Source organism: Capricornis sumatraensis, chromosome 20 (assembly GCF_032405125.1).
Source record: "Capricornis sumatraensis isolate serow.1 chromosome 20, serow.2, whole genome shotgun sequence".
Taxonomy (NCBI): domain Eukaryota; kingdom Metazoa; phylum Chordata; class Mammalia; order Artiodactyla; family Bovidae; genus Capricornis; species Capricornis sumatraensis.
Window position 1 is genome coordinate 64,552,792 of NC_091088.1, and position 72,089 is coordinate 64,624,880.

Sequence of the window (72,089 nt, forward strand, 5' to 3'; positions counted from 1 at the left end):
AATTTACTTTCAGTGTAAAATCCTGAGGTAACATATATCGTGCACGAAATATATAGTAATTTATAGAGGGAAAGTGATTATCATTGAGACATGGCACTTGATAATTTTGTAAATATACCAAAACACTTGTTCAGGAGCTAGCTTAGAATTTCATCTTTGCAACTGGTGGTGGAGCTGGAGTTCTTTCTCGAGTGTTAGGGAGGCGTATTACTGTCCTTTTCTGGTTTATATGACCAGGGTAATAAACTGACTCCAGAGACTCTTCACTTTAGGAGATTATTTTCAGTGATGCTGCTTACTGGTATGAGCTCTAGAATCAAAGGCAAACATAAAATGGTCTTTATGCTCAGACATTTCCGACTCTTTGAGACCCCATGGAGTGTAGCCCGCCAGGCTCCTGTGTCCATGGGATTTCCCAGGCAAGAATACTGGAGTGGGTTGCCATTTCCTCATCCTGGGGATCTTCTGACTCAGGGATAAAACCCCCATCTCTTGCATCTCCATTGGCAGGAGGATTGTTACCACTGAGCCACCTGGGACGCCTCTTTGGTCTGATACTAGTGTTTTATTTGAATTAAAGAAGTGAGTTTTGGTTGGTAGTTTTCCAGTCAGTGAGACCGAGTGTGGATAATGCTGAATTATGGACTGATGACAAGTGCAGTGGAAAGTGGTGTATAATAGTGGGAAAATATCTTATGAGATCGGAGAATCTGAAGACATTTGAGGGATAGTTTTAGATTTTGTGCATCAAGGTTGACTGTCAGTGCTACACTAAACCTAAGATGCTTATGTGGGGCAGGTGGACAAGGAGCAGTTAGCGTCAAGTAATGAGGCCTGGTTATTTGTGGGAATGTTGCTGGTGGAATATTGTCAGAGATTAAACATTGGTTGAAAATGCTTCTAGCTAACAGACCTTTGATAGAGTTGAGTAGGAGTGGGTTGTCTTCATTAATTAAAATTAATCGGAGAAGGGAGGTTGTCCTAGAGTTGTGAAGCCAGTGACAGGAGTGCTGTACACAGCTGTGTGGGATGTAGAGTCAGGGTTATTAATAGGCTCAGGTCTTGGTGTGCATCATGTGGGCTGATTGGATAATAAGATCTTAAGAATGGCAGCCTTTGAGGATTGGTAATCCTGTTAATGGGAGACTTCATAATGAGGGCTGTAGTGGGGAAATGCATTGCTTTCAGCGGTTTATCTACTCAGAGTGGGGGATACTGATTTTACTGTGGTTAGAGTGGCCAGAAGCTTTGGAATCTAAGGGGCTATGAGGGAGGCCCCGCTTCCTTAAAGAGCTGGGGTATCTTCCAACTAGGTCAGTCAGGGACAACAGGTGGCAGTGAAATTGGGGCCTTTCAATGTGATTTCTTCACTGAGCTCAATCAAGCCAAATCTCAAGGACCTTTAAAACTTTGTGAAATCCCCAGTTCCTGGCATGTTTTCCCAGGAGGGCCAGTTTCTTGGTCTCCATACTGAGTGCCCAGTGCCCTTGCATTTGCGGCTTGTGTGTTTCTGTGTGTTGCCTGGGCCCAGTGGTCTCTACTGTTTAGCCATGTTGCTGAACAGAGCACAGAAAAGTGGTGAAAAAATGTGGGAAAGTGGAGAGGAAGCTATTGGGGGTCTAGGAGAGTTGAGAGGAGGCAGGTTTTGGCCTCTGGATGAGCCCTATGAATGGTGTATGCATGTGTTGCAAGCACAGTGGTGTGACCCAGTTCAAGCTCGCTCTGCTGTCTGCGAGAGAGACCAGTGCTTCAGGGAGATGACTTCTTGAGGCAAACAATGGGACTTCATTTTGAAAACCAGCCGACCAAGATGGCTAACTAATATCTCAAAATAGCCGTCTTGTTGGTGTCTGGATGCCAGATTCTTTTATGAAACTAGAGAAAGAAGCAGTGAGGAAATAAGGTCAGAAGGGAGGATCGAGGGGGAGAGGCATTGGGGAAGTAAGGTAGAAAGGGCCCTCAGTAAAGGGCCATCAGTCTTGCAGTACATCTCAGGGACAGCCAGCCTCCTGTGTTCATCTCTTCTTTCCTGCAGCCATTCACAGGTTGTGAGGTCAGAGCATCTCCCTGTGAGCTCAACAAAGGCACTTTAGTTTAACAGTCAGGCCAAGAGGTAGGGTCCTCTGAGGCCAGCCATTATGGAGGATTACAATAACCACAGCAGTGAGAAGCAAGGCAAAGAAACCGTTCCAACTTGGAATCAGAATTGGCTCTTCCCTGCAACAGTTGTGGGATCATGTTGTGTGGAACTGTTGACAAGGGTGGTCTCAGTTTTGACTGGAGGACCTGGATGTGGGCTCATGGCTAATTGTGGGTTGCCTGGAAGGGTGGGCATGCCACAGTGTCTTAGCTCAGTTTCCCTGAGACACAGATGCTGTGACTGAGTTTTGTGTGGGTTGGTTGATTGGAAAGGTCATGATCACACCTGTGGAGGAAGGAAGGAAGTAGAATTGGGAAGAGGACTGTTACCCTGCAGTGTGTTAGAATCAAGGCCTGAGCTGAGCCCACAGGGAGGGATGGGTGCATTGGTCCTGGAGGTGGGATCCAGAAGGTTCCCCACAGCATCAACTCCATGGAGTGGATTTTGTGATGTCTTTTGGAAGGGCAAGTATCACTATACAACCTTAAAATAACTGTTGGTAAAATCCCGGAGGTGATATTGCTGGTTACTTTTAGTATTTTCTGTTATTTTGAGTTGTAATGAAGAGGGTTTCCGATGGATTTGGAAGGGAAAAAAGAGCTTGGAGTGTATATTTGAACGTTGTTGAAGTCTCACTGGGACATGTGCATCAGCATACACATCTTCTTTTTATTATTAGAGTTCGGAGATGACAGTTTTTGGGCTGGCTGAGGTCCCTGTGACTGATAAGAAGCTGTCTTGAATCCAGTTTGCTGCTTGGGTGCCTTCGTGTGTATTATTCCATCATAAATGCATGAGTTGTTAAACCTTGGAATCTTTCTGGGGATTGCATAGCATGATGGATGGATTATTACTGAATGTGTGGAGAGTGTGTTGAACCAGATGAAATTTCATAAGGATCTTTCAACCTAGAAGGAAAATGGTGCTAAACTTTGATGGCAGAAGGATTTCGTTAGGGAGGGGCCATTAAATCTCAGGATGTAAGGAAAGATCAGGCTCCCCAGGTGGTGCTAGTGATAAAGAATCACCTGCCAGTGCAGGAGACAGAAGAGACGTGGGTTTGATCCCTGAGTTGGGAGGAGGGCATGGCAACCTACTCCATGATCAGAGGCGTCCGGTGGACTACAGTCCATAGGGTCGCAAAGAGTCAGACATGACTGAATCGACTTAGCTCACGGGCACAGGGAAGGATTATTCGTAGACTCCGAGGACCATCAGCTCCATAGCAATCTGGAGTACAAAGGCTTATTCTGGAGATGATGCAGCTGCTATTTCTTGCTGCCAGTGCAGTGGGGTTCTCTCCATGTCTTTCCAAATCACTCGCATGTGCCACATACCTGCACAATACAGATAAACAGGAACTCTTGTGAATGGTTGGTGGGAATGTAAATAGTACATGGAAAACAGTACGGAAGTTCCTCAAATATTAAAAAGAGAACATGCATAGGATCTCAGAGTCTCACTTCTGATTATATACCCAAAGGAAGCAGAATCAGTATATTTTTTTAAATATTTATTTATTTGACTGCAATAGGCCTTAGTTGTGGATCACGAGATCTTTTTTGCATCAGGCAGGCCCTTTCATCCTGGCAGGGGGCTCTGGAGGATGCCTGCTCTGTCTTTGCGGTACCTGGGCTTAGTTGCTCTGCTGCATGTCGGATCTTATATCCCCAACCGAGGGTTGAACAAGGATTGAGTCCCCTTTGTTGCAAGGCAGGTTCTTAATCTGGAATTCCTGTGACCACCAGGAATGTCCTGTGAAAAATCAGTATTTTGAAGGAGTTTCCTGCATTCGTATAATCAATATTTCTTTATTCACAACAATCATTTTTCTTCAAATAACACAGTTTTATCCAATTTCAGTTCTTCATAACAGAACCTAGTAATGCCCCAAAGGCTCTCAAGGTTGAAAGAAACTGTTAGAGTTTCTTTTCATAGTGAAATCAAAGAATAGTTAATATAGGGATTATATACTAATAATTTGCACTTGAGCTATTCTCTCCACACTCTGTCCATAGTGGAGCTTTTATAGACTCTGGCCCCCTAAAACCTACTCCCCTGTTTATGGATGTTCCTGTATGATATTTCCAAATGTCCTGTTTTGTTCCCAATAAACCCAATAGTATGCGCCTGATTTACATGAAGTGAAAATAAGAAAATAAACATGTAAACGATTAGGAAATAAACTTCAGAACTAAGGTTAAAAGTGGTAGCTCTTTTTGACCTTGGAGAATTCTGAAATGATTTATTTGGGATTATTTATTTATTATTGGCTGAACAGTTGTGACTCAGGGGCTTAGTGGCTCCACAGCATGTGGGAATTTCCTGGACCAGGCATTGACCCCTCCTCTCCTGCATTGGCAGGCCGATTCCTTATCCCTGAGTCACCAGGGAAGTCCCAGAAATCATTGAGAATGCAGACTACATGGTGGCATCTTTTTTTGGTTTGATAAACTAGAAATTTCATACATTCAATCCCCAACATGTTTGTTCTTGTTACTGTGAAGTCACCGAAAGCACAAGAATGAACCAAACCCAAAGTTGGGTTTGGATACTGGGACAGATGATATGTTATGAGAATGTTTTTTTAACTGATGAAGCTTTCTAGTTGGAGCACTATGGACTTCCAACCTGATGGGAATTTCTCAGCCTGCCCAGATAGGCAGCATAGGAAGCGGTTGGCTTTAAAGTCTAAAGGTATCAGTTGTCAAACATCGGAGAAACCACAGTGAGACTGTTTAACAAAACACTGAATGTTTACTCCTGCTATGAATTTGTTACATTCCTTTTCCTGCTGTACACATATGTTCCATTGTTCCATATGGTTGTTGAAGATGGTGGTAAATTACTATTTATCTGTTTTACTAAACAGAAAAATTACTGTTTACTATCTATTGCTTAAGATATTTTTACACTAGCCTAGTGAACAGTAATGTTTAGAAATATTTAATATTAATACTAAATAGAAGTCCAGTTTTCCAGAGCATATTAAAATGTTGATGTAACATTATAGAATTAATAAATTTGCTCCATAGTTCATTGTCAGCTCTAGTAGAATTTCCTTTTTCTTGAGTTTTTTTTTTTTTTTTAATACTGTGATGGGTTTTGCCATTCCTCAACATGAATAGGCCATAGGCATCCATGTGTCCCCTCCCTCCTTCCCCACCCTATCCCTCCAAGTTGTCACCGAGCATTGGCTCTGGATGCCCAGTCATATATCAAACTCCCACTGGCTATCTATTTTACATATGGTAATATATATATGTTTCAATGCGATTCTCTCAAATCATGCTACCCTATTTCTTTTGTTTTTTCAAGTTTTTTCCTTAGCGTTAGTTTTTCTGTCCACATGTTGTGACTGAGATTTAAAGTTTAATTTACATTTCTTCTCTGCCTTACACTAACAAATACATAAGTTAGTGGGTTATTTTGAGACTTTTGTAACGTGAAAAAGCACAGAAGACAATGCCAGGGAACATAGTAGCCTCCCTATAAACATGAAGAAAGTTCCTTTAGGACTTGAGTTCAGTCAGTTAATACACATAGAAATATTTATAAATAGTGCAAAGTTGGTGATAATTTTGGTGAAACTAAATTTTAATGTTTTCTCAAGATGTTATTTTGTAGTCTGCTTTGTTGTCTACATCTGATGGAGCTTTTGGAAACAGCAAAGAAAAGAGAATATATAATTTTTAAAATAAAAACTAAAACTGCCTAATTAGTGTCAAGTGATCATCTAGTAATTTTTGACATTCCATTACGTTGAGGAAGTATTCGCTTATGATGTTTATATGTATATGACATATATTATGATGTAAACAAATTTTTCTCAAAAGTAGTTGAAGCTATATCATCATAAGCATCATAAGCATGGAACAGAAACAGTCTATAAAGAAGAATGCAGTTCTCATTACAGGAAATTTTTTCTGTTTTCTTTAATAACTTTAAATTTTATTTTTGGCTGTTCTGGGTCTTCACTGTGCTCCTGGCTTTTCTCTCCTTGCAGCGAGCAGGGGCTATACATTCTGTAGATAAAATACATCAACGTGGCTGGTTGGTTGGAGACTGGCATTCTGAGTCTCCTTGTTGGGTCAGCCCAGATCCCTCGATGTCTTTTTCCTTGGCTGTGCTGAGCCTTTTTTACCGCGCGTGGGCTTTCTCTGGGCGCAGCAAGCAGGAACTGCTCTAATCGCTGTGCTGGCTCCTCACTGCTGGAGCTGCTCTTGCTGCAGGGCACACGCTTTGGAGCACAGGCTCGGTACTTGTGTTGCTCGGGCTTAGTTGCTCCAAGGCACGTGGTATCCTCCCAGACCAGGGATCAAACCTGTGTCCCATGCATTGGCAGGTGCATTCTTTATCTCTGGACCACCTGGGAAGTGTCACTGAGAGGCTTTCAACTGAGCAAATCCCAGTATCTTTCAACCAGGATCCTCCTGTGTCTTTTAACCATTAATACCCTGCGAAGTAATATTTGGGATCCTCACTCCATAACTGGGAGATCTGAAAACCAGGAGAGACTCCCCTAAACTTACCTGGACTTCTTGAGGAGGACGATGGGCCCAAGAGGCTGTTCCTGATTTACCAAGGCTACTATGTCGGAAGCTCAGAATGGTACCTGTTTTGCTCCAGCCTGCATTCCCCTCAGGGTGCATTGTCCTTGGGCTGCTGCAGTGACTAATAAGCTTGATCTCTGAAGAAGTGGAATGTCAAGGTATTTTTCTCCTTAGAGGTGTTACTATGAGGTGTTACTAAGAGCTGTGTGTTTCACATTCCAGCTTGTCATCCCTACACAAAGCCAGTTCTTGTTTACTTAAACTGCTTAAATAAATTCTAATTGCAGGAATATTTCTGGGTCCAGCCACCATCCCACATCAACTCCCACCCACCCCTACCCACCCCCAGCCCGGCCACCACACCAGGCTTCAGTTCCCATACTGAACTGCTTCAGCCTCATCAGCAGGAATCCTGTTAAGAGGAAACCTTACTCTCCAGCGCAATTATCCCACAGAATTTTAAGTTTTTACTTTAAAACTGTTACAGTTATGAGGAATCAATGACACAACACAAGACGGGAAAGACCCTCATGTACTTCTAAACCCTGACAAGATACCTGGGAGCCAAAAGGAAGAACACAGCAGGTGTCCTCTTGGCCAGGCTCGGCCGGCTCGCTGGGCCCCTCACAGGCCCAGGCTCAGGCATGTGCCCTACGCCCCGCCCTTCGCTGTGGCATTCTTCTGATACCAATGGCTGAGGAGTGTCCCATCCTCACTTCGATGCAAGCGGTTCTACAGCCAGTTCCTGAAGCTGAGAGTTGGTAGGTGCAGTTGACCAATGCAAATGTCAGGTACTTGTTTTTGTTGTTAAGCTGTGCCTGTGGGGTCCCCTCTCCTCCCTATCCATAGTCTCCAGTCACTTCACACCTCCCTATTCCCTGACCCCTTCCTCTAGCCCAAATAAATTCATCCGTTGCTGTGAGAGGCCCAGGGTCTGATTTCCTCTTGATGTAAGATCCTGAGGTAACAGATACAGTGGACGAAATACATAGTCATTTATAAGGAAAAAGTCATTTTAATTATGACGTGGCACTTGATAATTTTATGAATATCAAATCACGTGTTCAGGAACTAATTTCGAACTTCACCTTCGGGACTGGTACTTGAGCTGAAGTTCTTTCTCAAGTGTTAGGGAGGCGTATTACTGTCCTTTTCTGTTTTATATGAGCATGGTAGTAAATTGACTACAAAGACTTCATTTTAGGAGATTATTTTCAGTGATGCTGGTTACTTGTAGGGGCATTAGAATCAAAGAGAAATATAAAATGGTCACAGTGCTCAGTCAGAGCTCTTTGAGATCCCCAGGGACTGTAGCCTGCCAGGCTCCTGTGTCAATGGGATCCCAGGCAAGAATACTGGAGTGGGTCATTGTTAAGTCACTCAGTCCTGTCGGACTCTTGGCAACCCTATGGACTGCACCAGGCAGGGTTCCCTGCCCTTTACCATCTCCGGAACTTGCTCAAACTCCTGTCCATCGAGTCTGTGATGACATCCAACCATCCCATCCTCTTTTCCGCCTGCCTTCCATCTTTCCCAGCATCATGGTCTTTTCCAGTGAGTCGGCTCTTCACATCAGATAGCCAAAGTATTGGAGCTTCAGATTCAGCATCAGTCCTTCCAGGGAATATTCAGGGTTGATTTCCTTTAGGATTTGTTATGGAAAAATGAAAATCCAGAGTCGCAAAGCACACCTCAGAAGACACTCAAGACAGTGGAGTACAGTTTATTACCCCAGCACGTCCCAGGGGAATCGGTTCCAAACAAGGACCCCAACATTTTCAAGAGACTCGGTTTTATACCCGTCACTGAGTGAGTGTTTACATGTTCGCAACTTTTTTTGATGTATATGATTTAGTTTTACAACATGTAGGTGTAGGGAGAACTAACAATTAAGGTTAAAGGGGAACAGTGATTATACTTCAAGGGTGATATCTTCATTGTTAATCTAACTGGGGCATCCTGACCTTAACTCCAGTCTTTGTCATCTGTGGGGAGAGAGGTCTCCAAGGAGACCTGGTTTTACTTTAAGGATGGGCATTCTTGGGCAAAGTTTAGGCCCAGTTCAGCTGCTGTCTCAAGATGGGTGACAGGCCTCAAGATGGAGTTCTTCCTGCCCTCCTCAAAGCAGCCCCAAGAGATTGATGGTCCTAGACGACTCGCCTTGCTGTCCAAGGGACTCTTGAGAGTCTTCTTCAGCACCACAGTCCAAAAACATGAATTCTTCTATGTTCAGCCTTCTTTATGGACCAGCATTCAAAATGCAAAACTTTGATTCTAATTTTTATATCATAGGCTCTTCAGATAAAACATTCAGTTGCTTAAGCACTGCATAAGAACATGGTAAAATTTTTATTTTCTAGTGTTCCCCTTAGATAATTGTTGAAATGGAGATGATCTGTAATGTATACATAATATTTAAGTTGTGAATAATGTTGACAATGCCATTTATCATGTTTTAAATGTAGTCCACAAAAATGTCTTACCTATTTACACCTCTCATACAGCAGGTTACCATATGCAGCTGTTTTTGGTTAGATGCCACATCCAAAGACTCAACGGCAGTATGTTACGTGACAAGTTAAAGCAAAATCAAACAAAAAACCTGTGAATTTAATTTGAAACTGTATATGATATTACGTACTTGCTAGGAATTTGATATTTGGAGAGAAAATACAGTCAACCCTTCATATCTGCATGTTGATTGATTCAATCGAAGCATGGAAAATATTTGTGGGAAAAATTCCATGATATTCCAAAAAGCACAACTTGAATTTGCCACTCATCTCAACTATTTCCATCGCACTTACATTATATCTGAGCTTCCCTGGTGGCTCAGACAGTAAAGAATGTGCCTGCATTGCAGGAGACATGGTTTGATCCGTAGGTCAGGAAGATGCCCTGGAGAAGGAAATAGGCACCCACTCCAGTATTCTTGCCTGGAGAATTCCCGGGACAGAGGAGCCTGGTGGACAGAGGAGTCCAACTCCATGGGGTCGCAAAGAGTCGGACATGACTGAGCAACTAACATTACGTTATTTTGAGTATAGGGACGTCTGTTGTCAGTGTGATGCCTTTGCTTTTGTTTTGTTTGGGGGTTTTTTTTGCACTGTTTTATTTATTTATTTATTTATTTTAAATTTTATTTTTACTTTATTTTACTTCACAATACCGTATTGGTTTTGCCATACATTGACATGAATCCACCACGGGTGTATATGTGCTCCCAATCCTGAATCCCCCTCCCACTTCCCACCCCATATCATCTCTCTGGATCATCCCCGTTCACCAGCCCCAAGCATCCTGTATCCTGCATCGAACATAGGCTGGCGCTTCGTTTCTTACATGATAGTATACATGTTTCAATGCCATTCTCCCAAATCATCCCACCCTCCCCCTCTCCCTCTCCCTCAGAGTCCAAAAGTCCATTCTATACATCTGTGTCTCTTTTGCTGTCTCGCATACAGGGTTATCATTACTGTCTTTCTAAATTCCATATATATGTGTCAGTATACTGTATTGGTGTTTTCCTTTCTGGCTTGCTTCACTCTGTATAATCGGCTCTAGTTTCATCCATCTCATTAGAACTGATTTAAATGTATTCTTTTTAATGGCTAAGTAATACTCCATTGTGTATATGTACCACAGCTTTCTTATCCATTCATCTGCTGATGGACATCTAACTTCCCTTCCAGGAAGCAGTCTTTTAATTTCCTGCAGTCACCTTCCTCAGAGATTACACTATTGAATTGTTCAGCCCCACCTGCCTCACCTTCCCAAGGTGCAGGACAGACCCGGCTTCCCTCCACCACCCGCACCCTGACAGCTTGTCTCCCTTTAGGCCTCTTCCCCAGGCCACCCCCGCCATTTCCCTGCCGGCCCGCGCAGCTTCTCACATCCGGAAGCAGAGAGCCGGCGGTGCCGCTGTCTCGGCAGCGCGGCGTGAGTTTCTCTCTTTCTTAGTCACACGTGCCGCTCTCACTCGGCTTCCCTCGGTACCCGGGGTCTGAGGGTCTCTGCTGCCTCTAAATCCCCGCGCCCGCCCCACCAACCCCAGCAAATTCAGACGTCTCCGTGAGCGGTGAAGGGGCGCCTCCCTTTTGGTTTAAAGTCTGCACTGAAGCTGGTTCCTGTTTGGAACTTGGAAACGCTGCATTTCGCACCTCCTTCCGTCTTAGAACCATTTACTGTCCCCTCTGCTCTTCCTGCACCCCATAAAATTCTCTTCCATGAGATGGGTATTTACGCTCCGCGGTCCTCAGCCTCGCTTTCTCGGCCCCTGGAGGCCACGTCCTTTCCCAGGTCCTGGGATTGTGGGGAGCGCGCCCCGCTCCTGAGACCCACTCCCTCTCAGCGCCCATATCTCCTCAGGCCTTGTCTTTGTAATGACATTTCCCCTGATCCTGTGTCGGGGTGGGTGACCTGGGCCAGCCACTTGACCCCCTGGTTCTTCCATGCGAAATTCCACCAGCTGAAATTTGGCTCTTGCAGGAGGAGGGCTTGTTATTCAGCCGCCATTCCCGTAAATAGTGGGGGTGTGGTGTGGTGGGGTGGGGTGTGGTGTGGTGTGGTGTGTTATGTCATGAGAAGCAAAGACATCGAGAGAAAGAGAGAACTGAAAAACCTGAGGAAGAATCGATGACAAGAGAATTGGTGAGGAACTTGCGAAGAGACGGCAACATGAAAGAGAGGAAGTCTTGAAGGTTGCAGGTAGTCAAGGACAGAAGTTTAGAGAAAAGCAGAATCTCCGGAGAGTTAAAGGCGAGCAAATTAGGAAGGTGGTGTTCAGTCCGAGTCTTGGTGACCCCTGTATCTCTGAGTCTGCTCAAATTCATCTTCATTGAGTCCAGGGATGCTATCTAAGCATCTGATCCTCTGCCGACCCCTTCTATAGCCTTCAACTAGAGGGGCTGTAAATCAGATATAAGAATTGGAACCTTGGCTTACAGAGCAATATCCTGCTGGGAGAGCAATATCCTGCTGGGAGATATTCCAGAGCAATATCACTCCTAGTGATCGGGCTTCCCTCGTGGCTCAGCTAGTAAAGAATCCGCTGGCAATGCTGGAGGCCTGGATTCGATCCCTGGGTTGGGAAGATCCCCTGGAGAAGGGAACAGTTACCCACTCCAATATTCTGACCTGGAGAATTCCACAGACTACACCCATGGGGTTGCAATAGTCAGAACTGAGCGACTTTCACTCATATCCAGTAATTGGAGGAGCTGAGAAAGCAGGCAAGGTGAAAGGAAGCATAGCCCCTTGGGGGTGCCAGAGATTTGGGAGGAAGGGAGGGCAGAGGTGGAGGAAGAAAGGCAGAAATTCATGGGAGATTTAGGATCCTCAAGGAGGTTGGATTATAAGCATTTTACAGGGAACAGATGGCAGCGAGAGGCCGGATGGGAATCAGGGAAGAAGTAGAGAGGAGGACAGCCGGAGAGCAGAGGGGAAGAGAAAGGGAGACTGAGAAAGAAGTAGGGAAGCAGATGAACTAAATGAATTGGAAACAAGTAGCATGCAGGAGGGGGAGGGGACTGGATCCAGGAGAGTGCTGAATTGGTTGGATAAGGATTATGAAGTCCTGATGCATTGATTTTTGCTTTACCTCATAGCTCAGTCGGTAAAGAATCTGCCTGCAATGCAGGGGACCCGAGTTCAATTTCTGGGTGGGGAAGATCCTCTGGAGAAGGAAATGGCAACCCACTCCAGTATTCTTGCCTGGAGAATCCCATAGACAGAAGAGCCTGGCTGGCTACAGTCCATGGGATCGCAAGAGTCTGACACGACTTAGTGACAAAACCACCACATTGATTTTTGGCTTTAGGATCTAATAAATTTAAAACTTGTTTCTTTACTTTATACAGATGAGAATTGCAAAACTTCTGTCCGTAAGGCTTGTGCCTTTCATAATTATTTGTATTAAAAGATAACATCCATGTGCAGAACTGACTGACTCTCTTACTACATGGTGCCTTTTCCAGTAACATTAAATATGTTCTTTGTGATCATTTTCCTTTTTTTCTTTCTCCTTTCTTTACATTTCATTCTTTTTGTAGCTTGGGATAGATCATTCAATACCGAAGTAAAGAATTATTTGCTTCTGAAATAAGATTTGTTGCCCTCCTGTAGTTAATTCAAGTCATTGTTTTCTAAGTATGCTGTGTTCTCAAGTGTTTTTTTCACCTGACACCATAATTCTTCACTGGAAAAATTTTTAAGAAGCTGATTCACATTAGGCTCGTTTCATGTTTATTTGAGTCCCATTTGCTGTTTCTTCTTGATGTTATATTTTCAAAGCATTTTTCTGGTAACTGGTAAAGAGATGTCCACTGATTTGATGAGTACTTAGAAAGAATGTTAGTGATCTTTCATATTAAGAGTCACGACCTAATTTAAGCAGTTCGTCTGATACTCCGTTTTCCTCTCTTTTATGTGATCGGGTAACTAGTGAGCAATGAGGTGATCTGATGATGTTTCCCTCGGGTCCAGAATCTGAGCAACAGTGACCACTGAAATGATTGGCCAAATTGGGTGTGTGACTGTGTGTGGCAGTTCTTCTTGGAGGGAGGGCCCAGTTGTTACTAGAATTTGAAATGGGTCCCAGTTTTGAAAAATGAGAAAGGACAACAGTAGGATGGAGGCGGGAACATATGCTTAGAGTGAGATAGATAATCAGCAGATGTCTTCTATGAATAAGGGTCAATCTGCAGGGAGGCCTTCCACCTCCACTGGCTTCCCCGTGTCCTCTGGGCAGCATCCTGACTCCTCAGGTGGCTCCACAGCCCTTTGTCACCCTCAGGTCGCTGCCAGTGTCTCCAGCCTCATCCTGGGAGCTGACCCCGTTCTCATGGTCAGTCAGTCCTGGTCACATTCACTTAGTCCTTGTTCATAGACACCAAAACCTTCTCTGTCTGGGATCTTAGTTTCTATGCCTGCCTTTGGTCATTAATCACCGTGGCCCTTGCTCTTTCTCTTCCTTCAGGTCTAGGCCAGCAAGGTCTCCCCGTCTCCTCATATTCTCTGTCACATTAACCAGGTTTCCTGCCCCTATATTAATTGCCTTCATCAGAAATGCCCTTGTCCTTTGACTGTTTGGAGTCTTTCCTCTTTTCCCTCCATTGAAGGATGCACCGTGTTCCTCTTCCTCCCTGGATGCTCACAGCATCTCACTCTGGGAGCGAGGACTGGGAATATGGGTTGGGCTGAAGAATTCTCAGGGGAGACAGAGGGGACCAGGTAGGTGATGATGGTTCCTGTATCTGTTCTGGACATTTCAACTCTAATTGTTCCTTACCCCATGTGGACATTTAATCACTGAAAAGCAAAAAGATGTGGGGAGTCCTGATGAGCCCGATAGATGTAGTGTCTTGAGGTGTCCCCATGTTTTAGTCTGCTGTGTCACTGCTCACTGCAGCCCCCAGGTCTTCTAAACTCTGTCCACCCAGGGACCGGTTGCCATCTTAGACAGCAGCTCTGCCTTCCAGCAGTTTATCTGCTCAGAGCAGGGGTTGCTGAGTTTACTGTGGTTAGAGTGGCCAGAAGGTTTGGAATCCAAGGGGATATGAGAGAGTCCCACCTCCTTAAAGATCAGGGACATCTTCCAGTTAGCTCTCACTGGGGAGAACAGGGGTCAGTGAGACTAGGGTCTCTCTATCTTTGTTAATTCTTCACTGAGCTCAATCCAACCAAATCTTAAGGGCCTGTAAAATTTTCGGATGTCCCAAGTTGCTGGCAGGTTTTCGCAGGAGGGCCAGCTCCTTGGTCTCTGTACTGAGTGCCGAGTGTCCTTGGATTTGCAGCTTGTGCGCAACTCTGTTGCGATGCTCATGCCCTTGGTCTCTGCTGTTTAGCCCTCTTGTTCAACCGTGCATGAAGGGGTAGAAAATTGGGGGAAAGTGAAGGGGAGCTTGTCAGAGTCTCCAGGAGGGCTGTGGCAGCAAGAGTAGGGCTCTGGATGAACCCAGTGAATGGCAGGGTGTGTGTGTATGTGTGTGTGTGTGTGAGAGAAAGAGGGAGACATTCATACTTGTGGGATCACAGGGTGTGTGGAAGTGTTGACAAAGGTGTTCTCAGTTCTACCTGGAGGACCTGGATGTGGGGTCATGGCCAATTGTGGGCAGCATGGAATGGTGGGTGTGCCATAGTGTCTTAGCTCAGTTTCCCTGGGACACAGATGCTGTGACTGAGGGTTGCATGACTGGGTTTCTTTGTGAAACACATGATCACACCTGTGGAGGAAGGAAGGAAGTGGGTTGAGGACTGTTACCCTGCAGTGTGTTAGAATCAAGACCTCAGCTGAGCCCACAGGGAGGTCTGGGTGCAGGAGGATGGGCACAGTGGTCGCAGAGAAGGGGTTTGGGATCCAGGAGGTGCCCCACAGCACCCCCTCCACACAGTGGATTCTGTGGGGTCTTTAGGGGGAGCTAGAATCAGACCCAGGAATAACTGTCGGTAAAATTCCAGAGATCACTTTGTGGATTACCTATAGTTTTTCTGTTAGGTTGAGTTGCTAGTGAAGATTTCAGATGGAAGGCAAAAAAGAGAAGTTGGCGTGTTCCTTGGAAGATGTTGAAGTTGCACTGGGGTGTATAATTCACCCTACACATCTGTCTTGTATTATTAGATTTTGGTGACGACAGTTTGGGGCTGCTGGGGTCACCATGACTGATAGATGTCTTGAGTCTGGTTGGTATTTGGGCGTCTTCGTGTATATTATTCCATCATTAACACAGGAGTTGTTAAGGCTTGGAACCTTCTGGTGATTGCATAGCAGGATGGGTGGATTATTACAACGTTTCTGGGGGAGTGTGTTGGTCCAGATGCAGGTTTGGAAGTTTCTTTCAGCCTCTGAGGGTAATGGTTGGGCCTCAGCTTTGATGGCAGAAGTCTCATGATGCAGCGAAGGCTTGTTCTTAGAATCCAAGGATTATCAGCTCCACAGCAACCTGTAGTACAGAGGCTTATTCTGGAGATGAAGCTGCTACTTGTTGCTGCCAGCCCAGTGGATTCCTCTACTGTTCTCTCATCATCTTTACAGATCTCGGGCGTCTGCCATGTCCATGCACAGTACAGTTAATGGTTGTAAACGGCTGAAGGCAATGCAAATGGTACATGGAAAACAGTACAGAGTTACCGAAAGATTAAAAATAGAACATGCATAGGATCGCGCAATCTCACTTCTAATTATGTAGCTAAGAAAAGGAAAAATTTAAAAACTGTTTATGTATTTGGCTTCGCCTGTGTCCTTTAGGATCTTTGGTTTCTGTGCACTGAAATTCTAGTGTGGTGCTTGGGCTTAGTTGCTCCGCCACCTGTGGGATCTTAGATCCCACACCAGCGATTGGACCCACATCCGCCACAGAGCTAGGCAGGTTCTTCACCACTGGACCACCAGGGAAGTCCTGTGCAAAAATCAGTATTGTGAAGGAGTAACCAGCACTCCCGTAACCCATACTGTATGATTCACAACAGCCATGTGTTGTAGAAACAACCTGAATGTCTGTTCTCAGCCGAGTGGATGATGAAACCGTGATGTGTGTATGAGACAGGCTGGGTCCTGGGACTTTTTACTGCAGTTCTTGCACCTGGATGAACCTCTTTTCGGGCAACAGACCACAAAGGATGTGTAATTGAACAAAGAAACTATAACCACATTCATGAGCAGACAGCAATTCTGAACAATAAGTAAAAGGACCACAAACCAAGCTTGATTTCTGAGGCTCCAGAAGCAAAATCAGGTCAATTCCCGTGATCCCTGCTCACAGCACCATCGGGGGTCCCGATGCGGGGCAGATCACCTCAGCTTCCTTCCAGCCTTAACCAAAGGGATCAGCTCACCCCCCTTTTTTGGAGGAGCAGGGGCACACACTTCTTTTCCTGTCTCTCCTTACTGCAGCAAGAGTCCCAATAAAGCCTTTCTTGAAATTCCCTTCTGGTCTCATAACTATTTCTATTGATTAAGGAGCCCCAGGATCCAGGTTGAAAACATGTAAGTGTTAGTCACTCAGTCATGTAACACTCTTTGTGACCCCAGGGACTGTACCCTGCCAGGCTCCTCTGTCCATGGAATTCTCTAGGCAAGAGTACTGGAGTGGGTTGCCATTCTCTTCTCCAGGGGATCTTTCCAACCAAGGGATCAAATCTGGGTCTTTTGCATTGCTGGCAGATTCTTTACCTTCTGAGCTCATTGGTAACCCAGGCAAATATACACACATATTTGTAATGGCATATTCAGTTCAGTTTAGTTGCTCAGCCATGTCTAACTGTTTGCCAGTTCATGGACTGCAGCACGCCAGGGTTCCCTGTCCATTACCGACTCCCGGAACTTACTCAAACTCATGTCCATTGCGTCGGTGATGCCATCCAACCATCTCACCCTCTGTCACCCCCTTCTCCCACCTTCAGTCTTTCTGACCATCAGGGTTTTTGCCAGTGACTCAGTTCCTTGCATCAAGTGGCCAAAGTATTGAAGTTTCAGCTTCAGCATCAATACTTCCAATATATAGTCAGGAATTCTTTCATTTAGGATTGACCAGTTGGGCCTCTTTGCTGTCCAAGGGACTCTCAAGAGTCTTCTCCAACACCACAGTTCAAAAGCATCAGTTCTTTGGCACTCAGCTTTCTTTATCCTCCAACTCTCACATCCATACATGACTACTGGAAAAACCATAGCTTTGACTAGACAGACCTTTATTGGTAAAGTAATGTCTCTGCTTTTTAATATGCTGTCTAGGTTGGTCATAGACATAGCTTTTCTTTCAAGAAGCAAGTGTCTTTTAATTTCATTTGTGCAGTCATCATAAGCCGTGATCTTGGAGCCCCCCAAAATAAAGTCTGTCACTGTTTCCACTGTTTCCCCAGCTATTTGCCATGAGGTGATGGGACCAGATGCCATGATCTTAGTTTTGTGAATGTTGGGTTTTAAGCCAACTTTTTCACTCTCTCACTTTCATCAAGAGGCTCTTTCGTTCTTCAATTTCTGCAATAAGATTGGTGTCATATGCATATCTGAGGTTACTGATATTTTTCCTGGCAATCTTGATTCCAGCTTGTGCTTCAGCCCAGCATTTTGCATGATGTGCTCTGCGTGTAAATTAAGTAAGCAGGGTAAGAGTATGCAGCCTTGATGAACTCCTTTCCCAATTTGGAACCAGTCTGTTATTCTATGTTCAGTTCTAACTGTTGCCTTTTGACCTGCGTGCCGATTTCTCAGGAGGCAGGTCAGGTGGTCTGGTATTCCCATCTCTTTAAGATTTTTCCACAGTTTGTTGTGATCCACACAGTCAAAGGATTTGGCCTATTCAATAAAGCAGAAATAGATGTTTTTGTGGAACTCTCTTGCTTTTTTGATGATCCAGTGGATGTTGGCAATTTGATGTCTGGTTCCTCTGCCTTTTCTGCATCCAACTTGAACATCTGGAAGTTCATAGGTCACATACTGTTGAAGCCTGGCTTGGAGAACTTTTAGCATTACTTTGCTAGCATGTGAGCTGAGTGCAGTTGTGCAGTAGTTTAAACATTCTTTGGCATTGCCTTTCTTTGGGATTCAATGAAAACTGACCTTTTCCAGTCCTGTGGCCACTGCTGAGTTTTCCAGATTGGCTGTCGTATTGAGTGCAACACTTCCACAACATCATCTTTTAGGATTTGAAATAGCTCAGCTGAAATTCCATCACCTCCACTAGCTTTGTTCATAGTGGTGCTTCCTAAGGCCCACTTGAATTTGCATTCCAGGATTTCTCACTCTGAGTGATCACAACATCGTGGTTATCTGGGTCATGAAGACCTTTTTTGTGCAGTTCTTCTGTGTATTCTTGCCACGTCTTCTAAATATCTTCTGCTTCTGCTAGGTCCATACCATCTCTGTCCTTTTCTGTGCCCATCTTTGCATGAAATGTTCCCTTGGTATCTCTAATTTTCTTCAGGAGATCTCTAGTCTTTCCCGTTCATTGTTTCCCTCTAAGTTCTTTGCATTGATCACTGAGGAAGGTTTTCTTATCCCTTCCCGTGTAGATGGAGATTTTTGTCACGTGGGAGAGGTTGGATGAATGTAGACAATATTACGCTAATTGAATTAGGACAGACAGGGTAAGACTGATATTGTATGTGCTCACTTATATGTAGAATGTAAAAAAGTGAAACTCACTAGTACCAGACAGTGGGATGGTGGTTATCTGGGGCTGGGAGGTGGGGAGGTTGGGGAGATGTTCGTCGAAGGGTGGTACAGACTTTGAGTTATAAAATGACTGAGTCCTGGGGAGGTGTGTGCAGCACGCTGACCATAGTTAACCCTGTTCTATTACTGCATGCTGGGAATTTGTCAGGAGACTCCGTCGTCAGTGTTTTCACCACACACAGAACATGGGCATTTGGAGGTGATGGATGTGTTGCTTCGTGGATTGTGATAAATATTTCAGAGGGTACAGGTGTCACATGATCACATGGTGTATGGTGTATGTACACATAACCCTTCTCGTTAGTCTCAGTAAAGCTGGAAAAGAAGAAAGTGGGAGGTGGCCTGGCCTTAATCTTCACTAGTGATCAACCCAGGCTTCTCATGAGATCATGAGGCATTTTGCCCGGGCATGTTTTGTAACCCTCCCCCAAAAGTCATGCCCCTCAAGATCTCGAGCGGGGTCTCTGCCCAGGAATGTGCACAGGCTGCGGATGATTCCAATCTGGATCCTGCATTGAGCACCAGGGCAATTAGCCTCCACTTCTGAGGCGGAGATCAAGCCCTGGGAGAGCGAAGGGCACTCTGCTCTGAGTGGGGCTGGACCAGGGCCTGCTGTGTGACCTGAAGGGGATCATGGGGTCAGTGGAGGTGCCCCCTGCTTCTGTGTACATAAGACCTCACCAGGAGGGGAGTGTGATCCGAGGGAAAGTGTGGGAAAGTCCCATGTTGGACTCTGTGCGGGAGTTGACCGTCGTGAGTCCCTCTTGAGACTGGGCACAGAGGACTGTCTGTTCCACACTGTGAGGGGTTCTCTGTGTATGTGGTTGGGTCTCAGGGAGGGGATGTGTTGACCCTAAGTGTTAAACAGCATGTTTTCCACTTTCATGATAGAACTGTGAAGACTCATGGACGAAGAAGCCCAGAAGAGGAAAGAACAGGAGTCAGGCATGGCTCTTTCTCCGGTAAGGTCATATTCTCAGTGGATTCTCACACTCCCTTCCTGAAATGCCCTTTTCTGGACTCGCTAATCGTGTCTGACTCTGAGGTATCCTGTCTGACTCCAGTACATGCACACTCACCTGGGTCCTTCCCTCAGGGCCAGTTGTCTCCACTTAGATCCCGTCTCCCCATGACCTGGTGACCTGGCCCTTGTGAGGAGGCTCCCCTGGGCACCGTCCTGGGCAGGGCTTCTCACCCATGGGTTGGAGACAGGGTCTCGTGCTGTTGGGCAGCAGGGGTTGCTTAGGGCCCATGTGGATGTACTGTCTGCTCTTTGTCAATCAGGGTAAAGAAGCTGTAGGTAGACCTCAGGTATTAACATGTACAGTACACGGTAAAATCTGCCAAAGAGGCCAATGAGGGGAAATCAGTTCTGACTTTTTATAGTACATTTAAAACCAAATGAGCACCTCCCTAAAAACTTAAGTGTTTGGGAATGGAATGGAACGTTCAGAAAGAGATGTCAGGGCTAGGGAGTATTTCGTTACACCATCTAATTTAAACTGTGAAATCGGGCTTACTAAGTTTTTTCCTTTCTTTTTTGAGCACATGATTCAGCTTCCAGGGTCTTAGTTCGCTGAGTAGGGATCGAACCTGAAAGTGATAGATCTTAATCACTGGACCATGAGACAATATTCCAACTTTACTAATCTTGATTCAGTATTTTCTTAGTGGAATAAAATAATAAATTTTGGGGTTTGTTAATAAGTACATACCTAAAATTAATGATAAAAATCACATTATGATTTTTAAAATATATTAATTTCCTGTACTCTGACTTCGTTGCTTCAGTGTCTTTTCCCTAGTTCTGGAGAGTGGTGACCACTCTGGTTGCAATGCGAATGCTTCTCATTGTGGTGGCTTCTCTTGTCTTGCAGCCCAGGCGCTAGAGCACGCCGGCTTCAGTAGTTTCACCTCCTGGGCTCTACAGCTCTGGCTCAGGAATTGGAATTCACGGGCTTAGTTGCCCCTCAGCATGTGGGATCTTACCAGACCAGGCAACAACCTGTGTTTCTTACATTGGTCAGTGGACTCTTTACCACTGAGCCACCGGGGACGGCATCATATTATTTTTAAATACAGGTATTTTATACAGATTGGTGTTAAAGTATTTTCTGTATTATTTTCTGCTTGTACTACTTTTTATATTTTTAATACTATAAGATAATGTTGAGGACTTCCCTGGTGATACAGTGGATAGCAATGTGTCTGCCAATGTAGGGGACACAGATTCCATCCCAATTCCTGGAAGATGCCACAGAGCAACTAAGCCCATGCCCAACAACTGCTGTGGCTGTGCTCTGGAGCCCAGAATCCTTAACTACCGAAGCCCGCATGCTTGAGCTTGTCTTCCGAAACAACAGAAGCCACTGCAATGAGAAGCCTGGGCACTGCAGACACAACTCCATGCAGTGTGGCCACAAGTAGAGAGAGCTGTATCACAGCAACGAAGGCCCAGCGTAAACAAACCAAATAAGCTGTAAAAAGGAAATAGAATGTTAACTAACTTACTGAATCAAACTTACATTTGATTCACTTTTAATGTCCCAAAGATGCCAAAATATAGGAGAAGGGAATGGCCAACCACTCCAGTTTTCTTGCCTGGAGAATCCCATGGACAGAAGAGCCTGGCAGGCTACAGTCCATGGAGTCCCATAGAGTCTGACATGACTGAACCAACTAAACATCAGCCTTCTCACATAGCAGAGTGATTGCTGAAAAACAAACCTAAACCTCTTAAGTTTCCTCCTGCAGATTCTTAAGTCATGTCCAGTTGCTTCTGAAATAACATCCTCAATTTATATGCCTTGCAGAAATCAGCCTCTGCCTGGCATTACCCCATCTTCATTCCCACGTTGCAGTCACACTGGCTGGTTTTCTGTTCAGTAAATATCTTCCTGTGTCAGAGCACTCAGGCTCTTCTCTCTGCTTATAAAACTCTTCCATTTCCCACCTTGCCAATCCTAAGTGTTTCTTCCTCACAGAGACCTTGTCTGACTTCTCCATGTAGGTCAAGACTTTCTGTTGAATCTTCTCTTAGCACCAGGCCTGTTTCAGAGCACATATAAAAATAGGTGATGTTAAAATTATGGATGTAATTGGCCGGCTGGCTGATGGATGATAAGCTCCATCATGTTCACTGCTGTTCTCCCAGTTAGGGACACAGAGTTGATACTCAGTAAGTTTTGATTGAACGAAAGGAAAAAATAAAGACAACTCTTGTTTCAATCAATTGTGTGTTTCCATGTGCATGCATAGTGCATGGATATGTCACTCCATGATTTTATTACAAAACCACCTCATAAATATGGTTTATGCTTAGAGCAGTTGCAGTTGTATCTTAAGTGTGTATTCCATGGTCTTTAATATTTTCCACCTCACCACATGAATAATGTAAATAGTAGTCAGATTATTGACATTGTGTGGGTTGGGGGGTAGAGGGGGTGACCCTGTACAGTGACTATTTATGCTGTTCCATTGCACTTCAGCTCCCTTGAACTTGTTTCAGGTATTCTCAGAGAACTCTCTAGGGATGGTCTTTTATACTGTTGCTTAACTCTTTGAATCCTTAGGTTCAGTTGTCTCTCCCAACCGCCTGAGCTCAGGTGCTGTTGCCTCATTTCTTAACTGTTTGATGGGAGCTTTTTATTACAGTGACAGAGCTTTCTCCCCAGTAAGATGGACACAGATCTTTCTCTACTGTTGCTGTTTTGTTGATGACAAGTTCATATGGGCAAAGTCTTTAGAGTAATGCTTAGTGTGTATGAAGTGTTGAGACACCTCTCATCAGTGTGATGATGACATCCTCATCACAGTCTGTGTTCTTTTAAAGCCATGTGAACTTTGTCCTCTCTGAAGACAGCAGTCTTGCTGTAACTCATGTAGATAGTGAATGTCACTCAGTGTGTAGAACATAACACTTCTGCATCAACGACCCACTGTTGATTGGAATTTGTATATTTTTCCCGTCTTGTCCACTCCCATAATGAATTCATGTTGACTGGAGGATATCATCATCTTGTGAAAATAAAAAGGAAATTAGAGAGCAGCAATTTGCTCCATATAGATTTGCATGGATCTATCAGAATATTACTTGAGCTGAATTGACTTCACCTGTCTCACTTCTTCTCCTTTTCTTTGAAAATAAGAACCCTCCTCAGGGCCCATTGGTGAAATGTATTTTCATTTCAGGCACAATTGACCTTCAAGGATGTGTTCATAGATTTCACTCCCGAGGAGTGGGACTGTATGAACCCTGCCCAGAGGACCTTGTACAAGGACGTGATGGTGGAGACCCTCGGGAACCTGCTGTTTGTGGGTGAGGATCACTTCCCTCTGAAGTAGGGATCTACTTTGGGGTATCTCTGCATTTTCTCTGGGAGCCCTGTTTTTCTTGACTGAGCTGAAAACGTTGTTCATTCAGACATGTAAGGCTTCGTGTTTGGCATCGGGAGTTCAAACTTGTCTTTCCTTCTGATGACCTGCCCCCTGTGTGATACAGAAGGAGTTTTTCCAGAGCTTGAGTGTTTATAAAACTGATTTCAAACTTTGAAATATCCAGTTGTCTGTGTTATACCGCTGTGTTCTTGGTTCAGTAACTCCTGGGAAGGAACTAGGTACCTGATGCCTCCTATACTGTGTAGTATACTGTTCCCTGTGCATTCAGAAGGAGGCAAATAGTAAAGTAATCTGTGAAATATTTTTCTGCCCATCATAATGTCCTCACTTCTTGACTGACAAAAGAGCTGGGATTTTCCACCTGCCAATGCAGGAGACACAGGTTCGATGCCTGGTCTGGAAGATCCCACATCACAGAGCAGCTAAGCCCGTGGGCCAGATCTACTAAAGCAGCATTCTAGAGCCTGGAAGCTGTGATTACTGAGCCCACATAGGACAACTACATGGTACCCAGGAGAAGCCAAAGCAAATGAGAAGCCCAAACACTGCAACTGGAGAGTAACCCCTACTTGCCCAACTTGGGGAAAAGTCCAAGCAGCAATGATCACACACTCCAGCCAAATTAAATGAATAAACAAAATTATTAAAGATAGAAAATGCATTTATTTTTTTAAAAAAAGAAAGTTTGGATTCTGGAAGAAACCAAGTATGACATTTCTTCTGAGCAGGAATTTCTGATTCTGACCTAAATCATAACTATTTTGTAGCATGACAAAGATCCCTGGATTGTGGAGAATGAGGTGCTAATTAGCAGAAAATCAGATGAATGGGAAAGGATCAAGAGTATGATTTCAGGTCAGCTGTCACAAGGACACAGAGGAAGCCACACCATTCACTGTGTTTGGGAAAGTCTTGAAGTGCGAGAGTTCTGTGAGAAAACAGGTATTTAGTGTTTGTGAACTCTCACAGGAGGTTTTTCTTCTCTTCAACTTCCTGCTCTGTTCTTTGACCTGTGAAATGTACATCACCCTCCAGTGGTGCTTTAGTGCCCACAGAGACAAAGGCAAGGCTTTTGGGTTTTTTTTTGTTTGGCTGTACTGGGTGTCTATTTCCTGTATGGCCATTTCTCTATTTGAGACAAGTCGGGGCTACTCTCTGCTTGCAGGGTGCATGGCTTCTCGTTGCGGTGGCTTCTTTTGTTGTGTTGCACCAGCTCTGGGCACACGCGCTTCAGTAGTTTCGCTACACAGGCTCAGTATCTGTCCTTCAGCTTAGTTGCTCGCTGGCATGTGAGATCTTCCCAGAACAAGGATTGAACCCATGTCTCCCGCATTGGCAAGCTAACTTTTTACCATGCGACCACTAGGGTGTTAGGGAAATTAAATAAATAGTCCTGTTTAGGCTTCAAGACAAAGCAGTGCATACCTCTGTGCTTGCCTCCAACCTGCCTGGACACACCCTGACTGCGAGTACCCTGACTGCCTGCTGTGAGTGCAAGGCTTGCAGCACCATAGATAAGTTAGGACACAAATCTTGAGATTGATCACCTTTGAGATTGTTCAAAGAGGCTCTGACCAACCCAGCCCCAGGCTGAGGAACATCCAAGTTTCATAAGACAAAACGAACAGCATTAAGATGAAACCAGAGCTGCTGTTTGCTCACAGATGGATGATATCAGTCTGCATCCTGGGATGATAAGCAGGAACCCCTAACTGTAGTATTAAAGCCCCACTCATGGAATGGACAGGCTGCCGGGGGTCTATTAGCAATTGAAACTCCAGATGTGCTGTGTCCTGGGATTTCCCAGGGCTGCTCCAGTGTGGATGTTGGTCAAAAGCCAATTTGGTGATGTATCCTGTGCTGTTTCTATTTCCTTGTCTTTTCAGTTCAGTTCAGTCAGTCAGTCATGTCTGACTCTTTGCGACCCCATGAACTGCAGCACGCCAGGCCTCCCTGTCCATCACCAACTTCTGGAGTTTACCCAAACTCATGTCCATTGAGTTGGTGATTCCATCGAGCCATCTCATCCTCTGTCCTCGCCTTCTTCTGCCCACAATCCCTCCCAGCATCAGAGTCTTTGCCAATGGGTCAACTCTTCGCATGAGGTGGCCAAAGTACTGGAGTTTCAGCTTTAGCATCAGTCCTTCCAAAGAACACCCAGGACTGATCTCCTTTAGAATGGACTGGTTGGATCTCCTTGCAGTCCAAGGGACTCTCAAGAGTCTTCTCCAACACCACAGTTCAAAAGCATTAATTCTTCAGTGCTCAGCTTTCTTCACAGTCCAACTCTCACATCAATACATGACCACTGGAAAAACCATAGCCTTAACTAGATGGACCTTAGTCAGCAAAGTAGTGTCTCTGCTTTTGAATATGCTGTCTAGGTTGGTCATAACTTTCCTTCCAAGGAGTAAGCGTCTTTTAATTTCATGGCTGAAATCACCATATGCAGTGATTTTGGAGCCCAGAAGTATAAAGTCTGACACTGTTTCCACTGTTTCCCCATCTATTTGCCATGAAGTGAAGGGACCAGATGCCATGATGTTCGTTTTCTGAATGTTGAGCTTTAAGCCAACTTTTTCACTCTCCTCTTTCATTTACATCAAGAGGCTTTTTAGTTCCTCTTCACTTTCTGCCATAAGGGTAGTGTTATCTGCATATCCGCAGAGAAGGCAATGGCACCCCACTCCAGTACTCTTGCCTGGAAAATCCCATGGACAGAGGAGCCTGGTAGTCTGTAGTCCATGGGGTCGCTGAGGGTTGGACACTACTGAGCGACTTCACTTTCACTTTTCACTTTCATGCATTGGAGAAGGAAATGGTAACCCACTCCAGTGTTCTTGCCTGGAGAATCCCAGGGACAGGAGAGCTTGGTGGGCTGCCTCTCTGGGGTCACACAGAGTCGGACACGACTGATGTGGCTCAGCAGCAGCAGCAGCAGCATCTGCATATCTGAGGTTATTGATACTTCTCCTGGCAATCTTAATTCCAGCTTATGCTTCTTCCAGCCCAGCGTTTCTCATGATGTACTCTGCATATAAGTTAAATAAGTGGGGTGACAAAATACATCCTTGATGTACTCCTTTTTCTATTTGGAACCAGTCTGTTGTTCCGTGTCCAGTTCTAAGTGTTCCTTCCTGACCTGCATACCGGTTTCTCAAGACAGAAGTCAGGTGGTCAGGTATTCCCATCTCTTTCAGAATTTTCCACAGTTTATTGTGATCCACACAGTCAAAGGCTTTGGGACAGTCAATAAAGCAGAAATAGATGTTTTTCTGGAACTCTCTTGCTTTTTCAATAATCCAGCGGATGTTGGCAATTTGACCTCTGGTTCCTTTGCCTTTTCTAAAACCATCCTGAACATCTGGAAGTTCACAGTTCACGTATTGCTGAAGCCTGGCTTGGAGAATTTTGAGCATTACTTTACTAGTGTGTGAGGTGAGTGCAATTGTGCAGTAGTTTGAGCACTCTTTGGCATTTCCTTTCTTTGGGATTCGAATGAAAACTGACCTTTTCCAGTCCTGTGTCCACTGCTGAGTTTTCCAAATTTGCTGGCATATTGAGTGCAGCGATTTCACATCATCATCTTCCAGGATTTGAAATAGCTCAACTGGAATTCCATCACCTCCACTAGCTTTGTTCATAGTGATACTTTCTAAGGCCCACTTGACTTCACAGTCCAGGATTTCTGTCTCTAGGTGAGTGATCACACCATCGTGATTATCTTAGTCGTGAAGATCTTTTTTGTACAGTTCTTCTGTGTATTCTTGCCACCTTTTCTTAATATCTTCTGCTTCTGTTAGGTCCATACCATTTCTGTCCTTGATTTTGTTCATCTTTGCATGAAATGTTCCCTTGGTATCTCTGATTTTCTTGACAAGAACTCTAGTCTTTCCCATTCTATTGTTTTCCTCTATGTCTTTGCATTGATCTCTGAGGAAGGCTTTCTTATCTCTCCTTGCTATTTTTTGGAACTCTCCATTCAGATGCTTATATCTTTCCTTTTCTCATTTGCCTTTCGCTTCTCTTCTTTTCTCAGCTATTTCTAAGGCCTCCCCAGACAGCCATTTTGCTTTTTTGCATTTCTTTACCATGGGGATGGTCTTGATCCCTGTCTCCTGTACAATGTCAGGATCCTCTGTCCATAGTTCATCAGGCACTCTATCTATCAGATCTGGTCTCTTAAATCTATTTGTCACTTCCACTGTATAATCATAAGGAATTTGATTTAGGTCATACCTGAATGGTCTAGTGGTTTTCCCCACTTTCTTCAATTTGAGTCTGAATTTGGCAATAATGAGTTCATGATCTGAGCCACAGTCTGCTCCCAGTCTTGTTTTTCCTGATTGTATAGAGCTTCTCCACCTTTGGCTGCAAAGAATATAATCAGTCTGATTTTGGTGTTGACCATATGGTGATGTCCATGTGTAGAGTGTTCCCTTGTGTTGTTGGAAGAGGGTGTTTGCTATGACCAATGCATTCTCTTTGCAAAACTCTATTAGCTTTTGTCCTGCTTCATTCTGTATTCCAAATTTGCCTGTATCGCCAGGTGTTTCTTGACTTTGTACTTTTGCATTCCAGTTCCCTATAATGAAAAGGACATCTTTTTTGGGTGTTCTGAAAGGTCTTGTAGGTCTTCATTGAAGCGTTCAACTTCCTCTTCTTCAGCGTTACTGGTTGGGGCATAGACTTGGATTACTGGGATATTGAATGGTTTGCCTTGGAAACGAACACAGATCATTCTGTCGTTTTTTAGATTGCATCCAAGTACTGCATTTCAGACTCTTGTTGACCATGATGGCTATTCCATTTCTTCCAATGGATTCCTGCCCACAGAAGTAGATATAATGGTCATCTGAGTTAAATTCACCCATTCCAGTCCATTTTAGGTCACTGATTGCTAGAATGTCAACGTTCACTCTTGCCATCTCCTGTTTGATGTCTTCCGTTTGCCTTGATTCATGGACCTAACATTCCAGGTTCCTGTGCAATATTGCTCTTCACAGGATTGGACCTTGCTTCTATCACCAGTCCCATCCACAGCTGGGTGTGGTTTTTGCTTTGGCTCCATTCCTTCATTCTTTCTGGAGTTCTTTCTCCACTGATCTCCAGTAGCCTATTGGGCACCTACTGACCTGGGAGTTCCTCTTTCAGTCGTCTATCATTTTGCCTTTTCATACTGTTCATGGGGTTCTCAAAGCAAGAATACTGAAGTGGTTTGCCATTCTCTTCTTCAGTGGACCACATTCTATCAGACCTCTCCACCATGACCCGCCTGTCTTGGGTGGCCCCACACGGCATGGGTTAGTTTCATTGAATTAGACAAAGCTAACATCAGTCCTTCCAGTGAACATCCAGGGCTGATCTCCTTTAGGACAAACTGGTTGGATTACTTCGTATATTGAAAGTCAGCTAAATAATTCTGTAATAAACATTGGAATATTTATTTGTATAGAATGAGTGTCCTATTAACAAATCCTTGGAACCTGAGACAAAAGTGAAAACTTTTGGCAAGGCATTAATTGGCACTGTGAGCAGGAATTGTGAGACAAAACACCACTTGTTAAGAAGCAAGAGATTAAGGTTTATGACGTTTTTATTTCTGGATGGGAAAATTCACCTTGTTACTCATTAGCTAATATATGGGACATCTTCTCTGGATTGTGTGAGAAGTGGAACCATAAATTAAACAGGGCTGAGCCCTTAGAAGTTACTGAATTCTTGTGACTCTTGCCCCTTGAGAAAGGGTAGGAATCTGCCCTGTTGGATGAGAGGCTGGATCCTCCTGTCTCCTACCATGAGGTACATAAAGCGAACTTAAAACTGTCTTAGAGAAGTTACTGGAAAAGTAATTATGTGATTAGTGAGGATGTTTGTCCATATTACAGTGTGAAAATTATATTTTGGCTGATCAAATCCTCACTTTTTAAGTCAGTTCTCTGTTGAGCCGGCCCACAGCTCCAGTAGTGTCCCCCACTGCCCTTTCTCTCTCCATTCTTGGTCCTTTTATGGCCTTTTACCCCTCCCAACCCCTCTGTCTCCCTCTCCATCAGCTGGCCCTCTTCTAACTTTGCCTGTCTCTCGGGGGAGGATGAGGCCAGCTTACCCCAGTCCTGCCCCCCAGTTTAGGATGTTTCTTTTTTTTTTTTTTTAGGATGTTTCTTTTCCCCTTCAGTTTCTTCTGAACAATCCAAGACCCCCATCTCCCCAGAGGGACAATCCAAGATTTTTATCACCCCATCTGCTGTTATTTTCACTGTCAATTTCAGCACTATTTGATCTGTATTTTAGCTATAAAATTATGACTATGGAAAGGAAAGGAAAGTTTTTTGACATAGGATAAATGTGCTATTCTGGTTGGAAAAAACTGGTTGGAATCTTTTTTTTTTTTTTTCTTTTTGAAAGTGCACAACTGGTTCTTTTTGCACATGGAGTTAAAAGCAACTAACCCGTTGAGACAGCTAGCCTAGAAAAACGCTTGAAGGTAACCTTTACCAGGGCATTCCAGATGACTCTAATTGTACAGAACCTGCCTGCAAGTGTGGCAAAGGTGGCTTTGATCCCTGGGTTAGGAAGATGCCCTGGAGGTGGGAATAGCAACCCACCGAGTGTTCTTGCCTGGAGAGTCCCATGGAAAGAGCAGCCTGGCGGGATACAGTCCATGGGATCGCAGATAGCTGGGCATAACTGAAGCAGCTTAGCACAGCACACAACCAAGTCCTTGACATACGGAACCCACTTTGCCTGAGGCCTCAACCTTGCACAAATTAGAATTTCAAACCAAGGGGAAAGTAAAAGGTCAAAGAGACATTTTAAATCTCAAGCAGAAAACTATGGTCTCTGTCTGTCCATCTGTGTGTCTGGATTTATGCATGTCACACTGTGTGTCTTTGTTTTTGGATAATATTGCTGAGGTTACTTTGTAAGTGAGATCTAATTCAGTTGGCTTTAAAAAAGGAAAACTAAGCACTTACAAATCAAACACTTATGAGAAATTAACCTAAATGTATTTCAGATGCACATGAACCGGGAAATAGTCACCATTAAATATCTAGTAACAACGTTTGTTTGCTCATCTAAGACAGACGTAAGTTGAGTCTTCAAACTGTGTAATGCTTTTATTGTATTACACTGATTACTGAGAGTTCAGTCCATGCATCGGAAAGATCCCTGGAGAAGTAAATAGCAACCCACTTCAGTATTCTTGCCTGGAGAATCTAGTGGAGGAGCTGGCAGGGTTTGCAAAAGAGTCCATGGGTTTGCAAAGAGTTGTACATGCCTGAAGCGACTTAGCACACACATAGGCACTGATTACTGATAATTTCCTGTCATAGAGAAACTAAAGAGATTTTGGATTATTAATATGTTTGCTGCTACCCTGAGATGTTTTCCATAAGAAAGCAAATGTTTTTAGAAGTTATCACTGGTATTTATGGTCACCATTCTATAAAATGCTAATATAAAGGACAGTTCATGGTTGCTTAAGGAAAGTAAGATCTGTGTTTTTAGTAACAAAAGCTATGAGCAATGAAATTGATTTGGGATGCTCATAGCAGTGAGTAGGAGCGAGCGGAAGCTGGAAGCAAGTTCTTAATTTCCCAGATGGAGACTCCTAACCCCTGGACCACAGGAGCCAACATTTAGGGCTAAGGTCCCTAGTCTGGCCTGCCTAGTTAGGTACAGATTCAGATGATGAGGCAGATGATAAAGAGTAAAGGACAAAGTTTATTGAAAGGAAAAGTACATGTGGCGAGGCACATGGGCAACCTCAGAGAGAGAGAGATGCCTTTGGGAAGTGTAAATTCTTTACAGAGGGGCGGTTTTCCAGGTCTTCATCTCCCCTCAGGCCAATCACCTTGTTTATTCGCCCTGGCTAATTTGTCTCAGGACCCTCCCCGGAGTGTGCATGGACACCTTAGCCAAGTTGGATCTCAAAGTGAAGGCTTCTGGGAGGAGCAAGACTCATTATGGCCTGGGATTATCCTGTGAGTTCTGACTCCAAGCAGCCTTTCTGGGCATGTGTAGTGTCTCCCTTAACAAACAGGGTTTTTTCCTTTCTTTGTCCTTGCCATAATTATTCCCTGAGATTAGAGAATGACTGTATTTACTCTGTTTTTGTTTGGTGTAAATTCCTCAACTGGAGCCCACATATCTCTTATCTCAGGGAATGCAAAGGGGAAGATGACACATTCAAGACATTTAACATGGAGCCCATCAGTCTCCTACCAGAAAATTACATGTTATTAGGGAGAAAGAAAGCAGGTCTGACTTACAAGTGGCTGTTGCTAAATGAAGAAAATGATTTAATTAGAAAAAAAAAAAAAAAGAGTTTTTATGCAAAGTGGACCTCCAAGAAAAGAGGTCCCAAAAGGCAAAGTCTTTATATGATCTGTAACAATCTGTCATTTGACTCCTGTCAATGTTTTTGCTTGACTATGGGAAGCATGTGATGAGGTGTTTCAAAGGGATCTATTTCCTCTTTGTCCCCCTTCTGTGCTGGATTCCATCGGATGCCTGCTTTTTGGTCCGTGTAGAACAGCACTGGCACCTCCAGAGATTATTTCGGACCCAGCCTGGTTCTCTTCCTGTTTGCTGCACTTGGGAGACCTCACTGGAAGAAGGGGAAGACTGGAAGCTCTTCGATTGCATTTGGTGTCTCAGATCCTACACAGAGCTGCCTTCAACCTGTCTTCCTGTTCAGAGCCCTCAGCTGTTCTTGTTGTTATTACTTTTGCCACATCCTTCAGGGGTGTGTGTAACAGGAATGTGGTTTGGATCTTCTGTGATTGTAACTCAGGAAACCTGTAAGGACAGTGGATATTGATTGAGGTCCTCTCTTAGACAGGACCTGAATTGATATCTTGTTGGTGCCTTGGAAACAATTTCCATGAAGGATGGCTGAGTAACACAATTACACAGGTCAGTTCTTGTGCCTGATCTGAAGTTTCTTTTTTACACTCCTGGAGTTCATTGTAACTTTTTGTCCTCTGTTCTGCCCAAGTGGGCCCTGATGGTTCAGAGCATGGATGAATCTGTAAGTCTTGGTTTCAGTCCTGCTTTTGGTCATTTACTTTCATATTCCCTGGAGTTGTGTACAGGAACCCTGTGAATCCACTACCTTTATTTGTAAAATTGAGGTAATTAGTGCTGTTAGGTGGCATAGAATGTTGCCTGTTTTACAGAAAAGGTCAGAAGTTACTGGGTCTTTTTGTCTTTTTTTTTTTTTTGCTGTGCCATGTGGCAGGTGGTATCTTAGTTCCCCATTCCTGGATTGAAATTGTGCCCCCTCCAGTGTATATGCGTAGTCCTAACAACTGGACCACCAGGGAATTTGCCTCAAAGATTACTTTTGCTTAAAGAATATATTTACTTCCTGTCTTGCTTATTGTGACATCTCTTTGTCTACTTTACATCTGGTATGTTTTTATTTTACTTTTCATTTTTATGAGAGTTGTCTCTGACTCTGGTTAATAGGTTTTCAAATAATATTGGTTTTCTTCATACCAATATATTACATTTTTAAAATGTTTTTTATTTTTGGTTGCACTGGGTCTTTGTTGCTTCAGGGGCTTTACATTACTTGTGGCAAGCAAGGGCTGCTTCTCCTTACAGTACACGGACTTCTCATTCTAATGCCTTCTCTTGTTACCGTGTGGGGGCTCTATGCCTGTGCCCAGTAGTTGTGACTCCCAAACTCTGGACCACAGAGTTGTGGCCTACAGCCTTAGTTGTTCCAAGGTATGTGGGAACTTCCCAGATCAGGGATGAAATCCTTGTGCCCTGTGTTAATTACCAGGTGGATTCTTTACCTCTGAGCCAGAAGGGAGGCCCCAAAGCTTGTTCCTTGACATGTATCTTGGAACCAATGAAGTTAGTAAGTTAAAGTTACTGTATAGATAGGGAATCTCTGTACAATCTCTGAATGACTGTTCTTCAAGTAGAAAATGTTTCATTTATTAATATTTTGTTATTTAAAGATGAGATGGTCTTCATGTATTACACAGTGTTACTGACATGAACAACTTGTCAATGTCATAAAATGCCTATACGTCTATCTACTGATCGATTTATAAGAGGTATTTAGAAAAGTTTTCTTTCTTTTTTTTTTTTTTTTCCATTATTTTAGGGAATTTCCTGAACAGTTGTCAGCTGCTATTTATGTTTTCCATTATTCATTATAGTGCTTCTTTGGGATTATTTACCATTGCAGTGTATTGCCTATTAATGACTGCTTGTTCAGTCGATTGTTCTGTCTGACTCTTTGTGATCTCATGGACAGTAGCCTGCTAAGCTCGTTATCCATGGAATTTTTTTCAGGCAAAGATAGTTCAGTGGCTGTCATTTCCTCCTCCAGGGGATCTCCCCCTCCTAGGGACTGAAGCTCCCTATCTTATGTCTCCTGCATTTGCAGGCTAATTCTTTACTACCAAGTCACCTATGTAGCCCTCTCTGTTCTTTACCGTTTACTTACGTATAAGTATGCATAAAGTGTGTACAATATGCCATATTTTCTCCTCAATTATGAGACAGCAGTGTGTTTACTACCAAGAAAAAAGAGTTTAGAAGTCATGGTGCGAAAATACCCTTTTCTTTGAGAACTGACATGAGTTTGGAAACAATTAATATGTTCTGATTGTATCTATGAAGCTAGGCTACCCTAAAATTAATTTGGATTACATGTGATTGCTCTTTGATTTTTAAAGAGTTCTATTTGTTTAGTGTTTCAAACATTTTTAACATCATCATTGGGAAGATGCGTAATTCTGTTCAGCATGGATATGCCTTTTGGTATAATACCATGTATTCAGCATGAAACAATTTATTTATGAGTTGTAATTGATAGAATGCATATGGTTTTTATATTTGTAGATGTGTCTCAAATACGTATGATCAAGAAATTACAGACAAAAGGAGACAGTGGTAAAGAAGAAATTTTTCAAAGAGTGGTATTTGGAAGAGCCAAAAGCCATGAAATAGAAGATTTTTTCCTCAGAAAGATACGGGAAAATATGTATGATTTTGAGTGTCTGTGGACATATGATGAAAGAAATGACAGAGAAACCTCTATATCCCATAACAACAATCTCACCGATAGAAGAGCTCATGATAGTAGAAGTGATGCAGGAAATAAGCCTGTTGAAAGGCATGGATCAAGCTTTCAGGATCAGTTGCAGATACTTGAATCTGAAGGGACAGTTTCTGAATGTAGTCAGGTTGTGGCAAATATCAACAGTAGCGCCTCAGGTTTACCACCTCAGAGAACTCGTAGTGTCCGTAAAGGCAATTCTCATAAACAAGCGAGTGCTGTTATACATCCCTCAGAACTGGTACCAGACCAGGAAGCACACAAGAAAAAATCTTACAGTTGTAATGAGTGTAACATAACTTTTCTTCAGGACTCAGAACTCACTAGACATCAAAGAATCCATACAGGAAGAAAAGCATATAAATGTAACATATGTTGTAAGGCTTTTAATGATAAATCGACCCTTATAGTTCATCAGAGAAATCATACTGGAGAAAAACCATATAAATGTGATGTGTGTGGCCACTGCTTTAAACAGCATACACACCTACAACATCATCGGCGAGTTCATACTGGAGAGAAACCATATAAATGTGATGTGTGTGGAAAGGCCTTTAGTCGAAAAGCAAGGCGTACAGTTCATCAGACCCTTCATACTGGAGAGAAACCGTATACATGTGAAGTATGTGGCCGTGGCTATACTCGAAAGTCACACCTTGGAATTCATTGCAGAGTTCATACTGGAGAGAAACCATATAAATGTGATGTGTGTGGAAAGGCCTTTAGTGTAAATGACAGGCTTGTAGTTCATCAGAGAGTTCATACTGGAGAGAAACCATATAAATGTGATGTGTGTGGCAAGGCCTTTAGTGTAAATGAAAGGCTTGTAGTTCATCAGAGAGTTCATACTGGAGAGAAACCATATAAATGTGATGTGTGTGGCAAGGCCTTTAGTGTAAATGTAAGGCTTGTAGTTCATCGGACAGTTCATACTGGAGAGAAGCCGTATACATGTGAAGTATGTGGTCGTGGCTATACTCAAAAGTCAATATTTTTAATTCATCAGAGAATTCATACTGAAGAGAAACCATATAAATGTGATGTATGTGGCAAGGCCTTTAGTGTAAATTCAAGGCTTGTAGTTCATCAGAGAGTACATACCGGAGAGAAACCATATAAATGTGATGTGTGTGGAAAGGCCTTTAGTCGAAAAGCAAGGTGTACAGTTCATCAGACCCTTCATACTGGAGAGAAACCATATACATGTGAAGTATGTGGCCATGGCTATACTCGAAAGTCAATACTTGTAATTCATTGGAGAATTCATACCGGAGAGAAACCATATAAATGTGATGTATGTGGCAAGGCCTTTAGTCTAAATTCAAGGCTTGTAGTTCATCGGAGAGTACATACTGGAGAGAAACCATATAAATGTGATGTGTGTGGCAAAGCCTTTAGTCTAAATGCAAGGCTTGTAGTTCATCGGAGAGTTCATACTGGAGAGAAACCATATAAATGTGATGTATGTGGCAAGGCCTTTAGTTTAAATTCAAGGCTTGTAGTTCATCGGAGAGTACATACTGGAGAGAAACCATTTAAATGTGATCTATGTGGCAAGGCCTTTAGTGTAAATTCAAGGCTTATAGTTCATCGGAGAGTACATACTGGAGAGAAACCATATAAATGTGATGTGTGTGGAAAGGCCTTTAGTCAAAAAGCAAGGTGTACAGTTCATCAGACCCTTCATACTGGAGAGAAACCGTATACATGTGAAATATGTGGCCGTGGCTATACTCAAAAGTCAAAACTTGTAATTCATGGGAGAATTCATACCGGAGAGAAGCCATTTAAATGTGATGTGTGTGGTAAGGCCTTTAGTGTAAATGCAAGGCTTGTAGTTCATCGGAGAGTTCATACTGGAGAGAAACCATATAAATGTGATATGTGTGGAAAGGCCTTCAGTCAAAATTCAGGCCTTGTAGTTCATCAGAGAGTTCATACTGGAGAGAAACCATGTAAATGTGATGTATGTGGACAGGCCTTTAGTCGAAATTCAATCCTTTCAATTCATAAGAGAATTCATACTGGAGAGAAACGTTACAAATGTAACAGTTAGGACAAACATTTTAGTGCACAGTCATCCTTAAATTGCCATCAGGCAGTTCATACAGGTGGAGAAGTGTAGAAAGGTAATTTATGTGGCAAAGTCTTCAGTTGCAGGTCTTTGCAGTTCATTGGAAACATATTGGAGAGAAACCATATAAATAATGATGTATGTGGCAAGGCCCTTAGTCAAACAGTAAACCTTGCATTTCATCAGAGAATTCATACTGGAGAGAAACCGTGTAAATGCGTTGTGTGTGGCTGATGCTTTACTGGAAACCCACAGCTTGGAATTCATCAGAGAATTCATACTGGAGAGAAACCATGTAAATGTGATCTCAGTGGCAAGGCCTTGAAATGCAAACCTTGCAGTTCATTGGAGAATTCATGCTGGAGAGAAAACTGACAAACGTAACCATTCTGATAAACGTTTTACTGCACAGCTAGCCTCACCATCATGCAGTTCATACAGGAGAGGCAGCATAGAAATGTGATGTCTGTGGGCAGTGCTTGAAATGACCATCTAAGAAATCAGATAATTCATAGTGGAGAAAAATGTTACAAATACAATAATTATGAGAAACATTTTAGTGCAGAGGTAATGAGTGTAGCAAAGCCTTTAGTCAGAGTTCAGGCCTTATAATTAATCAAAGAATTCATACTTTATAGAAAGCATACAAATGAAAGAAATACGGTAAAGCTTCTAGTGTATATTCAGCCTCAACTGACCATTGGGCAGTTCATACAGGAGGAAAACCACATAAATGGAATTTATATGACAAACCCTTCAGTCATAAAGCATATCAACTTCTTGACGCTCAGAAAAGTCAAACCAGAGGAAACCTCATGAATGTGGTAGGTGGCACAAAGCTTTGGTTCTGTGTTCAGACATAACTAGCCATCACGTAATTAATTCTGAATGGAAATCTTACCCCCACAGTGCATGTGGTGTCTTTTGGAAGGCATTCAGTTATTTACAACACATGAGAAAATTCATACTGGTGAGAATCCATACATTGAGAGCACAGTCTGTCCCTGATTGGAGGAAATCATGTAAATATAATGTGTGTGGCCAGGGCTTCAATAACAGGTGTCATCTTTCCCATCAGCAGAGAATTCGTAATGCAGAGACACAAATGTAAGAGTGTGGCAAATCCTTCAGGTGGCATTCAGGCCTCAAAAGACATCAGGTGATGGACCGGAGAGACCATCCAAATGCAGTCAGTGTGTCCAGGCTTTTGTCAGGTGTGTTTACACCTTAGGCTTCTTGAGAATATTCACACTGGATAGAAACTATATCAATGTAATGAGTGTGCTTTTAGACAACAGTCCTAAGTCAGGATTCAGTAAAGAAATAATTCTGGAGAGAAAGCTTACAAGTGACATGAGTGTGTAGAACCTTTACTTGGGGCTCACATTGCACTAGCCATCAGATGATCCATACTAGAGAGAACCTTACCAGTGTACAGAATATGGCACAACCTTTAGGTAAACTCAGGATTCACCAAATACTTTATACTTTGGCAGTTTTATACTATATGCTTTATGGAAGTTTTCACAGTTACTGCTCACTCTTTAGGTGTGTAAGAATATATATCCTGGAGTTAAACCACACAAATGTGATATTTGTGGGAAGAATTTTACCAAACGTCTAAGTTCGAAACATTCTGGAGCAATGCTCAAATGTAATGGGAGGGGGAAATTTTTCACCTTGAGTTGAAGTGTTAGACAAGACTCCATAGTGAAGAGGAGTCTTGGAAATGGATGGGCAAGGGCTTTCTGGAGGGTTCAGAGTACACTAGACTTCAGAATATATGTCTTTCTGAGAAACCACATAGAAGTAATGTGCACGCTGAAGCTTTAACTCAAAGATCAAAACTGTGGAACATGAGAGGATATATATGGAGAGCAAACTTTGACAGGTAATGAATATTGTGTGGTCTGTTCCATGAAATATTCACACCATGGGCATAATGAAGTGATTCATGTATGTCAGGAACTACACTACCGAATTTGGAATCATGTTTAAGAAAAGAATATTTCCTCAAGATTCTCCCCCCCCCAAATTCATATTGAAGAGAATCCTTATACAATTGTAATGAATTTGACCATCTTTTGTGACAGTTCTTACAGCAGATCACAGAAGAGAGAATTCATTTGAGGAATAAATCTTCAGTTCTCCAGCACTAACCTAGGATATTACTGCAGAATAATTAAGTATGTTGAAACTTAACCACATGTGTGAAAATGGCCCATTATCTTCAGTGTGTATTTAATTACTTGAATTTTCTTGAGAATGTCACATTATTGTTCTTTATTTCCTGAAAGTTATAAATTCTTATAGCTTTCTTAGAGACTTTCATGATGGTCTCTGCAAAGAAATGAGTAAGATGAAGGGGCTGACTTCATTAGGTGTGGTTCATTTATATCTATCTATCCTGGTAAAACAGGGACACTGAGATATCAAATTCGATGGTGTGTGAATTAGGATCAGTGAGGGACAGAGAACCATATAAAACCATAAGATGAGTCAGCATGCTCATTATGTTCAGTGTGCCCTGTACACAGGTCACCACAGTTAAAGAACTGAACGCTCTACCATCTGACCATGCAAAGAGCAGGCTGGACATTGAGGGACTTGGGCTTTTCATGGGAGGGGAGTTGACAGGTTACTGGGGAAATAGTACCAGGGAAATGGTGGTCCTTTACTCCCTTAACTAGCAGTTGCTGTTGTGTGTAAATGATTAATGGAAACTTATTCTTGGAAATTGAAGAGAGCAGTTTTCTTGAAAAATGTTAATCAAAAGAACCAGAAAGAGGATGCCCATGTATCTGCTTCATCATTACCTGCTGCCATTTACAATGTGTCTCTTTTATTCAGAATGTATCATAAGTCTTGTGCTCTAATGAAATTTGTATCATTTTATCCATAACTCTGAATGGATCATGTTTCTTTCAACAACACAATTTTAATACACCTCAGTACTTCATATCAGAAACTAGCAATGCACCAAAGACTGTCAAGGTTGAAAGAATCTCTAAGAGGTTCTTTGCATGGTGAAATCAAATAGACAATTTTGGGATTGTATACTAACAATACGCAGTTAAGTTCTTCTCTCCACACTTTGTCCATAGCAGAGCAATTATAGATTCTGGCCCTGTAAAACCTACCCCCCGTTTATATGTGCACTACATGATATTTCCCAATGTTATCTTTTGTGCCCAAGTAAAATTTAAAAGTATGTGCCTGATTTACATGAAGTGAAAATAGGAATAATAAACATGCAAAAATTAGGAAATAAAAAACTTTGGAAATAAGGGTAACAGTGACGTGTCTTTTGGACCTTGGAGCATTCTGGAAAAAATGGGTGCCCTGTTTCATACATCAAAGTGCCACTGGCTATCTGTTTTACATATGGCAATATACGTTTCAGTGCTATTGTTTCAAATCACACCATACTATTTGTTTTTTCAATAGTTTTTCCTTAGCATAATTTTTTCTGTCCACATGTTATGACCAAGATTTAATGTTGAGTTTACATTTCTTCCCTGACTTACTCTAACAAATCCACCTCAGTGGGTTGTTTTCAGATTTTAGAACATGAAAAATGCACATACATAAGACAGTGACGGGACATAGTAGGTACCCTATAACCATGAAGACAGACAATTCCTTTAGGACTTGAGTTAATACACGGAAATATTTACAAATAGTGCATAGTTGATAATTTTGCTGAAAATTCTAATATCTTCTGAAAACGTTATATTTTATACTCTGCTGTGTTGTTCACATGTGACAGTGCTTCCAGACAACAAAGAAACGAGAAAAATAGATTACAATTTTTTTTTAAAGTAAATTGCCTACTGCTGCTACTGCTAAGTCACTTCAGTCGTGTCCAACTCTGTGTGACCCCATAGAGAGCCCACCAGGCTCTCCCGCCCCTGGGATTCTCCAGGCAAGAACACTGGAGTGGGTTGCCATTTCCTTCTCCAATGCATGAAAGTAAAAAGTGAAAGTGAACTCGCTCAGTCATGTCCGACTCTTAGCAACGCCATGGACTGCAGCCTACCAGGCTCCTCCATCCATGGGATTTTCCAGGCAAGAGTACTGGAGTGGGGTGCCACTGCCTTCTCCGTAAATTGCCTAATTACCCTCAAATGGTCATACTGTAATTTGACATTCCATTACATTGGGCTTCCCTGGTATCTCAGACAGTAAATTGTCTGCCCTCAATGAGGGAGACCTGGGTTCGATTCCTGGGTCAGGAAGATCCCCTGGAGAAGGAAATGGCAACTGACTCCAGTACTCTTGCCTGGAAAATTCCATAGATGGAGGAGCCTGGTAGGCTACCGTCCATGGATCGCAAAGAGTCGGACATGACTGAGCAACTTTACTGGCACTGGTACATTGAGGAAATATTGACAACTATATATTATTATATAGTTATATAACTATACTATATATAATTATATACTATATAATTATATATATAATATATATTATTATACAAGTTTTTCTCAAGTATTTGAAGCTATGTCATCACAAGCATGAAACAGAAACACTTTTTATAAAGAAGGGTGCAGTTCTCATTAAAGGAGATTTTTTTCCCCTCTAGTAATTTTTTAAATATAACTGATTCAATTCGCTCTATGCCTGATACTAACACAACATTGTGAACCTACTCTACTTTCAAGTTTAAATAAAAGAGCAAAGCAAAGTCGGGGTGAGGCGGATTTATACTGGGGGGTGAGGTGGGTATGGGTATAGGATACTGCTGGGTCCCAAGAGGATTCAGATCTTTCAAGGGGTTGGGATAAATGACAACCGAGGGACTCAGCCACACATGCATGTATCCATTCTCCCCCCAACTCCTGTCCCATCGAGGCTGCCACATAACATGAGCAGAGCTCCCTGTGCTATACAATCAGACGTTCCTGTTTTGTAAATGAGTTCATTGGTATCTTTTCTCAAATTTCAAATATATGTGATGTCTAATCTTTGTCTTTCTCTGACTTATTCACTTAGTATTGAAAGGTTGTTGCTGAGCCGTGAAAGACTCTGGGATTCTTGGCATCCAGAGGAGAGGAATTCAATCTGGGGCCAATGATAAGGTTTGATCACTTAGAGGTTTTGTGTAACAAAGTTTTATTAAAGTATAAAAGTGACAAAGTTTCTGACATAGACATCAGAAGGAGACAGAAAGAGTGCCTCCCTTCTAGTCTTTAGCGGAATGTTATATAGCTACTAGCAGGCTGCTAATTGGAGAAAGGAAATGTCTCAAAACTCAGAGATTGTCCCCAGGTCTCTCACCCACAACATGCATTTTGAGATAACATTGGCACAAGGTGAGTTGTCCTGGGCCATAAAACGATTGACATGAATCTTGAAGAAAGGCAAGTTTCCAAGCAAATAAAGTGTTTCGTTGACATATTAGGAGAATAATTGTATGAGTAAAACATACTGGTTTGTTGAGCCATTATCGGTTCTGAGTCTCTTTAGCAAACCAACCTGAAGAGTCTAGGGTAAGTACATAGTTCATTAACATAGCTTAATAAAAGCATTTCTATAATAAAATCAATTGGTTAGCTCAAGGTTTGAGAAAAGTTCAGGTGGAACCAGGTGTCATCATACCAACACAGAATTTTAAGGGAAACCTCGTTTACAAAATTAAAATTTAGAATAGAGAAGGGAAAAATATCTGACAGTTGTAGTTTGCTTCCGCCTCCTGCCGCTTAGAGAAAGATGAAAAACATTGACACTTGCAGCCTATATCCTCCATCTGGGGACCCCTGACCTTCCTGCATGTTACCCTCTCAGTATGATCATTTCCAGGCCCATTCACTTTGGTGTTTAATTTTGTTTTCCCAACAATGTTGAGTATTTCTTGGATAATTCAGTTCAGTTTGTGTTTACTACTTCATATGTGCTAAATCCTCAGTACATCTACTGTTGGAATTTCATGAAGACTTTCCCCCAGGTGTCTGGGCCAAACCATTTTAAGGTAACACCACATCTGTCCACATCTGTGTGTACTGTCTGCATGTGGAACGTGGACAATTCACACGCAGCTTTCTTTCTCAGGGCACAGAAAACAACTGACTGTTTTTTCACTTTATTAATGAAGAAAGGCTTATTCTCACTAGCTATTTCTTCACCAGAGCACAGCTGGTAAAAGAGGAGATGAGGGGATAATTTAGTTACATCAGTATGATAGTTCATTACTGTCTAATCATACACATAATATCCAGGATGCTGTGCAAAGACTTTTTTTCCAATATCACCAGAGAAATGGCAAAATGGAAAATATTTTTCCTAGTATTGAAGCTGCAGAGTAGGGCCCTGTGGCGCTCCCAGGCACAGAGGCCTTTTTGGTTCCCATTTCTTATAGGCAGGACTGCAGCCTTCATGACCTTCTGTGAGTTCCAAGGGGCAGAACATTTGCTAATCAAACAAGGATGCTCACACCGGGTCAATTGTGTCCAAATCTCTTGTGACCCATTGGACGCAAAATAGGTTGCCATTTCTTCCTCGAGGGGATCTTCCCGACCCAGGAATCGAACCCAAGTCTCCTGTACTTGCAGGTGGATTCTTTACCACTGCACTGATTAGGAGACCAGACCACCTAAGACCCTGCACAAAACTTCATCTTGTCACCAACCCCATCCTTTTACAACTTTGCAGAGGAAACAAGAATACAAGACTGTTACTGCCCTGATCCTTAGCATATATCCCTAGCAGACGATATAGCCTCTCCCTACTCACCAGGGAGGGGGCCTAAAGTGTTGCCTTTTAGCTTCACACATATAGAAAGCCACTCTTACTCCTCCATAACTGTCTCTGTGTTTGTACTTCAAGTATTTCAGTTTGGTATTTGTGCAGAGAGAGCCAAGAGTTTGGCGTCAGTATAACCTCTGGGTTCTGGTTCAACCTAGACCTCTGACTTGTTGATTCAGAGGAATGTCTTTCAACATGTACTGATGTCTCTAAGATGTGACAGGACCAGACACAACACAGCCCAAAGGAACGCACAGGGCCCCTCACCGACATTCTAAGGTACATACACCGAGGTTCTCAGGGCTTTGTTGTTGTTTTATTATTATTGGGTTAATATTCCTAAGGTTCCATTTTTAAACTATTACATGTGTATTTATCTTCTTTGACTTTTCTTGATGTTATAGCTTATGATGACAGAGTTGAAGCTTACTTCAGATCTGTAATTACGGAAAAAAGCAAAGATTAAAGAATTGTCCCACTTCACTTCCAGGAAAAGGGTTACTGCCAAGAGCCACCCTTCCCCATTATCACTGATTTAAGACCCCACTAGGCCCCCTGTTTCCCTGGGAAAAAAACAGACACACCCTCCACAAATTCCCAGTCGATGCCCTATCAGTGATGTGTTGTTGTTGCTGTTGTTTAGTCCCTCAGTCATGACTGACTCACTGCAACCTCATGGACACCAGGCTTCCCTGTCTTTCACCATCTCCTGGAGTTTGCTCAGACTCATGTCCATTGAGTTGGTGATGCCATCTAACCGTCTCATCCTCTATCATTTCATTCTCCTCCTGCCTTCAATCTTTCCCAGCCTCGAGGTCTTTTCCAATGAATCCGATATTTGCATCATGTGTCCAAAATATTGGAGCCCCAGCTTCAGCATCAGTCCTTCCAATGAGTATTCACGGTTGGTCTCCTTTCGGATTCACTGATTTGTTCTCCTTGTTCTCCAAGGGACTCTCAAAACTGATCTCCAGCACCAGAATCCGAAAGCATCCATTTTTCTATGCTCAGCCTGTTAGGGGAAGCACACTGATTGAAACTGCCCACCCTGGCCAGGCACCATAGTAACCATTTGCATGAGTTGTTTTATGACAGGAGATCCTGATAAGGAATACGGAACTAACAAGCCACCACCAACCGGAAGAGTTCGGGAAAGGTCGAAAGCAGACACCGTGTGTCCGTCCACTTCCCAGAATCCCTCTCGCTAGCATCCATCTTGGCTGAGCAATGCCACCAGGAAAGACTCTGAATTAGAATGATTGGCCAAAGACCACCCGGAAACTAATCCCATCACCATAAAACCCGAGACAGCAAGCCAAGCGGCAGAGCAGTTCTGGGTTCCCTTACCCTGCTGCTCTCCACCCGGGTGCCCTTTCCCAATAAAATCTCTTGCTTTGTCAGCACGTGTGTCTCCTCGGACAATTCATTTCCAAGTGTTAGACAAGAGCCCAGTTTCGGGCCCTGGAAGGGGTCCCCTTTCCTGCAACAAGCCTTCTGTATGGACCAACTCTCACATCACATTTTTAATTACATCCCTAGCTGACTACTGGAAAAACCATAGTTTGTCTATAGGGACCTTTGTTGGCAACGTGATTCCTTTGCTTTTTAATACACCATCTAGTTCTATCATAACTTTCCTTCCAAGGAGCAGATGTGTTTTTATTTCCTGGCTGCAGTCCCCTTTAGCAGTGATTACAGTATTGAATTGTTCCCTCCTCCCGCTGCGCCGGGACGCCCTGCCCCTCCCGCCGCGCCGCGAGGTTCCGCGTCACCTTTCAAAGGCCCTATGCTGGTCCGGCTTCTCTCCACCACCCACCCCATGACGGCCCGGACCCGCCTGCAGGCCGGTCAGCTGGTTGTCTGCGCGTGCGCGTAACGTGACCCACGCGGAAGCGGAGAGCTGCGAGTGGAGGTCCCAATGCAGCGTGAGTTTCTGTCCTTGGAGTCAAACCTGCCTCTCGCAGTCTCCTTTTCTTTGTACCCCGGGTCTGAGGGTCGCTACTGACTCTAAATCCCCGCTCCCGCCCCACCACCCCCAGCAAATTCAGACGTCTCCTTAAGCGGTGAAGGGGCGCCTGCCTTTTGGTTTAAAGTCCGCATTGAAGCCCCTTCCCGCTTTTGGAACACTGAAACCTTGCGTTTGGCACCTTTTTCTGGTTTAAAACTTTACTGACCTCATGGACCCTTCTGCCCTTTCTGCACCACATACAATTCTATTAGGCGAGGTGGTTTATTCTCTCCACGTTCTTCAGCCTCTCCTTCTCGGGCCCTGGAGGCCTCGCCGGCCGCCCCTCTCCCGGAGAGGCCGCGTTCTCTCCCCGGTCCTGGGATTCTGGAGAGCCCTCCCCGCTCTGAGACCCCCTCCCTCCCAGCGCTCTGTCCTCACGTCTGCTCAGGCCGGTCCTTCTGCGCTTCAGTGACCTTTCCCCTGATCCCTGATTGGGGGAGGTGACCTGAACCAGCCACGTGACGCCCATGGTTCTTCTTCCCCAAATACCACCCGCTGGAATTTGGCTCTTGCGCGAGGGCCTTTCTTATTCAGTCTCCTACCCTGTAAATAGTGGGCGGAAGGCGGGATCAGAAGAAGCAGAGACAGCGACTCCTAGAGAAATGGAAAATTGGGAAAAGCCTGTGGGACAAGCGATGGCAGTGAAGAGGACTGTGAGGAACTTGGAAGAGACAGTTTCATGAAAGAGAATGAGCCTTGAAGGGAGCGAGTGGGGAAAGGAGAGAAATTCAGAGAAAAGCAGGGTCTCCGGAGAGTTAAGGGTGAGCAACGCAGGGAGGTGTGGTTGTTGATTCCGACTCTTTGCGACCCCTGTATCTCCCAGTTTTCTCAAATCCATGTCCGTTGAGTCCAGGGATGGTATCTCACCATCTCATCCTCTGCCGCCCCCTTCTATAGCCTTCAAGGGAGAGGGTGTAAATCAGGGGTCCCAAAGAGGGCGACAGTGGAGAGGCACAGACAGCGCGCAAAGGGGATACAAGAGTTGGGACCTTGGCTTACAGAGCAACAATATCCTGGTGGGAGAGAAAGGGGACTCCTAGTGATTTGAGGAGCTGAGGGAAAAAAGCGAGCTGAAAGGAAGCATAGCCACTTGGAAGTGCCAGAGAGTTGGCAGGAAGGGCGGGCAGAGATGGAGGAAGAAAGGCAGAAATACTGGGAGATTGAGGATCACCAGGGAGGTTGAGAGAAAGCAACTTGAAGGTGAACAGATGGCAGAGAGGCGGGATAGGAGGCAGGGAAGAAGTAGAGAGGAGGACAGGCACAGCAGGAGAGCAGAGAAACGGACATGTAGAAAGAAGCAGGGAAACAGATCAACCAAATGGAGTGGAAACAGCTAGTGTGCAGGTGACGGTGGGGACTAGATCCGGAAGAGTGCTGAGTCGGTTGGGTAAGAATTATTGTCTTGCTTCTTTCAATTCTACAGATAAGACGGAGAATTGCAAAACTTCTGTCTGTGAGGCATGTGTATTTTGTAATTATTTGTATTAAAAGAGCATGCATGTGTAGAGCCGGTTGAGGTGGGGGCTGTGGCAGTGACTTGATTCTCTCAGGTGTGGGTCACCGCCTTCCCTATTCCTGGTGAGGAGTAGAGGTTATGCCAGAGAAGAAATGGGGCAAGAACTGACTCTTACTACATGATGCCTTTTCAAGGAACTTTAAAGATGTTCTTTGTGGTGGTTTTACTTTTGGCTTTCTGCTTTCTTTACATTTAATTAATTTTGTAGCTTGGGATAAAGATTTGTTCGTTCAATAGCGACTTTCTTATAAACAATTATGGAGATTTGCCTCACTTGGGACAACTTGGATGAATGTAGAGAATATCATGGTGAGTGAATTAAGACAGACAGGGAAAGACTGGTATTATACGTCCTTCCATTTTATAGAATGTAAAAAAAATGAAACTCATTAGGTAGGATGGTGGTTCTCTGGGGCTAGGAGGTGGGGAAGATGGGGAGATGTTGGTCAAAGGGTACAGACTTTGAGTTGTGAAATGAGTGCATCCTGGGGAGGTGTGTGCAGCACGCTGACCATAGTTAATCCTGTTCTGTTACTGCATGCTGGGAATTCGTCAGAGTACATTGTTAGTGTTGTCACCACATACAGAACATGGGACTTTGGACATGATGGATGTGTTGCTTAGTGGGTTGTGATAAATATTTCATGGTGTACACGTGTCACAGGGTGTATGGTATATGTATACATAACCCTTTCATTAGTCGGTTCTCCCCCATCAGACACGCACCTCCCCCATCAGACGCGCTCCTCAGGTTCTCGTGTGGGGCCTCGCCCCAAGAATGTGCACAGGCCGCAGATGATTCCGATCTGGATCCTGCATTGAGCACCAGGGCTCTTAGCCTCCACTTCTGAAACTCAGACCACACCCTGGGGAGGGGAGGCGCTCTGCTCTCAGTGGGGCTGGACCAGGGCCTGCTGTGTGACCTGAAGGGCATCATGGGGTCATCGGAGGTGGCCCCTGCTGCTGTGTGCATGATGCCTCACCAGGAGGGGAGTGTGATCCGAGGGAAAGTGTGGGAAAGTCCCGTGTTGGTCTCTGTGCAGAAGTTGCCTGTCCTGAGGCCCTCCTGAGACAGTGAGCACAGAGGACTGTCTGTTACCCATGGTGGGGGCTTCCCTGTGTGTGTGTGGTTGGGGCTCAGGAAGGGGATTTGTTGACTCTAAACATTAAATAGCATGTTTTCCACCTTCTTGATACCCCATGAAGACTCGTGTTACTTGAGGAAGCCCAGAGGAGGAGGAAGAGGAAAGAATAGGAGTCAGGCATGGCTCTTTCTCAGGTAAGGTCATATTCTCAGTGGATTCTAGTCTGTCCTTCCTGAAATGCCCTTCTCTGGACTTGCTAATCGTGTCTGACTCTGAAGTATCCTGTCTGAGTACTGTACATGCACATTCACCCGGGGCCTTCCCTCTGGGTCTGTAGTCTCCACTTAGATCCCGTTTCCCCATGACCCGGTGACCTGACCCTTGTGAGGAGGCTCCCCTGGGCGGCGTCCTGGGCAGGGCTTCACACCCACAGATTGGAGATGGGGTTTCAGTGCTGTTGGGCAGCAGGGATTGCTTAGGGCCCATCTCGATTCCCTGTCTGCCCTCTGTCAACCGGGGATAAGGAAGCTGCACACTAGATGTAAGGTATTAACATGCACAGTACCTACTAAAATCTGGAAAAGAGGCCAATAAGGGGAAATCAGATCTGAATTTTTTAGGACATTTAAAACTAAATGAGGACCTTCTTGAAAATCTGAAGTGTTTGGAAATGGAATGGAAAGTTCAGAAACAGACCTCAGGTCTAGAGAGTGTTTCATTACAGCATCTACTTTAAACTATGAAATATAGTTTGCTAATTATTTTTTCTTCTTTTTTGGCCATATGATGTAGGGTCTTAGTTCCCTGAGGAGGCATTAAACCTGAAACCCAGTGGTGGAAGTGTGGGATCTTAACCAGTGAACTGACGGGGAATTCCCCCAACTTTCCTAATCTTCACGCAATATTTGGTCATGGAGTAAAAAGATAAACATTGGATTTTGTTAATAACTACATCCCTTACATTAAGGATAAAATCATATTACTATTTTTTTAATATATTTTAAAAATACATATTGGCTGTACTGATCTTCATTGCAGCAGTGGCTTTTATCTAGTTCTAGTGTGTGGTGGCCACTTTTTAGTTGCAGTGTATGAGTCTCTCATTACGGTGGCTTTTCTTATCTTGCAACCCAGACTGTAGAGCATGCTGGCCTCAGTAATTTCACCTGCTGGGCTCTACAGCTCTTGCTCAGAAATTGAGGCTCATGGGCTTAGTTGCCCCTCAGCATGTGGGATCTTAGCGGATCAGGTGCCAGTCATATTATTTTTTAAATCTGTATGTTATTTTCTGTTTTTGTTTTTTTTTTTTTTTAGCTAGTATAAGATAATGTTGAGAACTTCCCTGGTGGTACAGTGACTAAGAATGTGCCTGCCAATGTAGGGCGCACGGGTTCCATCCCAGGTCCAGGAAGATGCCTCAGAGCAACTAAGCCCATGTGCCACAACTGCTGAGCCTGTGCTCTAGAGCCTGGGAGCCATAACTCCTGAAGCCCGCCCACTCTAGAGCATGTGCTCAAAAACAAGAGAAGCCACTGCAATGAGACGTCCGGGCATTGCAGCTGTATGTACAGAAAGCGTGCTCACAGCAACAAAGACCCAGCAAAACCAAAATAAATTAGCTTTACAAAAGACAGAGAATGCTGACAAATTACTGAAGTGCAATTGATTCCTTTTTAATGCCCCAAAGATGCTGAAATACACATAAATAAAAGAAGACAAGAGTATCATCCCTGAATGTGTCCAAAGGCATCTTTCTGGAGAAGGGAGATGGCCACCCACTCCAGTATTCTTGCCTGAAAAATCCCATGAACAGAGGAGCATGGCGGGCTACCATGAGGTCACAAAGATCTGACACGACTGAGTATCTAGATGACAACAGCCTCCACCCACAGCAGAGTGAGCTCTGAAAAACAAATCTAAACCTCTGATTTACCTCCTGCAGATTCTTCAGTGACTTCCAGGTACTTTTGGAATAAAGTCCTAAATCCAAAGACCTTGTAGAAAGCAGCCTCTACCTGGCATCACCCCTCTTTTTGCCCTGTGTCCCAGTCAGACTGACTGGCTTTCTGTTCACTAAATATCTTCCTGCCTCAGAGCCAGCACTCAGGCTGTACTCCCTGGTTGCATCACTCTTCCACTTCCCACCTTGCCAATCCAAGTGTTTCTTCCTCATGGATACCTTCTCTGACTTATCGATGTAGGTCAAGACTTTCTGTTAAAAAAACAGGCACCAGGCCTGTTTTCAGAGCACGTGTAACAACAGTGATGTTAAAATTATGGATGTAATTGGCCAGCTGGCTGCTAGATGGTAAGCTCCATCACGTTCACTGTTATATTCCCACTTTGGGGCCCAGAGTTCACTCTCAGTAAATTTTGACTGAAAGAAAAAAGTAAAGACAACTCTTCCTTGTTTCAACCAGTTGTGTGTTTATGTGTGCATGTGTGAGTGCATGGATCTGTAATTCCATGGTTTTATTACAGAACATCATCTCATAAATACGTTTTATGCTTTGTAGCAGTTGAAATTGTATCTTAAGTGTTTTCCATGGCCTTAAGTTTTTTCCACCTCAGCACATGAGTGATGGAAATAGTGGTAAGATTATTGACCTTGTGTGGATTGGTGGGGAGAGGGGGTGACCCTGTATAGTAACCATTTATCTGATAGTCATGTCTGCCTCTTTGTGACCCAGTAGACCATAGCCCTTCAAGCTCCTCTGTCCCTGAAATTCTCCAGGCAAGAATACAGGAGTGGATTGCAATGCCCTCCTCAGGGGGATCTTCCCCATGCAGATATCAGCCCCATGTCACCTTCATTGCAGGCAGATTTTTTATTGCCAAGCCTCCGGGGAAGCCCAGATACCTACATATTATACTGTATATTATACTCTTCCTTGGCATTCAGAAGGAGGTAAATAGTAAATTAATTTGTGAATATTTTTCTCTCTGTCTATAATGTCCATCATTTCTTGGCTGACAAAAGATCTGGGATTCTACACCTTCATTGCTCTTCAGCTTTCTTGAACTAGTTTCAGGTATTCTCAGAAAACTCTCTGTGGATGCACTTTCCTCCTCTGGTACTTAACTCATTGATTCCTTAGGTTCAGTTGTCTCTCCCAACCACCTGACCTCAGGTGCTGTTGCCACAATTCTTAACTGTTTGATCTGAGCAATTCCTTAGAATGATAAACTTTTCTCCCCAGTAAGATGGACACAGATCTTTCTCTAATGTGCTGTTATGTTGATGATAAGTTCATCCGTGTAAAGTCTTTACAGTAATGCTTAGTGTGTAGGAAGTGTTGATACACCTGTCATCAGTGTGATGATGTCATAATCATCCCCATCACAGTATGTGTTCTTTTAAAGCCACTGTGGACTTTGTTGTCTGAAGACACCAGTCTTGCTATAACTCATCGAGATAGTGAATATCACTTAGTGTGTAGAGTGTAACAATTCTGCATAGACAACTCACTGATTGAATTTTATTTGTATATTCTTCATGTATTGTCCACACAAGTGACAAATTCATATTGATTGGAAGATGTCATAGTCTTATAAAACAACCTGGAAATTAGAGACCCACAGTTTGTTCCAAATAGCTTTTAATGGATCTATCAGAATATTACATAACCTGAATGGATCCTTATCCCTCTCACCTTTTCTCATTTCATGTGAAAATAAGAATCCTCCTCAGCGCCTGTTAGTGAACTGTGCTTTCATTTCAGACACAGTTGACCATCAAGGATGTGGACATCAAGTTCACTCCAGAGGAGTGGGAATGCCGGGACCCTGCTCAGAGGGCCTTGTACTGGGACGTGATGGTGGAGACCTACAGGAACCTGCTGTCTGTGGGTGAGGATCGCTTCCCTGTGAAGTTGGAATTTGGTGTGGGGGTATCTCTGTATTTTCCCTCTGTGTCTCTTGGGAGCCCCTGTTTTGCTTGACTGAGTTCATAGCCCTGTTGATTCAGACTTCAAAAAATTTTGTGATTGGCATCAGAAGTTTAAGCTTGTCCTTTCTTCAGGTAATCTGCCCACTGTATGATACACAGTTTTCCACAGCTTGAGTATTTATAAAGCTGATTTCGATCTTTGAAATAACCAATTCCCTATTTTCTACCCCTGTATTCTTGGTTCAGTAGTTCTTGGAAAGGAACTAGATACATGGATGCCTGTGTGCTCAGTTGGTACAGTCGTGCCTCTTTGTGACCCAGTGGACCGTAGCCCTCCACGCTCCTCTGTCCATGAGATTCTCCCAGCAAGAATGCTGGAGTGAGTTGCCGTGCCCTCTTCCAGGGAATCTTCCCCACACGGGGATAGAACCCACAGCTCCTGCATGGCAAGTGGATACTTTGCCTTTGAGCCCTGGGGAAGCCCAGGTATCTGTGTATTATACTGTATATTATACTGTATATTATACTGCTTCCTGTGCATTCAGAAGGATGCCGATAGTAAAATAATTTGTGAATATTTTTCTGTCTGTCTGTAATGTCCATCACTTCTTGGCTGACAAAAGAGGTGGGATTCTACACCTGGCAATGCAGGAGGCACAGGGTCTAGGTCCTCTCTAAAGCAGGCCTCTGAGCTTGCTTTTAACCTGGCTGGACACTGCCCTGACTGTGAGTGCCCTGACTGCCTGCTCTGAGTGCAAGTCTTACAGCACTAGAGATAAGATAGGGGACAAATATTGAGATTGTCGAGCCCTTGGGGGGCCCTGGCCTACTCAGCCACAGGCTTAGCAATATTGTAAGTTTTGTAAGACAAATAAATAGCAGTAATATGCAACCAGAGCTGCTATTTGCTCACAGGTTCCTGATGATATCAGTTGGCATCCTGGGATTATAAATGGGAACCCAAAACTGCAATCTTTGAAGTCTCACCCATGACTGTAACAGGCTGCCTGTGATCTTTTCTTCACTTGGTCTCCAGTTGTGCTGTACGGCAGGACTTCCCAGCGCTTTTTGAGTCTGGATGTTGGTCAGAACCCAATTTGGTGATGTATCTTCTGCTGTTTCTACTTCTCTTTGCTTTTATTGTTAGCATATTGAAAGTTAGCTAGATAATTCTATAATAAGAATTTGTGTTATTTATTTCTACAGAATGAGTGGCTTATTTTGTTAACAAATCTTTGAACCTGAGACAAAAGTGACAACTTCTGCAAAACTTTAATTGGCCCTGTGAGCAGTATTTGTGAGACAAAATGCCACTCTGTAAGAAGAAAGAGGTTAAGGTTGATGAAGTTTTTATTCCCTAATGCAAAGTTTCACCTTTCTACTAGTTAGCTAATACATGGGACGTCTTCACTGGATGGTGTGAGAATTGGAACCTTAAATTAAAGAGGGCTGTACCTTTAGAAGTTACTGAATGTTTGTGATTCTCACTCATTGAGAAAGGATAAGAATCTGATTTGCTGGATGAGAGGCTGAATCCTTCTCTCTCCTACCATAAAATGAAAGTGAAAGTCACTCAGTCGTGTTGGACTCCTTGCGACTCCATGGACTATAGAGTCCATGGAATTCTCCAGGCCAGAATACTGGAGTGAGTCACCTTTCCCTTCTCCATGGGATCTTCCCAACCCAGGAATCGGACCCAGACTTCCAAATTGCAGGAAGATTCTTTACCAGCTGAGCCTCTGTTGTCCCCTTCTCCTCCTACCTTCAGTCTTTCCCAGCATCAGGGTCTTTTCCAGTGAGTCGGTTGTTTGTATCAGGTGGCCAAAGTATTGGAATTTCAGCTTCGGCATAAGTTATAAGGGCTACTCTCTAGTTGTATCTGCGGGCCCCTCATGCCAGTGGTTTCTCTTTTTGTGGTATGTGGGCTCTGTGCGTGTGCTCAGTAGTTGTGAATCCCGAACTTGAGAGTACAGGATCTTCAGCTGGGGCCCACAGGCTTAGTTGCTCCGAGGCATGTGGGAGCTTCCTGGATCGGGTGTGTGCCCTGCATCAGCAGGCAGATTCTTTACCTCTGAGCCACAGGGAGGCCCCAAAACTTGTTCCTTTACATGTATCTTGGAGCCAGTGAACTGAGTAAATTAAGGTTACTGTATAGAATGGCAATTGCAATATTGAATGGCCTTTATTTAAGCAGAGAACGTTTCATTTATTAATTCTTTGTTATTTAAAGATGACAGTCTTTATGTTTTACACAGTATAACTGACATGAAACACTTCTAGTTATAAAATGCCTGTATGTCTATCTACTGATAGATTTATAGGAGGTATTTAGAAAAGTGTTCTTTCTTTTTATATATATATAATTAGGGAATTACCTGACATTCCAGTGGATAGGATTCAGCACTTTCAATGCAGTGATTTTGGGTTTAATCCATGGTCAGGAAACTAAGATCTCATAAGCCCCATGATGTGGGTGGGCAGGGAGACAGTTTTCACAAGTTCTTTATTTTCATTACGCGGTATATTAGGATACTTCTTTTGGATTATTTACCATTACACTGTGTTTCCTCTCTGATCCTTGCTTACTCAGTCCAGTCTGACTCTTTGTGATCTCATGGACTATAGCCCTCCAATCTCCCTGTCCATGGATTTTTACTGTTTTTTCTCCTCAATTATGAGACAGAAGTGTATTTACTACCAAGTAGAATGAGCTTTGATGTCATGGTGGGAAAATACCTTTTTCTTTGAGACCTGACATGAGTTTGCATAAAGTGAGCTTCGATGTCATGGTGGGAAAATACCTTTTTCTTTGAGACCTGACATGAGTTTGCATAAAGTGAATGTTTTCCTGATTCTGTCTTTGAAACTTGGCTACCCTAAAATTAATTTGAATTCTATGTGATTCCTGTTTTGTTTTTTTTTTAAAGAATTCTATTCCTTTAGTGTTCCTTATATTTTTAAGTTCATCATTGGGAAGATTAATAATTCTGTTCAGGATGGGTATGACTTTTGATATAATATCATGTGCTCAACATGAAAGAATTTATTTATGAACTGTAATTAATAGGCTACCTATGGTTCTTTATATCTTGTAGGTTTGTCTCATATACATATGACCAAGAAATTACAAGCAAAAGGAAACAGTGGAAAAGGAGAAATTTTGCAAAGAGTGATGTTTGGAAGAGCTGAAACCTATGCAACCAAAGATTTTTTCCTCAGGAAGATACAGGAAACTGTGCATGGTTTTGAGTGTCTGTGGACAGCTGCTGAAAGAAATGGCAAAGGAATGTCTGTATCCCATAACAGAAACCTCACTGGTGGAAGAGATCATCAGAGTAGAAATGATGTAGGAGATAAGCCTGTTGAAATGCACAGATCAAGCTTTCATGATGAATTGCAGATGCTTCAGTCTGAATTCTGAATGTAGTCAGGTTGTGACGAATATCAACAGTAGTACCTCAGGTTTGCCACCTCAGAGAACTCGTAGTGTCCATAAAGGCAATTCTCATAAACATGAGATTGGTGTTATGCATCCCTCGGAACTGGCACCACACCAGGAATCACACAAGAAAAAAATCTTACAAATGTAATGAGTGTGATATAATGTTTCTTCAGGACTCAGAACTCAGAACTCACTAGATATCAAAGAATCCATACAGGAAGAAAACCATATAAAGGTGATGTGTGTGGCAAGGCCCTTAATGATAATGTGAGCCTTGCAGTTCATCAGAGAAATTATATTGGAGAGAAGCCATATACATGTGATGTGTGTGGAAAGGCCTTTACTTACAAAAAAAGCCACGCACTTCATCAGACCCTTCATACTGGAGAGAAACCATATAAATGTGCTGTATGTGGCTGTGGCTATACTCGAAAGTCAAAGCTTGGAATTCATCAGAGAATTCATACCGGAGAGAATTCTTATAAATGTGATGTATGTGGTCGTGGCTTTACTGGAAAGACATCTTGGAACTCATTGGAGAATTCATACTGAAGAGAAATCTTACAAATGTAATAGCTGTGACAAACGTTTTTTTACGCTGTCATCCTTAAATATACGTCAGGCAGTTCATACAGGTGAGAAAGCATGTAAATGTAATTTATGTGGCAAAATATTCAGTTCCAGGGTAACTTTGCAGTTCATCAGAGAACTCATACTGGAGAGAAACCATATAAATGTGATATGTGTGGAAAGGCCTTTACTTGCAAAGAAAGCCATGCACTTCATCAGATCCTTCATACTGGAGAGAAACCATATAAATGTGAAGTATGTGACCGTGGCTATACTTGAAGCACACATCTTGCAGTTCATCAGAGAGTTCATACTGGAGAGAAACCATATAAATGTGACGTATGTGGCAAGGCCTTTATTGTAAATGGAAGCCTTACATCTCATCAGAAAGTACATACCAGAGAGAAACCATATAAGTGTGACGTATGTGGAAAGGCCTTTAGTGTAAATGGAAGCCTTACATCTCGTCGGAATATTCATACTGGAGAGAAACCATATAAATGTGATGTATGTGGCAAGGCCTTTAGTTTCAATGCAAGCCTTGCAGTTCATCGAAGAATTCATACTGGAGAGAAACCATATAAGTGTGTTGTGTGTGGAAAGGCCTTTAGACAAACTGCATCCTTTGCAGTTCATCGAAGAATTCATTCTGGAGAGAAACTGAGAGGGTAACATGCAGGAAGGACAGGGGTCTCCAAAAGAGGAAATAGGCTGCAAGTGTCTCTTAAAATTCTGTGTTGCTATGATGACACCTGGTTCCACCTGAACTTAACTTTTCTCTAACCTCGAGCTAAACCTCGAGCATTTTTCTTATGGAAATGTTTTTCTTAAGCTATGTTAATGAAACTATGTATTTGCTTTGGAATTGGCCTTTCTTCAAAATGATTTCTCCTAAGACTATCATCAAACCATGGGCTGATGATAGCTCAACAAAACAGTATTCGTATCAGTTGTTTTATGGCTGGGGGATGACACACCTCTTGCCCTCCTATCTCAAAGATGCATATTATGAGAGGGGCCTGCTGAAACTCCCTCAGCCTTGAGGTGTCTCTCTTATCTGATGAATAACTTTCTAACCGACATAAAACAGCTTGCTAAAACTAGCAGCGAGGGGCACGCTCCATCCCCCTTCTGATGTCTATGTCAGAAGCTTTCTCTGTCCCCTTTTCACTTTAATAGAACTCTGCTACACAAAAGCTCTTGATTGATCAAGCCTGGTCCCTGGTCCCAAAGCTAATCTTCAGAGATCACGAATCCCACACTATTCATGATAAGTTATCAAAACCTTACAAATGTAAGAATTGTGACAAAGGTTTTAGTGCACAGTCAGCCTTAACTCACCATCAGGCAGTTCATCCAGGAGAGAAAGCATAAAAATGGGATGTATGGCTGGTGCTTGAAATGACCATCATAGGAAGCATCAGATAATTCACAGGAGAGAAAAATGTTACAAATGGAATAACTGTGAGAAATAGTGCAAATTTAATGAGTGTGGCGAAGACTTTAGTTAGAGTTCAGGCCTTATAATTCATCAGAGTATTCATACTGTATAGAAAGCATACAAATGAAATGAATGTGGCAAAGCTTCTATTTCATGTTCAGCCTTAACTGACCATTAGGCAGTTCATACAGGAAAGAAACTGAAGAGGAAAAGTTAAAATTTTACCTCCTCCTTCTGCCTCTGTAACTCAGCTTGCTTCTTGCAAAGTCTAAATCATGTAGGTCTCAGAAAGTGGGGACTCACAATACTAGTAACTGGAGCTTATCCCATTCACCCTTGTCCTGCTCTTTGCAATCGCCCTAGCCCCTGCAAACCCGCTTAATCATGCCGGTCCGTGTAGAAAAACTCTAACCCCCTTGTTCAGGGCTCAGAGCTTGGAGTGTTAACTCCTCTGGGCCCAGCAGCATAATAAACCTGAGTTCTCCAACCCTCCAAGTGTGGTGCTTGATTTCTCAAGTACTGGTTTGTGCAGAATTTCTGGAGGCCCCTGCTAGATTCCACCCACACTAGCCCCCCTTGAGTTGCTGGACTGGTGACTTGGCTGGGTCAGAGCAGAGGAGCTCCAAGTCAAATGAGGAGGTGCACCACCTCATGGTATTCCAGGTTCTCTTTTGGACAGGCATTCTGACTCGAGACGGCCAAACCCCAACCGGACTCACCAGGAATGGCCACAGGGTAAGGTAAGGCCACAGGGTAAGGTAAGGCCACAGGGCCGGTCCCCAGTCAGGAGGTCCTACCCGAATGGGTAGAAGAGGAGACTGATCACCTCCTTGGAAAGGGAGCATCAGATAGGGAGACCTGGGGACTTGGGAAAAGGGACATATTGTGATAAACTGAGTGACTGCGTATGCATGATTGCTGACTGAAGGAAGTAAAAGTGAGCTCCACAGTACTCAGACTACGGAGCCTCAGAAGGTCCAAAACCTGTGGTTCCATGATGACCTCATATGGCTGAAAGGTGGTGCCCAGTCTCTGGGGGATTTGATTCCTCCCTGTGAGGCTGGGTGTTAGTTTTAAAAGGTGTTATAGGTCTACATAGAACCGTTCAACTTCAGCTTCTTCAGCGTTACTGGTCGGGGCATAGACTTGGATTACCATGATACTGAATGGTTTGCCTTGGAAATGAACAGAAATCATTCTGTCGCTTTTGAGATTGCATCCAAGTACTGCATTTCGAACTCTTTTGTTGACCATGACGGCTATTCCATTTCTTCTGAGGGATTCCTCCCCGCAGTAGTAGATATAATGGTCATTGAGTTAAATTCACCCATTCCAGTCCATTTTAGTTAGCTGATTCCTAGAATGTCAACGTTCACTTTTGCCATCTCCTGTTTGACCGCTTCCAATTTGCCTTGATTCATGGACCTGACATTCCAGGTTCCTATGCAATATTACAGTCTTTACAGCATCAGACCTTGCTTCTATCACCAGTCACATCCACAACTGGCTATTGTTTTTGCTTTAGCTCAATCCCTTCATTCTTTCTGGAGTTATTTCTCCACTGTTCTCCAGCAGCATATTGGGCACCCACTGACCTGGGGAGTTCCTCTTTCAGTATCCTATCATTTTGCCTTTTCATACTGTTCATGGGGTTCTCAAAGCAAGAATACCGAAGTGGTTTGCCATTCCCTTCTCCAGTGGACCACATTGTGTCAGACCTTTCTACCATGCACACCCGTCTTGGATGGCCCCACAGGGCATGGCTTAGTTTCATTGAGTTAGACAAGGCTGTGGTCCTAGTGTGATTACATTGACTAGTTTTCTGTGATTATGGTTTCAGCGTGTTTGCCCTCTTGCAACACCTACCGTCTTACTTGGGTTTCTCTTACCTTGGACATGGGGTATCTCGTCACCGCCACCCCTCCCGACCTTGAACGTAGAATAGCTCCTCTAGGCCCTCCAGCACCCTCCTAGCCACCGCTCCTTGGGGTCACTCCTCCTGGCCGCCACCCCTGGCCTTGGGTGTGGTGCAGCTCCTCCCAGCCGCTGCCCCCAGCCTCGGGCAGGGGTAACTCCTCTCAGCTGTTCCTGCCTTGTGGCAGGCTGGCACTCTCAGCCACCGCCCCTGAGCTTGGAAGGGTATTAAAACAAGCAAACTTGTCCAGAAGGATCCCAGACGATCCCCCAAGATGAAAGGTTGTTGAATCACGACACCGGGACTCTTGGCCCTCGGAGGAGAAGAATTCAAACCAGGGCCAGAGACGAGGCTTGAATGTTCAGAGCTTTTGTGTAATAGTTTTATTAAAGTATAAAGGAGATAGAGAAAGCTTCTGACATAGGCATCAAAAGGGGGCAGAAAGACTAATAGAGTTTTGCCAAGAAAATGCACTGGTCATAGCAAACACCCTCTTCCAACAACACAAGAGAAGACTCTACACATGGACATCACCAGATGGTCAACACCAAAATCAGATTATATTCTTTGCAACCAAAGATGGAGAAGCTCTATACAGTCAACACAAACAAGACCAGGAGCTGACTGTGGCTCAGATCATGAACTCCTTATTACCAAATTCAGACTTAAATAGTAGAAAGTAGTGAAAACCACTGGACCATTCAGGTATGTTCAGTTCAGTTCAGTCACTCAGTCCTGTCCGACTGTTTGCGACCACATGAATCGCAGCACACCAGGCCTCCCTGTCCATCAACAACTCCTGGAAATCACTCAGACTCATGTCCATCGAGTCAGCGATGCCATCCAGCCATCTCATCCTCTGTCGTCCCCTTCAGCTCCTGCCCCCAATCCTTCCCAACATCAGAGTCTTTTCCAATGAGTCAACTCTTCACATGAGGGGGCCAAAGTACTGGAGCTTCAGCTTTAGCATCATTCCTTCCAAAGAAATCTGAGGGCTGATCTCCTTCACAATGGATCAGTTGGATCTCTTTGCAATCCAAGGGACTCTCAAGAGTCTTCTCCAACACCACAGTTCAAAACCATCAATCCTTCGGCACTCAGCCTTCTTCACACTCCAACTCTCACATCCATACATGACCACTGGAAAAACCATAGCCTTGACTAGACGAACCTTAGTCGGCAAAGTAATGTCTCTGCTTTTGAATATACCATCTAGGTTGGTCATAACTTTTCTTCCAAGGAGTAAGCGTCTTTTAATTTCATGGCTGCAGTCACCATCTGCAGTGATTTTGGAGCCCCCCAAAATAAAGTCTGACACTGTTTCCACTGTTTCCCCATCTATTTCCCATGAAGTGATGGGACCAGATGCCATAATCTTCGTTTTCTGAATGTTGAGCTTTAGCCCAACTTTTTCACCCTCCACTTTCACTTTCATCAAGAGGCTTTTTAGTTCCTCTTCACTTTCTGCCATAAGGGTGGTGTCACCTGCATATCTGAGGTTATTGATATTTCTCCTGGCAATCTTGATTCCAGCTTGTGTTTCTTCCAGTCCAGCGTTTTTACTCTGCACAGAAGTTAAATAAGCAGGGTGAAAATATACAGCCTTGACGTACTCCTTTTCCTATTTGGAACCAGTCTGTTGTTCCATGTCCAGTTCTAACTGCTGCTTCCTGACCTGCATACAGATTTCTCAAGAGGCAGGTCAGGAGGTCTGGTATTTCCATCTCTTTCAGAATTTTCCACAGTTAATTGTGATACACACAGTCAAAGGCTTTGGCATAGTCAATAAAGCAGAAATACATGTTTTTCTGGAACTCTCTTCCTTTTTCCGTGATCCAGCAGATGTTGGCAATTTGATCTCTGGTTCCTCTGCCTTTTTTAAAACCAGCTTGAACATCAGGAATTTCACGGTTCACGTATTGCTGAAGCCTGGCTTGGAGAATTTTGAGCATTACTTTATTAGTATGTGAGATGAGGGCAATTGTGCAGTAGTTCGAGCATTCTTTGGCATTGCCTTTCTTTGGGATTGGAATGAAAACTGACCTTTTCCAGTCCTGTGGCCACTGCTGAGTTTTCCAAATTTGCTGGCATATTGAATGCAGCACTTTCACAGCATCATCTTTCAGGATTTGAAACAGCTCAACTGGAATGCCATCACCTCCACTAGCATTGTTCATAGTGATGCTTTCTAAGGCCCACTTGACTTCACATTCCAGGATGTCTGGCTCTAGCTGAGTGATCACATCATCATGATTATCTGGGTCGTGAAGATCCTTTTTGTACAGTTCTTCTGTGTATTCTTGCCACCTCTTCTTAATATCTTCTTCTTCTGTTAGGTCCAGATCATTTCTGTCCTTTATCGAGCCCATCTTTGCATGAAATGTTCCCTTGGTATCTCTAATTTTCTTGAAGAGATCTCTAGTCTTTCCCATTCTGTTCTTTTCCTCTATTTCTTTGCACTGATCTCTGAAGAAGGCTTTCTTATCTCTTCTTGGTATTCTCTGGAACTCTGCATTCAGATGCTTATATCTCTCCTTTTCTCCTTTGCTTTTCGCCTCTCTTTTCACAGCTATTGTAAGGCCTCCCCAGACAACCATTTCGTTTTTTTGCATTTCTTTTCCATGGGAATGGTCTTGATCCTTGTACAATGTCACGAACCTCATTCAATAGTTCATCAGGCACTCTATCTATCAGATCTAGGTCCTTAAATCTACTTCTCACTTCCACTGTATAATCATAAGGGATTTGATTTAGGTCATACCTGAATGGTCTAGTTGTTTTCACTACTTTCTTCAATTTCAGTCTGAATTTGGTAATAAGGAGTTCATGATCTGAGCCATAGTCAGCTCCTGGTCTTGTTTTTGTTGACTTTATAGAGCTTCTCCATCTTTGGCTGCAAAGAATATAATCAGTCTGATTTTGGTGTTGACCATCTGGTAATGTCCATGTGTAGAGTCTTCTCTTGTGTTGTTGGAAGAGGGTGTTTGCTATGACCAGTGCATTTTCTTGGCAAAAGTCTTTTAGTCTTTGCCCTGCTTCATTCCGTATTCTAAGGCCAAATTTGCCTGTTCCTCCAGGTGTTTCTTGACTTCCTACTTTTGCATTCCAGTCCCCTATAATGAAAAGGACATCTTTTTTGGGTGTTAGTTCTAAAAGGTCTTGTAGGTCTTCATAAAACCATTCAACTTCAGCTTCTTCAGTGTTACTGATTGGGGCATAGACTTGGATAACTGTGATATTGAATGGTTTGCCTTGGAGACTAACAGAGATCATTCTGTCGTTTTTGAGATTGCATCCAGGTACTGCTTTTCAGACTCTTTTGTTGACCATGATGGCTACTCCATTTCTTCTGAGGGATTCCTGCCCACAGTAGTAGATATAATGGTCATCTGAGTTAAATTCACCCATTCCAGTCCATTTTAGTTTGCTGATTCCTAGAATGTCGACATTCACTCTTGCCATCCCTTGTTTGACCACTTCCAATTTGCCTTCATTCATAGACCTGACATTCCAGGTTCCTATGCAATAATGCTCTTTACAGCATCGGACCTTGCTTCTATCACCAGTCACATCCACAACTGGGTATTGTTTTTACTTTGACTTCATCCCTTCATTCTTTCCGGAGTTATTTCTCCACTGATCTCCAGTAGCATATTCGGCACCTACTGACCTAGGAAGTTCCTCTTTCAGTATCCTATCATTTTGCCTTTTCATACTGTTCATGGGGTTCTCAAGGCAAGAATACTGAAGTGGTTTGCCATTCCCTTCTCCAGTGGACCACATTCTGTCTGACCTAAATCAAATCCCTTATGATTATACAGAGGAAATGAGAAATAGATTTAAGGGACTAGATCTGACAGATAGAGTGCCTGATGAACTTTGGATGGAGGTTCATGACAATGTACAAGAGACAGGGATAAAGACCATCCGCATGGAAAAGAAATGCAAAAACGAAAAATGGCTCTCTGAAGAGGGCTTACAAATAGCTGTGAAAAGAAGAGAAGCAAGGAGCAAAGGAGAAAAGGAAAGATATTCTCATTTGAATGCAGAGTTCCAAGGAATAGCAAGGAGAGATAAGAAAGCCTTCCTCACCAATCAATGCAAAGAAATAGAAGAAAAGAACAGAATGGGAACGACTAGAGATCTCTTCAAGAAAATTAGAGACACCAAGGGAACATTTCAAGCAAAGATGGGCTCGATAAAGGACAAAAATGGTATGGACCTAACAGAAGCAGAAGATATTAAGAAGAGGTAGCAAGAATACACAGAAGAAGTGTACAAAAAAGATCTTCACGATGAAGATATTCACAATGGTGTGATCACTCACCTAGAGCCAGACATCCTGGAATGTGAAGTCAAGTGGGCCTTAGAAAACATCACTATGAACAAAGCTAGTGGAGGTGATGACATTCCAGTTGAGCTGTTTCAAATCCTGAAAGATAATGCTGTGAAAGTGCTGCACTCAATATGCCAGCAAATTTGGAAAACTCAGCAGTGGCCACAGGACTGGAAAAGGTCAATTTTCATTCCAATCCCAAAGAATGCTCAAACTACCACACAATTGCACTCATCTCACCCGCTAGTAAAGTAATGCTAAAATTCTCCAAGCCAGGCTTCACTAATACATGAACTGTGAACTTCCAGATGTTCAAGCTGGTTTTAGAAAAGGCAGAGGAACCAGAGATCAAATTGACAACATCCACTGGATCATTGAAAAAGCAAGAGAGGTCCAGAAAAACATCTATTTCTGCTTTATTTACTATGCCAAAGCCTTTGACTGTGTGGATCACAAGAGACTGTGGAAAATCCTGAAAGAGATGGGAATACCAGACCACCTGACCTGCCTCTTGAGAAACCTATATGCAGGTCAGGAAGCAACAGTTAGAACTGGACATGGAACAACAGACTGGTTATCACCCTGCTTATTTAACTTCTATGCAGAGCACATCATGAGAAACGCTGGGCTGGCGGAAGCACAAGCTGGAATCAAGATTGCCAGGAGAAATATCAATAACCTCACATATACAGATGACACCACCCATATGGCAGAAAGTGAAGAGGAACTAAAAGGCCTCTTGATGAAAGTGAAAGAGGAGAGTGAAAAAGTTGGCTTAAAGCCCAACATTCAGAAAACAAAGGTCATGGCATCTGGTCCCATCACTTCATGGGAAATAGATGGGGAAACAGTGGAAACAGTGTTAGACTTTATTTTGGGGGGCTCCAAAATCACTGCAGATGGTGACTGCAGCCATGAAATTAAAAGACGCTTACTCCTTGGAAGAAAAGTTATGACCAACCTAGATAGCATATTCAAAAGCAAAGATATTACTTTGCCGACTAAGGTCCGTCTAGTCAAGGCTATGGTTTTTCCAGTGGTCATGTATGGATGTGAGAGTTGGACTGTAAAGAAAGCTGAACACCAAAGAATTGATGCTTTTGAACTGTGGTGTAGAAGACTCTTGAGAGTCCCTTGGACTGCAAGGAGATCCAACCTGTCCATTGTGAAGGAGATCAGCCCTGGGATTTTTTTGGAGGGAATGATGCTGACGCTGAAACTCCAGTATTTTGGCCACCTCGTGCGAAGAGTTGACTCATTGGCAAAGACTCTGATGCTGGGAGGGATTGGGGGCGGGAGGAGAAGGGGACGAAAGAGGATGAGATGGCTGGATGGCATCACTGACTCGATGGACGTGAGTCTGAGTGAACTCCAGGAGTTTGTGTTGGACAGGAAGGCCTGGTGTGCTGCGATTCATGGGGTTGCAAAGAGTCAGACACGACTGAGCGACTGAACTGAACTGAACTGAACTGAACTGAACTGGTGTGAGGAATGGTCAGGACTAAGAAAAGGCCTGCATGGAGCATAGGGTACACAGGTTTATGTCAGATACCAGCTTGTGACCGCATGTGTTTGTGAAAATAACTGAGAGCACAAACTAATATACTGACCTTAAAAGAAAAGAACTAGTTCAGCACGTTTATGGGCATTATACTATGGGTAAGGGACAGAAACAAGAGATTTTAGAAGTGACTGTGGTATATGGAGAAAGCAGGATAATACCTGTTATACTATTTACAATGTAATGTATCCAACTGTGAATTTTGTACATTACACTGATCTGGCAATGCTAAGAGGCACCTAAGTTCCCCCTGGAAATGTAGCCAAATGGGCATCCAAATGGTCTCTTTTGAGGGGGCACCCACCCTTGTTTGTCTCTGTGCCACCAACTCAGGGTGGGATACACTGGGAGGAAAAAATTATTGGTTACCGGTTATTCTGTCAACTGACTCCTTGAGCCAACATCTAAGAGAATAGGTTTTCCTCAAAACACTGCCAGGTAGATTAGATTTGTCAACATGGATGGAAGTTCCTTGAAGCCAACAGTTTTAGATTGCAGGATAAAGAATTTTAAGAAGGGCTTCTTAGGAGATTACCGAGTCAAGATGACCCCCAGGAAGCTTAATAACTTTTGTGAGCTCTGTTGGCCATCCTTTGACATTGGATGGCTGCCAGAGGACCTTCTCAACCTGCCCACTGTCACTGGGACTCCAGGACATCCAGATCAGTTTCCATACACAGACTACTGGCTTCTAATAGCACACACCCTGGCCCCATGGGCAAGATTTTGCACAAACATACAGGAACAGAGTAGGGTATTTGTGGCCCAACCACTGAGAAAAAAGAAGCACCAAAAAACCCTATATTCCAGGGAGATCCAGTGGAACTCCCAGTACTGCCCCCACCATACATTCCCCTGACTCCACAAGCCCTGGCACAGCTAGTGCCGGGCCCACTGCCAGACAGTCCACCTCCCTCCGTGTCCCCCACATCACCTCATGAGCAAGACTCCAGCCCTGAGCCAGCAGGGAAGCGGCTCTGCCCAGCCAGACAGTCTAACCAGCTGGCCACGGCCCGTCAGATGCCGCTGCGAGAAACTCAAGGTCCTCAACAAGTGAAGGAGGGTGGCTTAGTCCAGCCTGGCCTCTCCATCTTCTATTACCAGCCCTTCAGCACTACTGATCTCCTAAACTGGAAACACCATAACCCAGTGTACTCTGATAAACCACAGGCTATGATTGACCTACTGGAGTCCATTTTCCACACTAATCAGCCTACATGGGACAACTGTTATTCGCTCCTTATGTCTCTCTCCACCACTGAGGAAAGGCGATGCATTTTGACAGAAGCCCGAAAATGGCTCTGAAGACAAGCCCCTGCAGAGAGCTTAGATATAGAAGGATGGGCATGAGAAGCAATGCCAGGGATGAGACTTAATTGGGATTTCAATACCAGAGAAGGACAAGAAACCCTGGGTCGCTACTATGATGCCCTTCTACATGGACTTCAAGCAGGAGTCAAAAAGCCCGCCAATATGTCCAAAATTACAACGATAATCCAAAAAGTGGATGAGACCCCCACGGATTTCTGTGAAAGACTGTGTAAAGTGTTCCAGACATAGACCCCGTTTGACGCTGAGACAGCTGAGAATCAATGAATGATTAACCCTGGCTTTGTGGCTTAATCCTGTGCAGACATCCAACGAAAGCTCCAAAAACTGGAAGGCTTTGGCTGGTGTGAATGTCATACAGCTCCTGGAGGTAACAAATAAAGTCTTTGTGAACCGAGACCATGAAGCCCAACAAGAAGCAGATAAAAGAATGAAACAGAAAGCAGCCCTGCTAGCAGCAGCACTGAGGAGCTCAGATCAAGTGAAACAGTTTCCTCATGGAAAGGGGAAACTAAGAAAAGTTTACCTCTATGCCACGACTAGTGTGCCTATTGCAGAGACCGGACAATGGAGGAATGAGTGCCCCCACCGCAGAGGGGCATCTAAAGGGTCAAAGAAGTTCAGTCGACCCAGCACAGAAAGGTACCAGCCTGAGCCAACTGTCCAAAACCTTTTCAGCCTGGCTGGAGCAGAATCAGACCAGGAAAGACCGGGATCCCTGATCCTGGGCCCCCGGGAGCCCAGGGTCACAATGAAATTATGGGGCCAATCAATGACTTTTATGGTGGATACCAGAGCTGAACACTGTGGTAATCGCACCTGTGGCTCCCCTCACAGGCCAAACAGCAACTATTGTTGGGACCACGGAAAATAGCAGCCTGCTCATTTTGCAAGGCGCGTTCATGTCAGGTAGGGGGCCATCTGGTGATTCATGAATTTCTCTACTTACCAGAATGCCCCATTCCCCTGCTGGGTAGGGACTTACTGACAAAACCGAGGGCAGAAATCACCTTTGCCCCCAGAAAGCCTGCAAGCCTGACCTTGGGGAGACAGTCGGCTCTAATGATGGCCGTGACCATGCCCAGGGAAGATGAATGGCATCTCTATTGCTCAGGGAGGGAACAAATAAATCCCCCCAGACTGCTGAAAGAATTCCCTGATGTCTGGGCAGCAGGGGCCCAGGTTCGGCCAGAAACTATATGCCCATTGTAGTGGACCTGAGGCCAGGAGCCACTCCTGTTAGAAACAATATCCAGTACCAAGGGAGGCACGCCTGGGAATTCGGGACCACATCCAGTGCCTACAAGATACCGAGATCCTAATCGGATGTCAGTCTCCCTGGAACACTCAGCTCTCTGGAGGGAACGACTACTACCAGCCCACTGTTGACCTTTGCGCTGTCTACAATGCAGTCATCACCAAATTGCTACACTCTCCAGAGTCTCGTACCGGCTCAGACAAGCTGGTTCACCTGCTGGATCTCAAGGATGCATTCTTCTGCCTCCGACCACCCAACCAACCAGTCCTTGTTTGCCTTTGAATGGGAAGATCCACACACTGGGAGAAAGACACAGCTGACTTGGACCCGAATGCCACAAGGCTTCAAAAACTCACCTACCATGTACCTTGCTGCATTTCCCGGAAAAACTTTCAACTGCACCCCACTCCAGTACGTGGATGAGCCGTTGCTAGCCAGTCCCACCCAGGGGACTGCTGGAGGCACCAAAGCCCTGCTGGCTCTACTCTCCACCACAGGGTACAAGGTATCATGGGAAAAGGGCATCAGGTGCTAGGACATGAGAAGAAGCAAGCCATCTGTTCAATAGCTCGGCCGAACACCAAGAAAGAAATCAGTGAGTTCCTTGGGGCTTCTGGATTCTGCCAGGTCTGGATACTGGGTTTCTCTAAAATTGCCAAGCCTTTGTTTAAAGCCACAGCAGGGTCTGATAAGGACCCCCTGGAGTGGGGATCTGAACAGGAAAAGGCCTTTAAGAAGATAAAGAGAGTCTTGACCGAGGCTCCAGCATTAGGGCTGCCGGATGTAACACGGGACTTTAACCTCTTTGTACATGAAAAAAATCACACTGCACTGGAGGGTCCTCACACAAACAGTTGGGCCATAGCAGCGCCCAGTCGCATACCTGTCCAAACCACTGGATCCAGTTGCCGCAGGATGGCTGCTATGCCTCTGGGCATTAGCTGTCACTGTGGTTTTGGTCAGAGAAGCAGATAAGCTTACTCTAGGACAAAATGTAAAGATTCTGCATGCTGTTACTGCCCTGATGAACAGCCAGGGGCATAAGTAGTTGACCAACTCCGGGATGACTCACTATGAAGAACTGCTTTGCAAAAACCCACAGGTCCAACTCGAGACTGTGCAGACACTGAACCCCGCCACCTTTTTACCTACAGAAGCAGGAATCCCCGATCGTAACTGTGAGGAGCTCATAGATGAAATTTACTCAAGCAGGCTGGACCTGATGGACAGTCCCCTCCAGAACCCAAAACTGGAACAGTTCACTGATGGAAGCAGTTTCATCCAAGATGAGCAGCACAAAGCAGGCTCTGCCATAACAACACCTGACAAGATAGTGAAGGCCGAGGCCTTGCTACAAGGGTGGTCACCACTGCAGGCTGAGCTATGGGCATTTGCCCAGGCACTACGGCATGCCGAAGGGAAAGGAGTCAACTTCTAATCCGAGGCAAGGTATGCCTTTGCTACTTTACATGTACATGGAGCCATTTATAAAGAAAGGGGACTATTGACAGCGGGAGGAAAGGAGATTAAAATACAAAAAAGAAATCCTTCAGCTGTTAGAAGTAGTCTGGTAGCCTTCCCAAGTGGCAGTCATCCATTGTAAAGGCCATCAGCGAGGAACTGATCCAGTCAGCAATGGGAATCGGTTGGCGACCAGGCAGCCAAGGAGGCAGCAACCCAGCCGAGCCCCACAGTGGGCCCTGAGTCAATCTTTAAGTTCCTCTTGGCAACAGAATTGCCTCCATCTCCGAGATATACCAAGGAAAAAGATCAATGGGCTCTCAATGAGGGAGGAATAAAAGAAAAGGAGGGCTGCTGGAAGCTCCCAGACCAAAGACTCTTTGTCTCCAGCAATACAGAAATCCAGCTGGAAAAACAACATCATGAGAAAACTCGTTTAGGGAAAACTGCACTGGAGAGCTTACTGAGCCACTACTATTTCTTTCCTAAGCTCCCAACCCTACGTGCCTAGATCAGTGCTAGGTGTATGACTTGTGTGCAAAACAATGCCAGGCAACAACCAAGACCCAACCCAGTGCTGACTGTTGGGACACTGCCCTTTGAAGGTCTAGAAGTGGACTTTACTGAAGTCAAGCCCTATAGGGGCCATAAGTATTTCCTTGTGGTAGTCTACACATACTTGGGATGGGCTGAAGCCACCCCTATGTGCACTGAACAGGCACGAGAAGTGGCCAAGGCCCTGGGAAGAGACATGATCCTGAGATATGGGCTGCCTCTCTCCATAGGGTCTGACAATGGGCCAGCTTTTGTATCTCAGATAATCCAAACTCTATCCAGGACACTGGGAATCAAGTGGAAGCTTCACACTGCTTACAGGCCACAGAGCTCAGGGAAAGTTGAACGCATGAACTGTACCCTCAGGACTACCTTACCTAAACTCTGTCAGGAGACCAGTTATCTTGGATCAACATGTTACCCCCCAGCCTTACTCAAAGCCCCATGCACCCTGAGTCCTCAGGCTATTCTCCCTTTGAGATCTTATATGGGAGAAAACCCCCAGGGTTAGGAAAACTCAAGGGAAACCCCCAACAACTAGCTGACCTGGAGATGTCCCGACACCTCCAGATCCTGGGAAAAGTCTTGCACCATATTGCCTGAGAAACCTTAGAAAGGACACCTGTTCCTTGGGTCAACTGGGTTCATCCCAATCACCCAGGAGATGAGGTATGGGTTAAAGATTGGAAAAAACAACCACGTCAGCCAGTTGGGACAGGCCCTCACACGGTTGTCCTGGCAACCCCTACTGCTGTTAAAGTTACAGGCATCATCCCTTGGATCCACCACACCAGAGTCAAGAAGACAGCGGCTTCCTGTAATGAGGACACCTGGAAAACAGTTCGGAACCCTGAAAATCCCCTCAAGGTCTGGTTCCAAAAACAGTGGCCCTCACCTACAAAAGACACTGAGCCCTGCTCTAGTCACTCCAGAAGCTGACTAGTCCATGCAAGGCAGAAGCTTGAGACTTCTTCAGCCTTGCTCCCGCCACACTCCAGCAGCTGTTTGGTCAACACACAGCAGAAGCTTAAGGATCTGGCTATCAAAATATCAATGGATATTTATTGTAAACCCTGGCCTCTTTATCTGATTGGTATTATTGCTGTGCTCTTTGCTACAGGACTGGCTTCAGTCACAGCCCAGGACTGGGATTTGGGTCAGAAGCTGCAGTTAGAGCTCTGTTATCTCATCGTAGTGGGAAGCCTCATTCTTATTAGATGTCTCTTATGATCAATTCTCCCTACTAACTAAATTGCTCCACGGTATAACTGACCCCCCTTCACAATAGGTTTAGTTGCTATAGCCGTGACAACCCAAAGATGCGGAGAAAACATTTTGCTAGTGTTCAGTTATCTGTTATATGCAGGCTGCTTTGCAGCCTTTTGATGTCCCTTGCTGTAACAGATGGTGCCGTTCCTTATCCATCATGCACCTGTCAACATTACAGTCAACCCTTGGAAAATCGCTTACTTAACCATCAGCTAAAACAATGTATAGATAGCCAATCCCATAGGCTGATCACCTACTGCCTTCATAACCGTGCAATGTCTATCCAGGGCCCTGGTGCCAAAAATGTTTTCCAGTTATGCTCCCTGCTGCTGCTACCTTTCCCCCACTAGAGGATCCGAACCCTGGGTGGTATTCTGACACCATGGCATCGCCACCATGCCCCCGCACCTCCATCTACCCCCAAACGCCAAGCAGATGTTACAACACAGAACAGCTGTCTGTCTGCCCAATAAATGGAAAAACCTACTGGACAGGGACAATAATGCAGACAAATGAAATCACGGACCAACTTTGCCCTAAAAATCAGCCTCTGCCTATTGGCAGTATGACGCAGGTTACAGAGTTAACTCCCCCTTAGGCCCTTGTCTGTACCAAGTTCTCAACGCAATTCATCACCTTCTTAATGACACCAACCCCCAGCTAGCCAGGGATTGCTGGCTTTGCTTGTCCTTAGGAGCTCCACGGTATTTAGTTACACCAGTACCATTAAATATTGCAACAGCCATGGGAACTCCTATGGATCCACCCTTACAAGGGCCAGTCTTTTTTTTTTTAATGTTTATTTTAATTGGAAGCTAATTACTTTACAATATTGTATTGGTTTTGCCATACATCAACATGAATCTGCCACAGGTGTACATGTGTTCCCCATCCTGAACCCCCCACTCACCTCCCTCCCTGTACCATCCCTCTGGGTCATCCCAGTGCACCAGCCCCAAGCATCCTGAATCATGCATTGAACCTGGACTAGCAATTCATTTCATATATGATATTATGAATGTTTCAATGCCATTCTCCCAAATCATCCCACCCTCGCCCTCTTCCACAGAGTCCAAAAGACTGTTCTATACATCTGTGTCTCTTTTGCTGTCTTGCATACAGGGTTATCATTAAGGGCAATGAAACTCAAAAAGTTCCAGAATGCTTTACAAATGATGGAGGAATTGAACCTGTAGGCAGTTTAGCCAGGGACCAGTGTAACTGCCTACAGGGACCAATGTAATCATGGATTTAGGCAGTAAGGTTCCAGAATGCTTTACAAATGATGGA

General features: G+C 43.9%; 1 protein-coding gene across 1 annotated transcript; it reads left to right on the forward strand.

Annotated features, from left to right (window-relative positions):
- Positions 1–19,495: 19,495 nt before the first annotated feature.
- LOC138096908 (zinc finger protein 665-like) lies at positions 19,496–36,402 on the forward strand. Its single transcript, XM_068993148.1, has 3 exons — positions 19,496–19,615; positions 23,054–23,180; positions 34,130–36,402. Exons 1-3 carry the CDS (start codon positions 19,496–19,498, stop codon positions 36,400–36,402), a joined length of 2,520 nt encoding a protein of 839 aa, XP_068849249.1.
- Positions 36,403–72,089: the final 35,687 nt, after the last annotated feature.

What these genes read in the sequence shown, in the direction of transcription:
- LOC138096908 (XM_068993148.1), top strand. Translation starts at nt 19,496, where the DNA reads ATGGGGTCAGTGGAGGTGCCCCCTGCTTCTGTGTACATAAGACCTCAC. An exon ending in CTGTGCGGGAGTTGACCGTC is followed by an intron (nt 19,616 to 23,053) that starts GTGAGTCCCTCT and finishes TTTTCATTTCAG; the next exon opens with GCACAATTGACCTTCAAGGA. An exon ending in CGGGAACCTGCTGTTTGTGG is followed by an intron (nt 23,181 to 34,129) that starts GTGAGGATCACT and finishes TTATATTTGTAG; the next exon opens with ATGTGTCTCAAATACGTATG.